The sequence below is a fragment of the Physcomitrium patens genome, chromosome 25, assembly GCF_059467195.1.
Source record: "Physcomitrium patens ecotype Gransden chromosome 25, ASM5946719v1, whole genome shotgun sequence".
NCBI lineage: Eukaryota > Viridiplantae > Streptophyta > Bryopsida > Funariales > Funariaceae > Physcomitrium > Physcomitrium patens.
The window spans coordinates 1,025,537-1,097,625 of record NC_143434.1 but is presented as its reverse complement, the minus strand read 5'-3'; the positions used below and the strand labels follow the sequence as shown (position 1 = coordinate 1,097,625).

At 34.4% G+C, this 72,089-nt stretch overlaps 4 protein-coding genes across 9 annotated transcripts; 2 read left to right on the top strand and 2 right to left on the bottom strand.

Annotated features, from left to right (window-relative positions):
- Positions 1–9,626: 9,626 nt before the first annotated feature.
- On the top strand, positions 9,627–12,328 carry LOC112278275 (thioredoxin-like protein AAED1, chloroplastic). 2 transcript variants are annotated; one of them, XM_024511520.3, is made up of 8 exons: positions 9,627–9,700; positions 10,122–10,537; positions 10,690–10,736; positions 10,863–10,977; positions 11,144–11,188; positions 11,356–11,415; positions 11,548–11,643; positions 11,778–12,328. In XM_024511520.3, the coding sequence occupies exons 2-8, from the start codon at positions 10,217–10,219 to the stop codon at positions 11,895–11,897; spliced, it is 804 nt and encodes a 267-aa protein (XP_024367288.1). In that variant the 5' UTR covers positions 9,627–9,700; positions 10,122–10,216; the 3' UTR covers positions 11,898–12,328. The 2 variants fall into 2 exon arrangements, with proteins under 2 accessions (XP_024367288.1, XP_024367289.1); XM_024511521.3 differs by having other exon boundaries at positions 9,627–9,845.
- Positions 12,329–52,720: 40,392 nt separating this feature from the next.
- On the bottom strand, positions 52,721–53,762 carry LOC112278298 (octanoyltransferase LIP2, mitochondrial). Its single transcript, XM_024511559.3, has one exon. The coding sequence runs from the start codon at positions 53,678–53,680 to the stop codon at positions 52,997–52,999; it is 684 nt and encodes a 227-aa protein (XP_024367327.1). The 5' UTR covers positions 53,681–53,762; the 3' UTR covers positions 52,721–52,996.
- A 2,201-nt stretch (positions 53,763–55,963) lies between these two features.
- LOC112278403 (uncharacterized) lies at positions 55,964–59,843 on the bottom strand. Its single transcript, XM_073532007.2, has 10 exons — positions 59,690–59,843; positions 59,061–59,187; positions 58,873–58,903; positions 58,536–58,573; positions 58,330–58,425; positions 57,810–57,942; positions 57,502–57,564; positions 57,144–57,227; positions 56,854–56,917; positions 55,964–56,679 (listed from the first exon to the last, which is right to left on the bottom strand). The coding sequence occupies exons 5-10, from the start codon at positions 58,422–58,424 to the stop codon at positions 56,468–56,470; spliced, it is 651 nt and encodes a 216-aa protein (XP_073388108.1). The 5' UTR covers position 58,425; positions 58,536–58,573; positions 58,873–58,903; positions 59,061–59,187; positions 59,690–59,843; the 3' UTR covers positions 55,964–56,467.
- A 574-nt stretch (positions 59,844–60,417) lies between these two features.
- LOC112278402 (protein translocase subunit SECA2, chloroplastic) lies at positions 60,418–65,928 on the top strand. 5 transcript variants are annotated; one of them, XM_024511836.2, is made up of 6 exons: positions 60,424–60,691; positions 61,177–61,885; positions 62,031–62,122; positions 62,280–65,101; positions 65,272–65,394; positions 65,746–65,928. In XM_024511836.2, exons 2-4 carry the CDS (start codon positions 61,405–61,407, stop codon positions 65,034–65,036), a joined length of 3,330 nt encoding a protein of 1,109 aa, XP_024367604.1. In that variant the 5' UTR covers positions 60,424–60,691; positions 61,177–61,404; the 3' UTR covers positions 65,037–65,101; positions 65,272–65,394; positions 65,746–65,928. The 5 variants fall into 5 exon arrangements, with proteins under 5 accessions (XP_024367605.1, XP_024367604.1, XP_024367602.1 ...); XM_024511834.2 differs by having other exon boundaries at positions 65,667–65,928; XM_024511837.3 differs by lacking the exon at positions 65,746–65,928 and having other exon boundaries at positions 60,418–60,691; positions 61,418–61,885; positions 65,272–65,567.
- The last annotated feature ends 6,161 nt before the right edge of the window (positions 65,929–72,089 follow it).

The following is a 72,089-nucleotide window of genomic DNA, read 5'->3' as shown; positions in this document are numbered from 1 at the left end:
TTAATAGTCTATACAATAGGAAATTCAGGAGGATAGATGAGTGATTTAGTTCTTAAAAGTGGTTAATTATAGAATTACGGTTAAAATTTGGAGAATCAAGGAAAAGTATATAGGAGTTGTAGAAGTTAATTAAGGTGCCAAACTGTGATAGTTATGAGCTGGGAGTAAGCTTGGTGCTACCTCTTTTCTTTTGTTTGTTATTTTCTTTGAATAAGAGGATTGAGAGTTTCTGAATATTATGAAGTGAATTATGGAATGGAAATGTGATTGGTATTATTTGAGAAGAAGAAAGATTGAATGCTGAAATCTGATTGTAGTTCAGCAAAGAGAATGAGTCTGTGTTTGTGTGAAACATCGTAATATGAATGGCAGTTCTGTGTGAAGAATTCCAGTGATTGGAATGAGGGTAATTGTGTGCTGAAAGCTGTGAGGGCGTAATATTATTGTTGGAGATTATGAGGGTGAATATATTGGTAGAAATAGCAGTTATTGGTATGACTGAATTGCTGTAAGAAAGAGAACGATAAGGTGAAGGAGGAGATTATAGTTTCCTTGTGTGTTCAGATATTGGAAATAGAGACAATACATTCAAGAGGTAATTGATTGTGTGATCCTAACGTGAACGCTTAAGTAACTAGTCATTCTCCATGTTTGAATCCCCCTATATGGGTTTATTTCCATTAGATTAATTTGAAATAAGTAAAACGAGCAATCACAAGTTCAATCAAATCTTTTTGTGATAAATTATAAATTGGTCCAAATAGTAGTTAAGCTTCTTGAAGGTGAATTGAGCAATCATAAGAATAATATTTTAATAAAGTATCCACATTTTTTTTTTCAAATACATCTTTAAAATCTTAATATTGGCTTAAAATGGTACTTGAAGTCTTTCCACCATTAGAAATGGATGCAACATAAATGACATAAGATAATCCTTCTTTTACAATATGCAAAAAAATTCTTGCACCTACAAATACATGATTAATTGTATTAGATTTATGAATTTTTATTTAATCAATTATACTCTTAATTATGCTTTCAAAAAAGTTAAGACATCAAGAAATCTAATCTATTTTTGGATTATAGTTTTTTAGCCATAATAAATCTAAAATAATTAGATTGAAAGAAGATCTTATGATATTAAAGATTAAAAAGCTACTATGACCATTAATTGTTACTTTTATAGGAAGGATTTCATGAAAAGATAATAGATGATTATCTATGACTTCTCTTAAACATATTTAGTTTTTTTTACTAAAAATATATTATATTTGTTAACAAATTTTTTATCTAAGAAACATGTTGAGGCCCTTTAAACTAACAAGGTAGAGGCTTTATGATGTTTTGGTCCTAAAATAATATTTATTGTAAAACAAAGAGAAGATTCTCAGGAGAAAATAGAACCTTTACTAGGAGTTATGTAAGATTTCACCCACTCGGTTCCTATTATAGCTAGACAAACTTATTTTCTAACATATTATTTTCTTTCATAGCCATACTCCTCATTTTATAGTTGCATCGCTTCTTTAGACAATGTTGAGCAGTATGCTTAGGTTCTCCATAATATAAGCATAATTCTTAATGATGATAATGAGTCTTTTGTTGCTTAATAAGAATTTTGAAATATATTTTATCAATTTGTATATCTTCTACTTCCAAATATGTGTGTTGAGAAGATATTGACATTGTCATTGAATTATAGTAACATTGAGGTGTACTTATGCAATTCTTAGATCGAAATTCATAAAGTCGATTGTCAAACTTCACATCAAAGTCAATTGTTTGACTTAATATTTGAGGATTACTTAGATTGAATATCAATTTTTTTACCTCATATTGTAATCCGTAGAAAAATTGGCTTATAAGTGTAGCATCATTCCACTTCATATCAATTACAAGTTATCAAAATCATAAAGTATATAATGTTATCAATCAATTATCTTATTACAAAATATAAATCTTATTGGTTGCAATACGAATTACATCATGTTTTCCATATATAGATCAAAACTCTACCAAAAAAACCTCTAGATTATCTAATATTGAATCTCATTGTTCAAGAAAAGATGAAAACTATTATATTGTTGAATCTGAAAGGAAAGTGCTAATGAATCTAACTTGCGATCTTAGAATTGTAAAGCTTTGGAATTGAAGTTCAATCACAAATTATACTTAATTGATAAATCTTTGAAACTTGAATCTTGTGCCATCAAACTTTTTAAGCAGTGCAATTCTTAATTCTCTAATACTTAAAGGATGTTCTATTATAGAAAAAAGGATGTGATTTGGTGCAAATATTGAAGCAACTTCAATCATCTCTATATCTTAGTTTTCTACCATTTTTATTGCCCCTTGTAGCAATAAGTTGAATTGATGCATTGCAAGCATTAATTTCTTTAATTGCTCATGCATTTCTGCCATTACATTCTTTATTTTAAAAAGCTCTTCTATGATAACACTTAAATAAGAGAAGATATCTAAAATTGCTTAAGACAAATAAAAGAGAAGACTTGAAAATAAAAAAATATTAACAATAATATTAGTTTAGAAGAAGATAATCTGCAACTTTTAATATGCTTAAGTCTTATGTGGAAAAAAAAATAATCCACTTTTAATTGAGAAAAGTCAAAGTTTTGATATTATAAGTATATTCTTGTCAATCTATCAAGGATAAAAACTTGATGAAAGTAAATAAATAAGTGACACTCTGTCAAAGAAATAGGACAAACTAAAAATCATGAAGTATGTATATTAAAAAAAAAAATGGAATGGCTATTGCCAAAAGAAAAAGAAACAAGAGACTCCTAAAACTATACTAGAAACAAGAAAGAAATTGACAAGAATAAAGAAAGCTTTATTCTTGCCTCTATATATATTATCTACCTAGAATCTACGTGGTGGTGTCATATTGTAATTTATTCATAGTGTAAAAATAATGGTTATTATATTGATGTTATTTAATAATGACCTTAAAAAATAATGAGTTATTTTTTATAGAATTTCATAGTTTATAGAAATCTTAAATAACTTGTGTAAGTTTTATAAGTAAAAATAGAAGTATTAGGATATTTAATGTGGAAGATGTAGAAAGATATGGATATTGATATTATAGTATTGTGGCCTTAGGCCATCTACATGGATAGATAAGGCAAAGATAAGAGGATCTTCACTCTCATTGGCTATAGGACATGACCAATGAGCTTCAAGGGGTTGTCTGAGAGAAAACCAAAAGAGAGGATACTTCTTCAGGGGATTTTCGAGGGTTTAGAGGAGAGATTCAGAATGCTTGTGTTTTGGGTTATAATTTTGGTGTATAAAGTTTGTTATTTGAGTTTTTTATGAAGAAGTTAAGGTTGTTTGAAGTTAGGGTGTGAATTGTTTACCAATTGTCACTCTTTTAAGCATACAAAAAGGTATAGAAGGTTTTTAGAAAACAAAAGGTGTCGTTGGAAAGCTGATTTTAAGGACTACAATTTTTGTAAAAGGATTGTTAACTTTGAGTATGTAATGAGAGAGTTATGACTATTTTAAGTCTGGATGTGAAATTTGTACCTACTGTCACTCTTTCAAGCATACAAAGAGTTGTAGAAAGGCATTTAATAATTGAAAGGTGGAGTTGGAAAGTTGACTTGAAGGGCTTCAAATATTGTATAAGATTTGATGAAATCAGATCTGAAGTGATGAAGAAATGGCTGGTCGAAGTCAGAGCTTACAAATTAAGGAGGTAAGTGAACCAAATTATTGATGGTTATGTTTTGAGCCATTTTTTTGAGCATTTTGAATGAATTTTGTTTCAAAATTGCCAAAGGTGTAGTTATAATATTGAGAAGCTACAAAAAAAAAAATCATGTCATTTGAGTGTTGGGTTTGTAAGAAATCGCAAAATCAGTATATAGGTGTTTGCAAGTCAATATGTAAAGCCCGTCCTATTGAAATTGTGTTATCTAGAGTTTTATAAAGAATCGACGGTTGAAATTTAGACATAAAAGAATTGAAGGTACTGCCTTATTTTTCAAATAATTTGAGCTCAATCTAATGGTTGGATTGAGAATTATCAAATTTTGAAGTTTAGTGCATCAAAGGGATTCGATATTGAAGGAATTTTGGTATTACAAGGATTTTACTACCACAAAAAGGGTTTTGGAAATTACGAAAGATTTAGAAATTATTGATTGATTTTACTATTACTAAAGGTCTTGTAATTATTATTTATTGCTATAAATTTTACTATTATTGGAGGCCAGGTAATTATTATTTATTGCTACAACTTTTACTATTACTAGAAGTCTTATAATTTTTATTTACTGCTATAAATTTTACTATTACTGAAGGTTTGGTAATTATTATTTACTACTATAATTTTTATTATTACTAAAGGTCCAATAATTATTATTTACTGCTATAACTTTTACTATTACTAGAGGCTTGGCATTTGATGTTTATTTCTACTATATTTAATATCATGGAAAGGAATAAAAATAAAATTATAAATAATCTTGAAGTATTTTTGATCTTATGATTAATTAAAAATTTAATATCAATCAAAAGCCCAGTGCTTTCTCAAGGCAAACTCTCTTTTCTCTGATATTATTGGTGCTTCCACTGAGAGAGCCTTGAAACATTGAATTCTCTACAAGTCAAGATGGGGGATTCTAGATTTGGAGAAATAAGTGGTGGTGGAAGTCAAAATTTTGCTAAAGATTTTTTAAAGGCCATGCAAATATTTATGAATCAACAAGCCGTAAATAGAATAGGACAAGGAGCTATCAAAGCTTTAAGAAGAGTAATTAGTAAGATTGGAAGATTTGATGGTAAGCACATCATGGACTTTCTCAGAATTTATGCTTGCGAGATGGAAATCTATCAAGTGCATGAGAATAAAATAATTGAAACCTTTGATTTGGCAATTGTACCAGAGATAAGGGAGAGAGTTAGGCAACTTCATGAAAAAACCCATGAGAATATATGGACCAAGTTTGAGGAAAGACTTCGTGACGAATATTTTCATGAAGATACTGAAAGAATATGAAAGAGAGTATTTCTTGATTGGATAGAACAACAAGTAGGTAAGCATATGGAGCCTAATGAGTTGCTGAAAGAATTTGAAAAGAAATTTGGGCAACTTCCATTATCTGAGAAGTGTCTTTTGGAGGTTAGAAAATCAGAGTTGTTTTTACAAGCTGCAGATGAGACTTTAGAAGATAGATTGCTTCTACTTCTACAAGATGTAACAATAGAAGGTGGGTTTATAACTAACTGGAGAAGATTAGAAGACGCAATAAGTCTTCACATGCTATTCCTTTGTAATAAGACCTTTAGTCCTCTAAATCAGAAGGTGCCAAAGGATTTATAATATGGTGGATTTGGTGTGATGATCCAAACCATAAGCGTGGAGATTGTAGATCATATGCAGAGGCCATGAAGAATAGAATTATTATCTTTAAGAAAGGAAGAATTAGAGATGCAGCAATTGATGAGGTCTTGAGACCAATTTTAGAAGAGATGGTATGAAAAGGTTGATAGAGGAGAAATTGGACAAATGTAGCTTGTCACGTGGCAAAGAAGCAGAAACTTATAGCATTGAAATAGAGCACAGTAAGATAAAAGCTCCATCACTTGAATCTAAAGAGATAATGGTCCGAGGTGCACAAGTCATCCAGAAGCTAATTGGATGGAATGATGCAACTACCATTAAAGCATATTTGATAAGTAAGCATAGAGAAAAAAAGTCTTATGATGCATTCATAGAAATAAAGAGAGGTAGAAATGATGAAGGAGAAGAGGTAGAAAGGCCAATAATAAAAAAAAAAAAAAAAAAAAAAAAAAATCACCTATTATCAAAGATTCTTCACCAAAACAAGGACTAGCAAGCCGTACAAGGCAAAGATAAGAAACAGAGCTTTTACCTTCACATCCAAGTAATACACCACTTTCTAATGAAAGGTGGGAAGAAAGGATGAATACAGAGAATAGTAGAAAAAAAGAAGATGGGACAAAGTCAAAGCCCAAAGTACAAGCCTACAAATTACAATCAGATATTGAATCTTCCATTGATATGAAGGATATTTTGGAGGAAAGGTTTTTGGATGCTAAGATCAAATTTACTTTAAGAGAAGCTCTTAATATTGCAAAAAAAGACTTTCATGAGCTCATTATTGATGTGATCAAAAGAAAAAGGTAGATGATAGTAGAAGCAATAATGGTGAAGGCATTAGACACTTTAATAAGTGAAGAAGAGGAAGAAGAGATTGGTCAAGTATTTGCATTAATGTATGAACCAAAGAAGAAGTATGAAGACTTTTCTAGTGAGTTGGATGAAATTTTGAGTAAAGAAATGGAAGATGAAGTCTTGCAAATGTTTATTTGTGCTCATATAAACAAAAGCAAAATAAAAGGTATATTTGGCAAGAACCAAGAAGATGAAGAGATTGTTGAAAGAAGAACGACTCATGTCATAAGTATTAGAAGACTTGAAAAGGAGGCAAGGATGGCACATTATAGAAAAAGTGAAGGTGAAGCATCTTATTTTTATCCATTTTGGTCAAGAGCCACCACGGAAATACATGTCAAGCTTGGAGGTTTAGATGAGCCAATTTTAGTTCTTAAAGGACCATGGTTCTGAGATCAACATCCTATCTAGGAAGACTTATGAGAAAGAAAAATGACCCATTGATACTAACTATGGATGGATATTGAGAGCTGTTAACAATGAAAAAGGAATTCTTTTTGGTACTTGTCCACCAATAAAGATGAAGGTTGGAGATGTGGAAGTAGAACAAAATTTCTTCGAGCAAAATCAAGGAAGTTATTTAATTATTTTGAGGCATCCATACATCACTGCAACAAAGATGGAGACCAAGGTATTAAATGATGGCTCTCACTATGCCAAAATTCAAAGTCATGATGGAAAAAGATTAGTTCAGTTTCTTATAGTGAGACCAAATCATGAGAGGCATAGAGATCAGCTTAGAGAAACTCCTATGCATTGTGAGCATGATGATTTACTGGATTTTTTAGACTGCACATGTGGAATATGGGGTGCCTTGAATGCAAAGAAATTATCTACTATTGCATGTCCTAATGTACAAAGGAATGGTTGTAGGATTTGGAATTTAATCGAAAAAGGACTCGTAAGTTTTAAGAAGGTTGAGGATTTGAATTTTAAATATAAAAGATCAGTTAAGAAAATTGAAAAAAAATTAAAAAAAATGGATGTAATTTTGAGTGATGAATTCATTTCTAGAATTGTTGAGGAAGAAGGATTTTCAAATGATATTTTACAAGTTTTAGAGACTTTACAAGGGAAGAAGACTACATCTACTAATGAGATGATAGAAATTCACTTAAGAAGCCTATATGAAGAAATATTAAAGACAATTGCTAATGCAAGGTTGATTGAAAGTTATGGCTTAGAAACTGATGCTATAGTGAATATCAAGTACAAGACTATAGCAAAGAAGGTGAAACTAGTGGCAAGACAACTACCGCTAGACTCTGAAGATCATATTAAAGAGGCTGAAAAAGACCCTAAATTAAGGGAAATTAAAAGGATTGGACACATATTCAAAGAAGAAACATTGGCCAAACTAAAAATTGGAAGAAGTGAATTTTTGAAAGAACCTAAAAAGAAAAGGTTCCAAGAAATGATCTCCAAGCATGGTAAGGCTTTTGTTTCTTCAGCAAATGAAATTGGATGTGTCAATCCAAAGGTTAATGCACCAATAGTCATTTTTATTGTTCTACATGTGCCTTGGGATTTGAAGCCAATTCCTGTACCAAAAGCCTTGCTATCTAAATTGGTAAGTTTATTGAAAGAAAAGTTGCAAATAGGAATACTTGAGCCATCAATGGCTCTATATTCTAATCGATAATTCATGATATCTAAGAAGCCTGGAGCTTTGAGATTCATTCAAGACATGCAGCCAGCCAACAAAGTGACAATTAGAAACAAGAGATCAGGGCCAATTGTACATGAGGTTGCTGAGGCTTTTGTAAGGCATGCCATTTATTTTATTGGAGATCTTTACTCCGGTTATGATCAATTTCAACTTGTATAAAAAAATAGAGATTTAACAACTATAAAAACTCCTTTAGGACTTGTGAGGATGTGCACTTTGCCTCAAGGTGTGACAAATTCAATGGCTCATATGCAAAATGCTATGAATAAAATCTTAAGGAAATTTGTATCTGAGGCTTGGCATTTGATGTTTATTTCTACTGTGTTTAATATCATGGAAAGGAATAAAAACAGAATTATAAATAATCTTGAAGTATTTTTTATCTTATGATTAATTGAAAATTTAGTGTCAACCAAAAGCCCATCGCTTTCTCAAGGCAAACTCTCTTTTCCCTGATAGCAATATTCTATAGGACCTCCAAAAATGTGTTGACTTTGTAGGACAATTTTCTTAACGTATAAGACAAGTTTTTTATATGAATTCCACATAGTTAGCTTGTTCCACAAGCTACTAACACATATGGTACATGGTTAGTTTGTTGATGAAGTTTCTAACCTACCAATCAATTACAAATATATATAAAATCAAAAAAACATCTAAGAAGCTTTCAAGAAGCTTTTTTAAAAGGTATTATAAAGTTAATCTACTTTTACTTACTTTTATCTACTTTTATTTACTTTTATTTACTTTTAATTATTCATATCATTAGGTAACAATTATAGTAGATATATATTTGTAATAGAGTGAGACATTTTTAATCATGATTCTTTTTGTTCTTACTTGTCTTGCTATAATAACTATGTGCCATGCTTATAAACTTCAAGCCATGGGAAGCAAACTCTACAATATGTAGTTTTGTTTCTTTGGATACTCTTAATACAGATCTTCAAAAGATTTGGCGTCTCCAAAGTCTAATTGTGTATGATCTTATTAAGAAATTATTTTAATTTTTAATATTTATAAATTTATCTCTTATTCCTAGTTTAGTTCTATTTTTGTGACAATATTTTTGTAGTATATTTTGTGGATTTTAACCAAAATATATTATTGTGGAGTTACTTTTTCAATTGTGTGATTTATCATTTTAGAATTGTTTAACCAATTCTAAATAGATGGACAAAAAAAATAAACAATGTTGGTCAATTCTTTTTTGCATTGGGTAGGAGTTTCGATGTGGTGGATTACTTCTATTTATTACAATTTTCTAAAACCATCTCACATATAATTTTTCATAAATCAAGAGTTTTAAATATGATACTATAGCAATTCTAAAACAACACAAGTACGTGTTGTTATAAATTAACAACCACATACATTAAATATATGTATGTAAGTATGTATACTTATACACATCTAAAAGCTCACTTTTGCAACATTATTTTATTATTAGTTTTTATTGGAGATGTACCCAATCTGTATTATAAAACATTTTTGCATATTTTGGTGACAACGGCATGGGTTTAGCTAGGGTGGGAGCGTGAGGTGAGAGCGTGAGGTGAGAGCGTGAGGTGGGAGTGGAGGCCGCGTGGGGGCAGCGTTTAACACCAAATCGCGCGGCTCCGGGCCGCGAGATGCCGCGACGGGGGCAGAGCTGCGCCTCACTGTGTCCGACGAACTGGCCTCGCATTTCAGCCCCACGACTTGAGAGGATTGATGAGTGCCAGCAGAATCGTCGTTGACAATTTGTTTGTGAGATTGGTTGCCAATCCTCTGCGCTTCACTCGGCGCAAACCCAACAATCGGTTCGTGCTCTAGCCCAATTTCATTCTTGCTGCTGCCTTGTGGGATCTTATGTCTTCTGTTGCTTTTGGTCGCGAGGCTTCGCGTGGGGTTGTTGGATAGTTTTTACGACCCTTGCGTATGGAACTGAGCTAATAATCGCATTTTGTGAGTGTCTTGCTGGCTGTCTGGAGAATTTTGATGGATTGTGAGCGCGTCGTCGTCGTCGTCTTCGTCTACGTTTGTCTTCATAATGCATTGATCAAATGACACAAATGTGGGTTGAATTGGTGTTTGGTTTCTGCCGCAGTGATGTAGTCCCTTGGCTTAGTATCTGTGGGACGTCGGTGTGAATATTAGTGACTATCGCAGGGTTTATGTGCATGGTTCATCTTTACTTGAACCTGCCACTAAACGAGTTCTCCTTTCTGCTATGTGATACAGACTATCTGTCATTTGAGGCCGCAAGTGTACATATATATAAATATAAATAAAGAGAAAGCAAGAAGACTCCGGTTTTCTTAATACAAAATATCGAGATGGAAGGAATGCTACTGAAAACCTCGGTGAATTCCTTCATTTGTCACCCTCAGGCTGGCCAGCAGCGGAAGAACCGTTGCGATGTTAATAAGCAAGTGGCCCCTCACTCCTCTTTTACTTCCACGACTATTACGCACTCTTTGACATCTCGTCCCGCAAGTTCACAATTCAACAGGTGTTCCATGAGAAGAGCAGCAGGAGTGGTGCATGCTGCTGTACAGACCGGCGAGACCGTTGATATGTCTGCTTTTGATGGTATCACCATATACGCCACGGACGGCCAACCTGTGAAATTCTCTGAGCTTTGGGATCATCGCAATGTAAGACTCCCTTGAATTACTCAACTTCACTAACTTACTTCAGTTACAATCCTAATAGAAAAGCAGGATGTTTGAGCTTGACAGGGTAGTGGTTTTCCCCCTTCTGGCTGCAGCTTTGTGTATGATTCTGACTTAAATGCTACGGAGTGCAGGGAAAGGCAATTGTGGCATTTCTGAGGCATTTTGGATGTCCTTTTTGGTAAAGCTCCACCCAAGGTTCTGAATGCCTTGTGTTAATATAATTTTAATATTTATTTATTTGAATTACTTTTTGTCACGTGCAATAGAAAGCAAGGGACAATCTCTTACCATCAGTTCTGTGCAGCTGGGAGTTTGCAGCAGCTCTTCGGGAAGCAAAGCCTAAATTCGATGCTGCTGGCTTCAAACTCATTACGATTGGCGTAGGACCTTCAAGCAAGGCTCAGGTTCTTTCAGAGAAGGTATGTGATGTGAGATGTTTTTATCCGACTGGTGGGGTTTATCCACAAGATTCAGCGGCTTCTGTTCCATCTTGCTTATTGGGGCAATAGCGATTTATGGTTGCCTGCATATTGAAATTGATGCGGCGGCAATTAATGCGAATAGTTTGTATTGTTCTGATGGCAGCTGCCCTTTCCAGCGGATTGTCTTTACGCTGATCCTGATAGAAAGGTACGTTCTACACTCGCTAATACGTCACGAAATACTGAATAGATTCCAGGGATTAGAAATGACTGCTACTCGCTAATATAACAATATTAGCTATATGGAGTGAGATTTTTCAGCAATTGCCGCTTGAGTTGATTCCTCACACGCTATGCTGTGGTCTTTGTTGTCAGGCTTATGACGCGTTGGGTCTCTACCACGGTGTTGCACGGACATGGCTCAATCCAGCATCAGTGAGTTCAATTGAATCATAGGAATTACCTTTGTCGATCAAGTGTTGAATTAATTGTTGTGAGATTGAGTGGAGTGAAGGTTTCTGTTATAATTGTAGAAAAAAATGATTGACCTTGTTTACTGTCTTACAGATGCAGATATTTACTCGTCTAGATAAGGTGGCGGATGCGGTGAAAGGATGGAACCGCGACGTCATGCCTGACAACACAGCGGCTACTCTCCAGCAGGTTATTTCATTATCCACCTCTAGTTTTATTTTACTTTGTTTTTATTTAAAAGAGTAGTAGGATTGAAGGAGCCTTCGGCGGTAGTCACTGGAGGTTCTCGAAATTGACATGCGACATTGTATTTGCCGAGGCAGGGTGGAGTGTATGTATTTGAAGGTTCCAAGGTGCTTTATGCTCGCAAAGACGAGTCTACTGGTGACCACTCTAAAATTGATGATATTTTAGGCAGTTGCTGCTCAACTGTGATGGCCTGAGGGCAACCTTCACAATGAAAAACAGCGAAGTTTGAGGTTCAAAATATGAAGTAATTTGCCGAAGAGGAGTACTGTACATTGATTTGTACTTAAACAATTAAAAAACTTAAATTGTATCTTTTATATTGGAGTCGCAATCGTTGTTATAAGCTGAAACGTGAAGACTAAGAAGTAACAACAATCCTAATGGTTCTTCCTCTCCTTCGATCCACTAGCAACCTGCTGTCTTGTATTATGATCCTTACAGTGTAGAGTACACACTTTCCCAAGTCGTAGATCATTTGTTTTTAAGTAACAGAGCGCAAACTGCTGAGCTAAATTCAATGAGGCAAGATGAATTTCACTACTGCGATTTGATCTGACCAACTTTTTGGTCTTCAACTTGTACTTCAAAAGTTTTCCTGGACCAGCTTTCCCCGCATTATGACGTAGTATTGTGACTACTTTATTCTTAGTATCTCCTGAAGCTTTGGTTGGTTCTCAATATTTCCAGATAACATTCGTTACAATGCTTAACATGGTGAAAGTTAACAAGTTGGGATTACTTGATCTGCAGAATGTTTATAAAGAATTGTGCCTAGTGAAACACTTATTATGTTAACATGCATTTTAATTTAGGTCAGTTCCATAAATAAACAGATTACTGACAATAAAAATCATTTCAGCAGCATTTTCAGCAGCAATGTCTCTTGGCTAACAAATTATGTTTTCCATTGACCATATGTCAACTATTTATTTGATAAACACATCCTAAGATTTGAGTTCAGTGACACGATAGTTGTCATTGTTTGAGTACAACTTTTCAATGGTGATTGTACAGAGTTAAAAGATTGTTTGGTATACTTGATATAGTAAGTTGGATATTACACAAGAAACTTATCGTAGAATAAAAAAAATTGTATTGATGTTTCATTCGACCTTATAGTTATAAAATGAATCATCAATACAATTTTTTTTTTATAATAAATACATAATAATATCATATAAAGTCATTATGTTATAATTTGCAAATAAAATATTCTATGGATACATTATATATATATATGAAACATAAGGAGGTGTAAACCTTTTATGGATTTAAGAATTTAATTACAATATTTGTCTTCTATTGAACAATTTACACAAGGTAGGTTTATTTTAAAAGGTATATAGTTCCATCTCAAGAAGGAAAAATCTCCTTCCCTTTGAATATTTTAGAAAGAATTTAGGGCGATTATTTAGATAGAGCCCACCATAGAATCTTTTAGAAAAAAAATTTGAGGCAGTTATTTAGGTAGGGCCTACTATGGAACCTTCTAGAAAAAATTTAAGGTGGTTATCTAAGTAGAATCGACTACCTAAGAATATTTTAGAAAGTCTAGGGTGGTAGAACTAAGTATAAATAGGACCGGTTAGGACCTTTTGATGCATCTAGTCATATATGGCTTTGAATCTTTTTTTTTAATACAATTGAATTTTTTATCTTTCTATTTTGTTTTGTTCTGTCATAATTTCAGTTGCCTAGTTTTGTTTTCTTTATCTCATTTTGTTTAATTTTGTTCTAGTCTAATTTGTCCTACTTTATGATGAGGTTTTATGCAGTTGTATATTAAAAGGGTCTTAATCACTTGAGATAAACTAGTCTTATTTCATTGATATGACAGCGAATGTTAGATTATTTATTTTTGGTAGTATATATTGAAACATAGAAAGCAAACTCTACACAAGCAAGTTAGGACCAGCAAGGTTGCACTTCACAAATAGAATGTGGTATGAGATGATTCTTCCCATGCCAACCCTTTTCTTATATACTAGTAGCAAGGTACCATGTGTTACAACCCATATGGGATATCTCTTAGGACCAGCCCTCTCCTTGTATTCTAAGGCACTATAGACCAGCAACTAACCTTGTAGGATATCCCTCATTACTCATATACTCTATTGACCATTAGCAACAACTAAATGAGTTCTTTCCTTCAACACTCCCACTTTGCTATTGGTCAATTAGCTATCAATCCTAATGCCTTACTCAATATGTTGTGTCTCTCTTTCACCAAGGCTTTTGTTAGCAAATCAGCCAACATGTCTTTGGTTTCACAATACATCATATCAATAACTCCCATCTCTATCTTCTCTCTTATAAAGTGGTGTTGAATATCAATGTGCTTGGTTCTTGCATGATGCTTTGGATTCTTTGCAAAAGCCAAACATCCTTGATTGTCACATCTCAATGGAGTGGCTTCCAATTGCACAAGTCCAATGTCTTCCAACAACAACCTCAACCAAATTGCCTCCATTGCTCCATGACTTGCTGCCATATACTCCGCCTCCATTGTGGACCTTGCAATGGTTGGTTGTCTCTTACAATTCCAAGATATGGCTCCCATTCCAACAAAGAATACATAGCCCGTTGTTGATCTTCTATCATTTGTATCTCCAGCCCAATCCGCATCACAATATCCATGTAATGCAATATTATTTCCTCCAAGACATAGTTTATGGTTCAAAGAGCCTTTCAAGTACCTCATGATTCTTTTGATGGTTGCCCAATGCATAGGACCTGGTTTTGCCATGTGTTGACTTACAACACTTACTGCAAATGCAAGATCCATCCTTGTACCCACCATTGCATACATGAGTGAGCCTACTGCTGCCTTGTATGGTATGCCTTGCATTTGATGCTCAACTTCAGCATATTCCTCATCCGTGAGCTTCATCAACTTCAAGTTGGCTTCCAAAGGAGTTCCAATGGGCTTGCAATCTTGCATGTTGAATCGTTTCAATACTTCTTCAATGTACTTGCTTTGACTCAATGTGATGGTCTTTGATACTCTATTCCTTGTAAATTCCACACCCAAACAATAATAAAGCTCTCCCAAATCACTCATTTCAAACTCTTTCTCCAATTTCTTCTTCAACCAATCTAATTTTACCATGGTGTTGCTTAAGATGATTAAATCATCTACATAGAGGATCACAACCAGCAAGAAGTCCTTGGCTTGCAACACATACAAAGAATGGTCAGCTTCACTTCTTATAAAACCTTCCTTCACAAAGAATGAGTCAATGCGTTGATACCATGCTCTTGGTGATTGCTTGAGTCCATACAATGACTTCTTCAACTTGCATACAAGGTTGGATTTGTCTTGATCAATAAATCCTTGAGGTTGCTCCATGTAGATGTCTTCTTCCAATTCTCCATTCAAGAAGGCTGTCTTGACGTCCATTTGATGCATCTCCAAGTCTATTGATGCTCCAATTGCTACTATGGTTCTAATGGTAGTGAATTTGGCCACTGGAGCAAATGTCTCATTAAAATCCACTCCAGCAACTTGTGAGTAGCCTTTGGCAACCAATCTTGCTTTGTACCTCACAACATTGCATATAGCATCTCTCTTGGTTCTAAACACCCACTTACATCCAATTGCTGAACGATTTGGTGGAAGTGGAGTCAACTCCCATGTCTTATTGTCCATAAGAGATTTGTACTCTTTTTGCATAGCAATCTCCCACTTCATTGCATCACCACACCTCATTGCATCACACAAAGTCAATGGATCATCAAGAAGAGCAACATTGGCCTGATCTTCACTTACTTGTGGAAAGATGTGGTTCTTCCACCATTCACCTTGTGGTCTTCTTTCACGTGTTGGATATCTTCTTTCATGCAAAGAAGATGAGCCTTCATGCACCTCTTGCTGCCTTCTATGGCTCATACACTTCCTTCTCTCATTCATTAGTTGATATTCTTCATCTTCATTCTCTTCATTGTGCTTGTTGTATCTTGCTGGAATTGAAGTCTTTATAGAGTTGGGCTCTTCTTCAATGATATCTTCATTTCCATCTTCACTTTGAGAATGCTCTTCTTCATCTTCTTCTTTGTTTGCTGAAATTGAAGATGTGTCCACAAACACACCACTACTCCCACTTGGACACATCTCCCACTTTTCACTTGCACTCTTATACTCCAAGAACTCTACATCACGACTTTTGATGATCTTTTTGGTGTCTAAACACATGAGCCTATATGCCTTGGTGCCTTCACAATATCCAAGGAATGCACATCTTGTGCCCTTTGCATCAAGTTTGCCTCTCATACTATCTGGAACTTTAGCATATGCAATGCATCCAAAAATCCTCATATGAGATAAACAAGGTTTCTTACCAGTCCAAGCTTCTTCGGGAGTCATTCCTTCAAGTGCACTTGTGAGATACCTATTTCTTGTATATACGGCATTTACCACAGCTTCCGTCCAATACTCATATCCAAGCTTTTGAGCATGAATCATACTCCTTGCCATCTCCACAATGGTGCGATTTGCTCTTTCAGCAACTCCATTTTGTTGTGGGGTATAGGGAGTGGAGGTTTGTCTTGCAATGCCTTCATGCTTCAATAACTCATCAAAGTCTTTGGACAAATACTCACCTCCATTGTCCGATCTGAGCACCTTAATCTTGTGCTCACATTGCTTCTCCACAAGTGCTTTCCACTCCTTAAACTTAGCAAAACACTCACTTTTGGCCTTGATGATATAAATCCATACCTTCCTTGAAAAGTCATCAATAAATGTGACAAAATATCTTGCTCCATTCATAGATGGTGTTTTCATGGGTCCACAAACATCCGAATGCACAAGCTCCAGCAATTGATTTGCTCTTGTTGCAATTCCACTAGGAAATGGTGTCCTATGTTGTTTGCCTTGAATGCAACCTTCACAAGATAGATTCATAGTAGAATGGCCAAGGTCTAAGCCACTTACCATGGATTGAAGCTCCTTCATGCTTTTGGCATTCAAATGTCCAAGTCTTTGATGTCAAATGCCCACCTTATCTTCATTTGATGGAAATTCAGCAAAAGCAGCAACCTCTACTCCATTGATGAGCTTGCAATTGATAATATAGAGATTGCCATCTCTAATCCCTTTTGCTACTTCTTTGCCTTCCATGGTTCTCACAAAACATTCATTCATATTGAATTGCACTTTGCACCCATGACTTACAAGTTTACTCACCGAAAGGAGGTTCTTCTTCATCTTTGGCACATGCAACACATCCTTGAGTGTGATCCTCTTGCTTATGCCCTTGACCACTACTTCCACTACAATGGTGCCCATTCCAATGGCTTGTACCATACCATTATCACCTAACCAAACCTTAGTTGCTGGAATTGGTTGATAAGTGTTAAATGAACACTTGTATGGAGTCATGTGTTTGGTACATCCAGAATCCACGATCCATTTGCTCATATCAAGCATGGAAGAAGTTTGTTTTGCCATGAATGCAAAGTCATCACCTCCATGGTCATGAAAAGCATTATTGGCATTCTCTCTTTCTCCTCTCTTTGCCTTGAAACAATTCCTAGCAAAATGCCCTGGTTTTCCACAAATATAACAAGTTTTGGGAAGATTACGTTGAATGGAAGTACTTGCCTTACTTGGTCTCGTGAATAGTGCTGATTGCTCTCCAATAGACTCCTTTTGCTTTCTTTTGGTCACTTCATGGGCTAGTCTTGCCGTGACATAGTCCAAAGTAAGATCTTTTCTTGAAATTGACTCCAATGCCACAATGAGGGAGGAATAGGAGTCCGGAAGGCTTGAGAGCAATGTCATCACAACATCTTCTTCAGGTAAAGGCTTGTCAATAACAGCAAGTTGGTTTGCAAGTGCTTTTACCTTATTCACATGAGCCATGAGATCTTCACCTTCTTCCATCTTCACGGTGAAGAATTTTTGCCTTGACCATAGTACATTGGAGAGATTTCTACTCTCATAGACGTTGCAAAGAGTCTTCCATGCCTCTGCTGCCCCTTTGCAAGAAATGACATGAACAAAGTTGCTCTCATCTAAATTGGTGGCAATTATGCCAAAAGCTTTCTTTTCTCGTCTTTTGAACTCCTTATGCTCCTTGATGCTTGCCTCTACCCCAGGTGCCTCTTCCTCCTGACATACAATCTCCCAAAGATCCAATGACGCCAAAAGTAGCTCCATTTTGGCCTTCCAGTGGTGAAAGTTGTCACCTTTGAACTTTTCAACCATTCTCAAGCTATCACACTCAAAAGATGCCATCTCAAGCTACACGTAGGTCCAAAAAACTCTTGATTTGGAGTTGTAATGGAGAAGATATCACTACTCAAAGATTGCTGAACTACAAACCCAGAATTCGCTGTTTTGCAACTTTTTGTAAATTATGAGTCCAAATCACGTCTAAATGGTGGAGAATGAATTGTAAAGTAATTCTATGGCTCTCATAAGTCTCCCTCACGTCACTCCACTCAAAATGACTCACTATCTCATAAAACTTTCAAACACTAGTGTTACTTCAGCAAAGACACTATCAAGGTCTTGCACAAAACTCATATACTCACAAATCCAGGAGCAATGACTTCAACAACACACTAGTAACACTCTACCATAAGATTCCAACCACCAAAGTAAGCAACAAAGAAATAATGCAAGAACAACTTACTTGGTAAGAGAGTGTGGGCCCATAACCTATTGAAACATAGAAAGCAAACTCTACACAAGCAAGTTAGGACCAGCAAGGTTGCACTTCACAAATAGAATGTGGTATGAGATGATTCTTCCCATGCCAACCCTTTTCTTACATACTAGTAGCAAGGTACCATGTGTTACAACCCATATGGGATATCTCTTAGGACCAGCCCTCTCCTTGTATTCTAAGGCACTATAGACCAGCAACTAACCTTGTAGGATATCCCTCATTACTCATATACTCTATTGACCATTAGCAACAACTAAATGAGTTCTTTCCTTCAACAGTATATGAATAGTCATCATCTACTCTAAGGTCAATTGTTGTGGTTACATTGAGTACTATGTTGAGGCTACCACGAGCTATTCTTGAAAAGTCAACTAAGAAATGAGAAGGCATCATAATAGAGGAATCTAATGGAGAAATTACAGTATGGGAGATATGGCAAAGCAATCCTAGATGGAAGCTCAAATACAGCACTACTTAAGCCAGAAAGCTACTTTGCAAGGGCAAATAGAAGCATTGAGGACAAAAAAGTCAACATTTGTTAAATTGAAATTGATTAAGCCTAGTACATACTCTAGGACTTCAAGACAAGAAGATGTATGTCAGTAGCTCTTCAACATGCGACAATACTTCCAACTATCTAAAGCAAATACTACTAAAAGAATTACATATACAGCCAACTATTTGAGAGATGTGATAGCCATTTGGTGGCAACATCGAGTTAAAAGCTATGGAGTTCAAGGTGGATTTTGTGATTGGGAGGAGTTTGAAACCGAGTTTAGGAATCAATTTCAGCCTATCAATGCAAAAAAGATAGCATGTAATTAATTCACAAATCTTATATAATCTAAATTGGTGCAAGTTTATGTCTTTCGATTCAAGTCCTTATATATCGAAATTGACAAATTTTCAGAGGCAAAGATGATGGATCAATTACTATGTGTCAAAGACATGAACTAAAAGATGATGCATAAACCAATGAAATTTGTGTCAAAAAAAAAGTAATAAAATAGAAATTAAGAAGTATATTGTGAGGGTAAATTTTTCCTTTATTCCAAATTACAAGATGGACTCAATTAAGAGTTACTTGTAATTGGTAGTGAGAAGTAGAAGTAGCAATAAACAAGAACAAAAGAAAGACAATACCAAAGAAGTGAAATAAGTGCAATCAAGCAATTGTATACTACAAAAATAGTCACAATTTGTTCATTGGATTTTCATCTAATAAAAGATAAAAATAAAAAATAAAACTTACATTTTTAGGTATGTAATTTTTTTTCTTTTCAATAACATAAAAATCATGTAATTCCAAGTTACTATGAGTAAGTTATGATAGATTAAAGATAGAATATAAATAATAGAAAAGTTAAGTGAATAATTTTTACCTCAGGGATAACTTGCTTAAGAAATCAGGAGTTCGAACCTCACTAAGGCTCACAAGTAGTGTATATTGGTCTCTAAAGAGGCCTTGAGGCCTTAGTCTTACCTTCTAACCTATACCTAAGGTGCTACAATCCATATGGGAATTGTGCACCTCTCTTCTTACAAGGACTATACTAGCTGTTAGTCCTCCTATTTTCTATTAATAAAACTACTTTTTTTGTATTTTTGACTTCACCATGGTGTTCAAAAATATCCAATTAGCTTAAACACCTTGTATAGTCTTCAAAACTTGTTTCATTTCTTCATAGTGGCTCTCAAGGTGGTACAACTCAATTTTACCAAGGTCTTGAAATTTTCTCTAAAATACATAAAAAAATCCTAAATAAATTCTAAATAAATTATTAAAATCCTATAATATTTTTATTATATTTTTAACCATTAAATTTTATATTTTTCTATTTTGGTGAATTTTTATAGTAATAAAATCAATTTAAATCTACTAAAAATTTTATTTTTTACATACATAACTTAAAAGATACGAAGTTCTTTTTCATACTTCTTTTAACTATTAATTAATCATTGATAGGATTTTTTAAAGTGATACATGTAGATATGAAGTTAATATAGAAATTGGTCTCAATTAATAATCATTAATACTCAAAAATGAGTAAAAATACTAAACCAACTAAAATAATTGCCTCCAAGTCTTACTAAGATTCCATTTTTGTAACTTTTCTTCTAATAAGACTTTTATACTTATAAATACTTCTAAATTCTAATAACTATATAAATAGTCAAAAAGACTCTTTAAACTTAATATTTATTTAATTAAATGACTCAATATTATATTTTTAACTAATCCATTAATTAAGATCTATTGGTGGGACTCACATATATATATTAAAAAGAAACTTAAATGGCTTATTACCAAAAGACAAAGAAACTTGAGACTCTTAAAACTAGAATAGAAAAAAGAAAGGAGTTGATAAGAGTGAAGAGGGCTTCACTCTTATTTCTATATATACTATCTAACTAGGGACTACGTGGCGATGTTCTATATGACCTCCAATATGTGTTGACTTTGTAGGACACATGCCTTCACTTACAAGGCAAGTTTTTCTATGTGTGGGCCACATAATTAGCTTGATCTTCAAGCTAACAACAAGTATGGCACATAGCCAACTTGTTGACTACTTTTTAATTCAAAAAGTCAATTATAGACACCTATAAAGTCAAAGCAACATCTATGAAATTTCTAAGAAGCTTCTATAGAAGATATTATAGAATTAACTTACTTTTATCTATTTTTATTTACTTCTATATATTTATACAAGTAATTACTAGCTTATATGTGTATATCTGTGACATTATTCTCCCTTCTAGGGACGAGTTCCATGAGGAGCAATCATCATATGTTGAAAAAATCTATAATACAAATAATTGTATTAGCCACATACTCAGATCTTTGTTCTCTTTGAAGATGGTTGATAGGGCCTCTCAACCACCGTTAGTATTCTATACTAGGGCAGAGAGACCACCCTATTATTTGATCGTTGTTTATGCCTTCATAACTTCCTTCAACTAAAATATTTGAAACACCATCAAGAGTTATTTCTACCTCTAATAAAATTACCAAACATCGAGAGTCTCTTCTAAGGTCGTGATTCCAAACGCATTGTATATTGCCATCTATTCGAGAAAAAATATGTCATTCTTGAGGATCTTCAGGTCGATTGCATCATCTTAAAGATTGTAACAATCGTAATGTCTCATCCAATAAGTCAGCAAACCAAGGTTCTTTAGTTGAATCTGGTGGTTTTTGGTTCTCCATGTCTTTAGCATCACAACTATAAAGAAGCTACAAACAAGGATTGAAAATAGAATGTTATCTTATCTAGATTTTGTTTCTTTTATACGAAAGGTTTTCATCTTGATTTTGATGGATGTTATCGATGAAAAGCCTCTACCACCTTTGTTGCATTTACAAGATTTTATATTGGCTTCTATGTGTGTTCACTAATATCATATTCGTGCCAATGAACAAGATATTCGAATTTATTTTGACGTCACCTTGAATCTAGAACTTCTTCTACTTTGAACTCTTTATTATTGTCCATTTCTATAGGAAGAGATAGAGCTCATCTTCTTCTTGGTATGTCCACTGTCTTGTATGGTTTAAGAAGAAATACATGGAATATTAGATGGATTTTCATTGACTCTAGTAGGTATAAATAATATGCAGTTGAATTAATTTGTGCAGAAATAGGAAATGGACTAAGTCTATGATAGTCCAACTTATCACAAGGATGAGTGATCTTTATATTACGATGAAGTAAGCATACCTTGTCACCTATGTGAAATGGTGGTTGTTCCTATTGATACACATCTACATTGATGTTTTATTATTCTTGAGCTTCTTTTAATAGCACCTTCATTGTTGCATGTAGCTCTGACAAATGATTAGTCAAATCTTTTACCGCATGATTATCAGCTTTTGAAAAGTTAAAAGTATCAAGTCGTGGATGATAACTATAATTGACAAAGAAAGATGTTTGTTTTGTAGAAGAATGTACCATGTTATTATAAACAAAATCTGCCAATGGCAAAAAAATTATCCAATCATCTTATTGATAGTTGATGGTATATCTTAAATACTCTTCCAAAACTTGATTGACATGCTCTATTTGTCTTTTAGTTTGAAGATAGAATCCCAAAGATAGTTTTATATCCACATTTAGAATCTTAAAAAGAATTTGCCAAAATCTTGATATAAACTTAATTTTCCTATCAATATACAATATCCTTCGACAATCCATGATAGCAATAGACGTTGTCAAGAAAATATTTAGTTATTTCTTCACTTGTGATAGATTTTGTACATGATACAAAATGTGTCATCTTTGTAAAATAATCTACTATTACGAATATATAATTATAAGAACCTAAGATTAAAAGTTTTGTGATAAAATCCATAAAAAAAAAAGACCATGGTTGTTCTAGAATATGTAATGGTTGAAGAAGTCCGTAAAATCGATGATGAGGAGTTTTTGATCTTGAATAAATGTTGCATGAGTGAACAAAGTTTTTCACACCCTTCCACATTTGTGGCTACCAAAAATCTCTAGATGTAAGCTCCAAAGTCTTGTTGTATCCAAAATGTCCTTTTGCTAGAAAGTCGTGACATGCTTGAAGAATACGTAATCGTGCTTCTCCTTTTAGAACATATAAACAACCCTCAAAATAGGGTAGGTTGTTTTTAAACTCAAATTTAGAAGTATCTTGGAACTTAAAAGAAAGATTTTTGATATTGTGAACAAGAGGATTAGAAGATATACTTGATTGGATTTGTTTCACAAGGATTGAATCAACAATCAATGTTGATTTCATTACTTGAAGATGAAAATGTTGTGGCTTCAAGAGAATTATTTTTTGCTGACCAAAAGATACATCTCCTTCTTTTGGTGTAAGATAAGAACGTCTAGAAAAGACGACTGACAAACCTTATTGTTTGCCTAATCGATATGTCATCTTGAAATCAAATCTTAATAAAGACATACTCCAATGGACTTGGCAACGATTTCAAATACGTATTGATATAAAATATTTAAAATTCTTATGATCTATATATATGGTAATTAGATTAAAAGTACCTTCTAAATGATGATGCCATTCTTGAAATGAATCCACGATTGCAAAAAAATCTTTGTCATGGATTTCACAATTAATCTCGGTTGCTAAAATTTTTTTGGAATGAAAAGCTATTGGGTGAAGTTTATCATTTGTTCACATTTGTGATAATATGATATCATATGACATGATTTGCTATCTGGAAATACACCAGGTATTAGCTGTAGAGATTTTAGCTTAAATTTTTATATGAATCTTGATTTAGCTTCCAAACCTCTTTTCTTTTGCTTAAAACTCAAAATATAACAAAATCCCTTCAAAACATATTTTTCCTATGAAGAGATTTCTTATCCCAAACTTTAGAAATTCATAACTCTTGATTTAGCTATTTAATTTGTTTCAAATTTATAAAGTAGGTAGAATTCACTTTTAAATTTTATTACAAAAAAAACTAAGTACAAATTCACTCCCGATCTTTTGGCATCTAAGAAATCCTAGCAGATATTCTAAACCCTAATTTACAAGCACCTGAGCACTATTTTCTTAATGTCTTAAGAATCCAATACTCAAATGTCATCAAACTTATGTATTAAGTTTATTAACATGAATTTAAATATTTTCTAAAATTTTGAGCCAAAACCTTATCAAATTGCTCAAGATATAGCTCAAGACACAACTACTAGTAAATTGGGTCACTTATTATCCTTAGATTGCATGTACTGACTTCAAAATCCAATAACTCCTTTACTTTAACTTAGAATCTAGTAAGAAATATGCAAAAAGCATAGCTGCAAAAGTGCTCTCTTCAATCGCAGTTGCCAATCCTCAATTGCCTTCCGTACACATGCGTTATATCAAAAAGAGTGATAGTAGCTTCTAAATCAATACCTTAACTTTGAGTGTCTATATCTCCTTCATATAAACTCCAAATCATATAAGATTTGCATTAAAACCATAGCCAAAAACCTAAACTTGCTGACTTTAGCCTTCAAAGCTCAAATGGCTACGAAAAACTAATTCTAATTCCTAATATGGCCTCAGACAACTTCTTCAAAGCTTATTGGTTATGATTTTTGACCAATAGGAATGGAGATTTTCATCATCCATCTCCATTCATCTATATTAGCGCCCTAATTATTCTCTTTGCTACCAAAATCCTTCTTCAATCCTTTTTTTATGAAATTTACATAATTTATACTCTAAACACCAAATAAAAAAACCAAAATAAGTTTTCAAATATCACTAATATCTAACAAAGGTGACTCCAAATATTTAGAAGTTACTATCAACCACAACCAATCTTAAAAGTGACTATCAAAAAGAAAATTAAAGTTATACAAATTCTATAGTAATCTTTTTTAAACAACCTCTTCTTAAGATAATAATCAAATTATATTCTACAACCAACTAAAATCTACTAACATGGCTCTCACCATGTTCCTTAATAAATTATATATTAAGTACATAATTACATTATTTTCATATAGTAGCCAAACCACAACATGAGAACGACACCCAAAACAAAGTTTGATGTATCTGTTTCCATAAAAAATGCCTTAAAAAAGTTGACGCAATACGACATTAGTGCAGAAATAAATGCTAATTTCAAAGTTTTAAAAGATGCTTCAACTTCTTTGTTCCACTCAAATTTGTCTTTGCAAGCCAAACGTGTAAGTGGAGCTGCAACTTGACAGAAATCTTTGATGAAGATCCGATAATAGTTGGCAAAGCCCAAAAAGTATTTAACATCTTTTACCGTTTTTGAAATTTTTCAATCCATAATCGTTTGAATTTTTTTAGGATCCATCATAAGTCCATCATTTGAAATGATGTATCTTAAGAAGTCAACTTGAGTAGTGTAGAATACACACTTTTTTATCTTTGCATAGAGTCCCAAATCTCTTAATTTTTATAATACATGATGAACATGAAGTTTATGTTCATTTGTGTTCTTAAAATAAATCAAGATGTTGTTTAGATAACAAACAACAAAATGGTCTAAAAACTCTCAAAAAATATCATTCATTAGATGTTAAAAAACTCTTAATACATTTTTAAGTCCAAAAGGCATGATGTTGTATTCAAAATACTTATACCTAATTTAAAACGCACTCTTCCATTCATCATCTTCTTTAATACATACTAGATTGTATATTTTTTATAGATCTATTTTTGTATAGATCTTAGCTTAATTTGGTTGATTGAGAAGTCTGGATATCAAAGGTAGAGTGCACCTATTTTCATTGGTGATCTTGTTGAGTCCTCGATAATGAATACACATCCACTGTCGTGTTGTAACACGAGTATACACTGAAAATAAAAAGAAAGGGGAATTTTATTAATATTCAGTTACCTCGAATATTGGGAGCATCGACCAACTCCAGTGCAAATACTGAGTGGTCAGGTTCAGTCACTCCGTTACAGTCAGCCGAGGCATACTGAAATGCTCCATTCGATTCAAATAACGGGAGTCAGCAGGAAGAGAAGGACCAATTCACACGACGGGTTTGAAGAGCCAATTGGATCCAATTTCGAGAATCCAATCCGGGTCCTCTTATCCAATATGAGACCTGAATTGGTCGATCAACCCAATTACGGGAAATCCACGTCTTACTACAGGTCTTAGCCAATCCGACGCGAGGACCAATTTGACCCAATTACGGGAACATCCAGGTTACTACTGGACTTTTATCCAATATGAGACCTGAATTGGTCGAGCGACTCAATGTGGTCCCGATTACGGAGTTCGATTCAGTTTCGGGCTGTCCTGTTCTCTGTGCCGTTTCAGGGAACGTTGTTTTCAGTAAATGGATTTCTTAAAGGTAAAAACGGAGGAGAAAGCTCTGACGGCGAGAGCCAATTTTGGATCCAAGCTTGACGGTGGGAGCCAATTCCGGATCTAAGACGGAAGATTGAAGAAATTCAGAGGATAAGGTTAGGGGGGATATAGTTTTGAAGAAGGGGTTTGTTTTTTCTCTGGGAATCGGGGGGAGCTAGTTTCAAGATTTTGCAAGGTTACTAGTTCGGTTTTCATTGGAGGTTTCTAAAGATCAAAGAGGGATTAGAGAGAAGAGCTTCATGCTTCGGGTCGGGGAAGGAAAGACATAGAATTTGGATTTTTCTTCTTCGTAGAGTTTTGAGAAGGCTGAGGCAATCGCTGCTGAAGTCAGTATTGTAATGGTGAATCGGGATTTTTAATGAAGTGGGTTTGAATACTCTTGACTGTTTTGTGAAATCGAGTTACGTCAGTGATTGAAGGATTAAAAGGGCGTCTATAGGATTGAGTATGCGGAGTGAATGAAATTTATTGGGTTAATCTAACAAGACAATCAGTGGATACAAGATCGTAAGTACAAAGTGGTATTGAAGATTAACAGTTTGAGTTGTTCGGGGTTCTCTGTAACGTCTAAAGACCTACCGGCTGGGGCAAAAAGGACTTTGACAAGCAGTCGAAGAGCATCCGTATAGATTTACGGTACATTGTTGCAGTCGTTTATATTCCAGTAGTCAAAACTGATAGACTGCTTGACTATCAGCGAATCTCCATACTACCTTCTACAGCCAGACGCCTGATGCGTTCTCGAGCAAGAAAGCACGTAATACGACAAAAAGTGGTGAACCCGACATGAAAGCTTGAGGTGGAAGGTATTGGACTTCGGTTGATTTTATCTTTATTTTTATGGAAAACGAAAATAAAAATTTTGAAGGATTTTTGAGAGAAGTTTCTGGTGGGGAGTCTTCTAAAGGACAAGGTATGCACATGGATCCATCTATTGCTAGTTTGTTTCAAGCCTTCTCATTGTCAATGCAGCAACAGCAAAGCAATGATCGAAAGGAAGCTTTGGCAACCAAAGCATTGCAAGCAGTGGTCAATAAAATTGATCAATTTGATGGGAGGAATATTTTAAGGTATTTAAGATGTTATGTTCGTGAAATGGAATTAAATCGGGTTTCTGAGAAGAAAATGGTTGAACTATTTGGACTTGCCACGATACCAGAGATAAGGGACCACATTACATCGATTACGGATCGTTATGGGAATTCATGGGAGGATTTTTCACATGCATTGAAAGACGAATATTTCTTCGAAGATGCTGATTGCGTTACTAAGAAGCTGTTTCTGGGATGGATTGAATGGCCCAATAAGAATTTACAAGCAACAGAGCTACTAAGGAAATTTGAGAGGCAGTACTCTCAATTATCGAAGGTAGAAAAATTGACATTGGAGCCGAACAAAGTTGATCTATTTCTTCAAGCTGCTGATGGAGAATTGCAAGAGAAATTAGAACCCCTTCTTGAAGACAAAGAAGAAGATGAAGGATTGACAACGAAGTGGAAGAACGTTGAAGATGCGGTGGGGTTGCTTACAAAAAAAGAAAGGAGGAAGGATAGGAGCAATATTCGGAAAATAGTACAAGCACCCAAAGCTCCAGTACGTACAATACCACCAACAATGCCTACAGTTCAACCTTCGACATCCTTGTCAAAGAAAGCAGATATGGGTATGGAAGAAATTATATGAGGAATGCGAGATCTTCAAATCAAATTGGCAAGACTTGAAGAGAATACTTCTATAAATAATTCAAAGAATGTTTCAAAACAAGAATATGTACAAAGATGCATTTGGTGTGATGATGCTTCACACACTAGAAAAGATTGCAATGAATTTAATAATATGATACGGCAGGGAATTATTTGCTGGAAAGATGGGAAGATAGCATTGAAAAATAGAGAGGATCTTCTTCAAACCAATTTTGGCAAGAGAGGAATGAGAGCATTGGTTCAAGATTACTTAAAAGAGCATGAAACAGTAGCACGAGAAAGTGCAAGTTATGGTGCTAGAGTAGATGATGAAATTGGTGGAAGTACGGAAACTAGTGAGTTTTGGGCTTCTACCGTTTCTACAATGCAAGAAGGGAAATTACATTGAGAAGCGTTATTGAGAACTGCAGTTATAATACGAGGAAGAACAGGTTGGGAGGATCCTGTTGAGTCTCTTTCAGTTCATGCATATATTGCTAAGAGCCAACATGAAGCTTTGATGGGAGAAAAAAGACGAGGAAATTTTGATGATACTAGAGAAGGAAATTCTTTTAAGAGGCAAACTCGAGGAGATAAGGCTCGGGAGGCAGCTTCACAAGAATTGCCTGTTAAGGATACCTCATCATCATTGGGAGAAAAAACAAGGGAGACAAAAGATAAGGGCAAATCAATTGCTTATAAGCTACTTTCTGACATTGAAGCGGCAACAAATTTAAAAGGGGTGTTGGAAGAACGTATATTAAACGCTAAGGTGGAATTCACATTGAAAGAAGTCTTGGAAATTGCAAAGAAGGAGTTTCATGATGTTATCATTGACAGCATTAAGCGAAAGAGGCAATTAATGAGCGAAACTGGAATGAGTCATGCTATTGATACAAGAATATGTAGAGATGAAAAAAAGGTTAATATTGGTTACAAGCAACCAACAAATGAAAAGAATGGGTTTAATCAGCGAGTACGTTTCGAAGATTCTAGTGACAAGGGAATAGAAACTTTGTGCCATTATACTCGAAAGCATTGGGCAAGGGCAACTACTGAGATATTGGTGAAGGTAGGAGATATAGAAGAACCAATAGTTGCTTTGGTCGACCATGGTTCTGAAATAAATCTCATGTCTAAAGATCTTTATAAGAAGCAAAAATGGCCAATTGATATGGAACATGGATGGGCAATACGAGCAGCTAATAACACACAAGGCGAATTATATGGAGCTTGTCCAGATGTCAAAATTCGGATTGGGGATGTTGCGACGGAGCAATATTTCTTCATTCAAGATACAACGTCTTATCCGTTGGTTTTAGGACAACCTTATATTACAACTACACGGATAGAAACAAAAGTACTTGACGATGGCTCTGCTTATGCAAGGGTACGGAGTGAAGATGAGAGGAAAGCTGTATAATTTCTAACAGTACCTCCTAACCATGAACGGAATCGAGATAAGTTGAGGGAGAAACCATTGCCAAAGATTGTTGAAGGATTTAAGGATTTTGGGGAGGTACCACTGTAAAGCGAGATTATGGAAGTACAAAAGAGGAGGTACTCTCGCGATATGAAGGTACCTTTGATGCGAGTTTTATTGGTATATTGGAGAATGGAAATATTATGTATAAGAAAGTTGATGATTTTAAAAGAAAAGAAAGAAAAAGATTATATAATATTGAAGGATAATTACGCAAGTTAGGTACATTGCAAGATGATGAGAGGATTTTGGGTGTTTATGAAGAAAATGGACTGGAAGATTCATTGGAATTGATTACATCTATTGGTTTAGGGGATAATGATAAGATTGTTGAGATTCATTCGAGAGAGGTTTATACCATGCTTGAATCTTTTCAAGCACCAGAAGTCACAGTAGAGACGAGATATAAAACGGCAGATAAGAAGGTAAAGCTTGTTGCCGGACCATTACCAGAAGATTCTAAAGAACAAATGGGAGAAGCATCAAAAGAAGCAAGTTTAAGAGATCCAATGAGTATTGGACATCAGTTTACCGAAGAGACTTTTGAAGAATTGAAGATTGGTTCTGATGGTTCTTTATTGCCGGAGGAAATTACTTGCTTCAAAAAGATGTTGGCTAAACAAGGTAGATCGTTTGCCTTCGAATCTCATGAAATTAGGTGTGTGGATCCAAATATTATAACACCTATGGTTATCTTCACTGTACCGCATGTACCTTGGAATCTAAGACCGATTCCAGTACCGAGGGCACATTTACCTAAATTGGTGGAACTATTAAAAGAAAAGATAAAGATGAAAATATTAGAACCTTCATTTGCGCCATATTCTAGTCGATGGTTTATGGTACCTAAGAAGAATGGGTCACTACAGTTTATTCAAGATATGCAGCCGGTGAATGCTGTAACTGTCAGGAATGCAGGAATTGGACCTATTGTGGATGAATTTGCTGAGGCGTTTGCTGGAAGGGCGATCTATTCAATGGGTGATTTGTATTTAGGTTATGATCAATTTCAACTTGCCGAAGGAAGTAGAGATATGACAACTATGAGGACTCCACTTGGATTGGTTAGAATGTGTACTATTCCTCAAGGCGCGACCAACTCAGTTGCGCATATGATGAATGGGATGAATAAGGTATTGAGAGATTTTCTTCCGGAAAAGACTATGCCTTTTCTGGATGATGTTCCTATAAAAGGGTGCAGAGAAGGAGACAAGGATGAAACTTTTGATATGAGGGGGTGTCGCAGATATGTTGTTGATCATATACAAGATTGTGAAAAGATTTTAACTTGGCTTGGAGAAGTTCATCTTACATTATCGGGTATGAAGTCCGTATTTGGAGTACGAGAGGTTGTAATTGTTGGACATTTATGTGGATCTTATAGAAGAAAACCAAATCCGACTAAAGTTGATGCAATTGGAAGGATAAAAGAGGATTGTGATTCTTTAACAGAGGTTCGCAGGTTTTTGGGTGCATGTGTATTTTATCGAATTTGGATCCCTCATTTTGCTCACATAGCGGATCCATTATATGAACTGTTACGCAAGGGTTACCGATTTAAATGGAAAGAAAGGCACATTCAGGCAATGCAAAGATTGAAGAATTTATTGATGTCACCTCCAATATTGAGGAAGGTTGATTATAAGTGCAATAGACCAGTGATTCTTACTGTGGACGCTAGTCCAATTGCCATTGGATGGGCTGTGGGTCAAGATGATTGAAATGGGAGTAGATTTGCAGTTTGATTTGGGGCTTAAGTTTTAAGTATTCGTCAGCGTGCATATTTGCAAGTCAAAAGAGAACTTTGGGGAGTCATTTTGGCTATGAAAGTTGAAAAGGACTATTTGATTGGGGCAGTAGTAGTAATTGAAACAGATTGCTTGCCATTGCTTGGAATGATTATTAACTGTTCAACGCCAGATATTGCCATGTTGAGATGGATTGCTTATATTAAGTCACTAAATCCAGAATTTAAGCATATCACTGGAAAGGACAATTTAGTAGCAGACATGCTATCTCGAGCAAGATACGAGAGGGAGGACGAAATGGTTGAAGACATTGATGATGTCGGATTGAAATTCTATTCAATATCAAATTTCAACAGAGAAGACAAGATATCTCTTGAAAAATCTTATGAAGGAGAATTATTGGATATTGGTCATTATTTGAATACCTTGTCTAAGCAGGGGAATTGGTCTACAGAAAAATTCAAACAAATAAGAAAAAAAGCATATGGATTTTTACTTCGAGATGGATTCTTATGGAAGAGACCGAAGAAAGGAATTGGGATGCCACAGCGAGTGATAAGGAAAAAGGAAGAAAGACTAAAATTATTAAAGGAGTTTCATGATAGTTTATGGGCAGGGCATAGAGGAATCTGGGCTACTTTTGCTAAACTCAAGGAACGATATTGGTGGAAAAATATGTATCAAGATGTGCTCTCATTTGTAGACTCATGTGAAATCTGTCAATCGTATTCTAATATCCAACATCGAGATGGTCTTCATCCTACGTATCCTCTGGCTATTCATTTTAAATGGGTTGTTGATTTGGTTATTATGCTGGTTGGGTTATGGTAGATGAGATATTTGGTTTTAGCTCGTGAAGATTTATCAAATCAAGTAGAAGGAAGAGCATTGAGGACAAAATCTACAGAGGGGATTTGTAGGTTTTTGCTTGAAGATGTCATTTGCCGTTACGGGTGCGTAGGAAAAATCACTACAGATCATGGAGAATTAAATGCACAAGAAGCTCGTAAGTTCTTTGAAAAATGTGGAGTTAAACTATCACTCATTACTGCTTATAATCCGGAAGGGAATGCAAAAAGCGAACGAGGTCACCCGCCGATTGTGAAAGCATTGGTTAAAGCTTGTAATGGAAAAGTTAAAGAGTGGCCACGGCTATTGTCATTTGCATTATGGGCTGATCGAACTACACATAGTTTGGTGACAGGATATATGCCAGTAGAACTTATGACAGGTCAAAAACCAGTTATGTCGATCGAAGAAAAGGTACTTATTTGGAATATACTACCATGGGAAGATGGATTGACAAGAGAAGAACTTCTGGCTATTAAGATTCGACAATTGGAGCAAAGAACGGAAGATGTCTAGATAGCATTGGAAAGGTTAAAAAGAACAAGGTTACAAAACAAGGCGCGATTTGATAAGCAACATCGAATGAGACCAAAAGCAATCGAGGAAGGTGACTGGGTACTTGTTTATGATAATAGTTTGGATAATCAGTATAGTACTTTGCGAAAATTCTCAAAACGTTGGTTTGGACTATATGTGGTAACGACTGTTCATGATAATGCGACTTACTCATTACGGGAGTTAGATGGTACAAAATTGAAAATACCAATTGCAGGGAAGCGAGTAAAAATATTTAAATGAAGACATGCATAGATGAATATAAAAGACCTTAATGAAGGTATAGAGATTCCGTAGCAAGAAGATGAAAGTGATTTGGATAATGAAGGTAACGAAGACGAACTGGACAAAGACGTAGAAGATATATTCTGAATCAAACAGCAATTGGGTAAATTGGTGCATATCGGAGGATGCACAGGTTCAGAGGGGGTGGATGTCGTATTGTAACACGAGTATACAGTGAAAATAAAAAGAAAAGGGAATTTTATTAATATTCAGTTACCTCGAATATTGGGAGCATCGACCAACTCCAGTGCAAATACTGAGTGGTCAGGTTCAGTCACTCCGTTACAGTCAGCCGGGGCATACTGAAATGCTCTATTCGATTCAAATAACGGGAGTCAGCAGGAAGAGAAGGACCAATTCACACGACGGGTTTGAAGAGCCAATTGGATCTAATTTCGAGAATCCAATCCGAGTTCTCTTATCTAATATGAGACCTGAATTGGCCGATCAACCCAATTACGGGAAATCCAGGTCTTACTACAGGTCTTAGCCAATCCGACGCGAGGACCAATTTGACCCAATTACGGGAACATCCAGGTTACTACTGGACTTTTATCCAATATGAGACCTGAATTGGTCGAGCGACTCAATGTGGTCCCGATTACGGAGTTCGATTCAGTTTCGGGCTGTCCTGTTCTCTGTGCCGTTTCAGGGAACGTTGTTTTCAGTAAATGGATTTCTTAAAGGTAAAAACGGAGGAGAAAGCTCTGACGGCGAGAGCCAATTTTGGATCCAAGCTTGACGGTGGGAGCCAATTCCAGATCTAAGACGGAAGATTGAAGAAATTTAGAGGATAAGGTTAGGGGGAATATAGTTTTGAAGGGGGGGTTTTTTTTTTCTCTGGGAATCGGAGGGAGCTAGTTTCAAGATTTTGCAAGGTTACTAGTTTGGTTTTCATTGGAGGTTTCTAAAGATCAAAGAGGGATTAGAGAGAGGAGCTTCATGCTTCGGGTCGGGGAAGGAAAGACAGAGAATTTGGATTTTTTTTTCTTCGTAGAGTTTTGGGAAGGCTGAGGCAATCGCTGCTGAAGTCAGTATTGTAATGGTGAATCGGGATTTTTATTGAAGTGGGTTTGAATACTCTTGACTGTTTTGTGAAATCGAGTTACGTCAGTGATTGAAGGATTAAAAGGGCGTCTATAGGATTGAGTATGCGGAGTGAATGAAATTTATTGGGTTAATCTAACAAGACAGTCAGTGGATACAAGATCATAAGTACAAAGCGGTATTGAAGATTAACAATTTGGGTTGTTCGGGGTTCTCTGTAACGTCTAGAGACCTATCGGCTGGGGCAAAAAGGACTTCGACAAGCAGTCGAAGAGCATCCGTATAGATTTACGATACATTGTTGCAGTGTCAAGGACAAGAACTCGATGAAAGCTAAAGAATAAGTGAGACTTTTCTCAAAAAGAAATAGGACAAAATAGAAATATGTATATTAAGAAAGAAACTGGAATGGCTATTGCCAAAATACAAGAAAACTAGAGACCCTTGAAACTAGACTAGAAGCAAGAAAGGAGTTGTCAAGAGTGAAGAGGGCTTCACTCTTGCCTCTATATATACTATCTAACTAGAAGCCACGTGGCGATGTTCTATAAGACCTCCAATATATGTTGACTTTCTAGGCCACATGCCTTTGTTTGCAAGGCAAGTTTTCTATGGATGGACCACGTAGTTAGCTTGTTCTTTAAGCTTCCAACATGTGTGGCACATGGCTAACTTGTTGACCAAGTTTCTAACCTAAAAGTCAACTATAGACTCCTATAAAGTCAAAGCAGCGTCTATGAAGCTTCTAAGAAGCTTCTCTAGAAGATATTACACAATTAACCTACTTTTATCTACTTTTACATACTTTTATCTATTCATATAGGTAATTATATGTATGTCCGTGACATGCAGTCGTTTATATTCCAGCAGTCAAAACTGATAGACTGCTTGACTATCGACGAATCTCCATACTACCTTCTACAGCCAGACGCCCGACACGTTCTCGAGCAGGAAAGCACATAATATGACACCGCAATGATCCATTTTTTTGCTTCACAAATAAGATTAGAGCTCTTGCTGGTAATTTGGAATGGCGTATGAAATTCTTGGCCAAATTCTCTTCAATATATTCCTTGACTTCATGTAATTCATTTTGTGATAAACTATAGATTGGTCCGAATCACAGTTGTGCTCTTTCTTGAAGGTCAATTGAGAAGTTATAGGAATGATGTTCTGAAAGAGTATCCGCATTCTTCTTCTCTAATACACCTTAAAATTCTTGATATTAGTTGAAAATGTCACTTGAAGTCTTTGCATCATTAGAAACATGTGTGGCAAAAATGACATAAGGTGATCCTTCTTTTGCAGTATTCAAGAAAGCTCTTGCACCTAGAAACATAGGTTTAATTGTACTAGATTTATTATTTTCTACTAGATTAATTTCACTCTTAATTATGCTTTTAAAAAAGTCAAGGATACAAGAAATCTAATCTATACAAGGATTATACTTTTCTAACCATGATAAATCTAAAATGACTGGATTAAAGGAAGATCTAATTATGTTAAAGATTATGCAACTACTATGACTATTTATTGTTACATCTATAGGAAGTGTTTCATGAGTAACATCTCCAAAAGACAACGGATGACCATCTATAATTTCTACATGAACAGGTTTGATTATTTGTACTAACGATATTTTATGACTTTTAACAAATTCTACATTTAAGAAATAAGTTGAGGATCTTGAATCTATCAAGGCAAAGGCTTTATAATTATTAGGTCCTAAATATATATCTATTATAAAACAAAGAGAGGATTCTCAAGAGAAGATATGACCTTCATTAAAAATTGTATAAGATTCTAGCCGCACAATTCCTATTGTAGCTGGACAAATTTATTTTTCGACACATTATCTTCTTTGATAGATGTGCTCCTCATTTTGTGATTTCGCCACTTTTTTGGACAATATTGAACAATGTGTTTAGGTTCTCCATAATATAAGTACAATCCTTCTTGACAATGACGAGTCTTTTCTTACTCGATAAGAGGTTTAAAATGTACCATATGAATTTACATATCCTCTACTTCTAAATGTATATGTTGAGAAGATGTTGGTGTTGCCATCAAATTGTAGTAACATTGAGGTCCATTTGTGTGACTCTCAAATCAAAATCCAAAAAATTGATTGTCTCATTTCACAACAAAGTCAATTGCTTGACTCAATGTTTGAGGATCAAGTAAGTTGAGCATCAACTTCTTTACTTTATATTATAATCCATAGAAAAATTGGCTGATAAATGCAGCATCATCTCACTTGATATCAGTTGCAAGTTGTCAAAATTGTGAAGCATGTAACATTACAAATCGATTATCTTGTTACAAAATATAAATCTTATTGGTTGCAATACGAGTTGCATCATGTTCTCCATACATGGATTGAAATTTTGCCAAAAATTCCTCCAAATTATCTAATATTAGATCTTGTTATTCAAAAAAAGATAAAAATCATGATAGTGTTGAATCTGAAAGAAGTATATCAATGAATCTAACTTGTAATCCTAGAATTGGATAGCTTTGAGGTTGAAGTTCAATCACAAGTTGTACTTGATTGATAAATCCTTGAAATTTGGATCTTCTACCATGAAACTTCTCAGACAAAGCAGTTCTTGGTTCTCTAATACTTAAAGGATGTTCCATCATGGATAGAGGGACATGATTTGGTGCAGATGTTGAAGTAGCTCTAATCATCTCTATATCCTTACTTCCTTCCATTTTTATTGATCCTTATGGTAGTAAGCTAAATTGATGAATCGCAAGCATCAACTCCCTCAATTCTTCTTACATTTGTACCATTGTACTCTTCATTTCAATAAGATCTATCATAATAATACTCAAAAAAATATCTAATAATACTCATGATAAATAGAAGAAATGAGTTGAGGACAAAAAATATACTAAGAACAATATCAATTTAGAAGAGGGTAATCTGCATCTTCTAATATGCTTATGTTTTATCATGAGAAAGGAATAATCCACTCTTAATTAAGACAAGAGAAATCTTTGATATTATAAGTGTACTCTTGTCAATCTGTCTAGGAAATGAACTAAAAGATGATGTATAAACCAATGAAATCCATGTCAAAGAAAGAATAACAAAATAGAAATAAGAAAGTTTGTATATTAAAAAGAAACTGAAATGGCTTTTTGCTAAAAGATAAGAAAACTTGAAACTCTTAAAATTAGACTAAAAGTAAGAAAGAAGTTGAAAAGAGTGAAGAAGGCTTCATTCTTGTCTCTTTATATATTATCTAAGTACTAGCTATGTGGCAATATTCTATAGGACCTCTAATATGTGTTGACTTTGTAGAACACATGCCTTAATTTACAAGGCAATTTTTTCTACATGTGGGCCATATAGTTAGCTTGGACTTCAAGCTCACAACATATGTGGTACATGGCCAACTTGTTGACTACTTTTTTAATCCAAAAAATCAATTATAGATACCTATAAAGTCAAAGCAGCATCCATGAAGCTTTTAAGAAGCTTCTATAGAAGATATTATAGAATTAATTTATTTTTACTTACTTCTACTTGCTTCTATCTATTTATACAAGTAATTACTAGCTTATATGTTTATTTCTATGATATTATGAGGTTTGAAATCTAGGATCTAGCAAGAGGTAGAACTAAGCAATCCACAAATATTTAAAGATGCAATTTGGATTGCAGAAAAGGTCAATGCTCAAGATTTCAAAAATCATGGAACAAGATCTATAATACAAAATCCTATGCCACTATCTAATACTATGGTACAACAATCAATGCTAATGGAGATCGATGCCCTACAAGGATCATTGACATTATAAAGACAACAAATATTAGTACAAAAAAGATTGTGTTTTTATTATCAAGAGTTAGGCCATTAAATTGGAGATTGTCTAAAACATCAAAATTCAAGCACCAGCAAGAGAAGGTGGATTTATAGTCTCAAAATTCACCAAATTGATAATGAGACAGAGTTGGAAAATGAGGCTCCTTAGTAAAGGTGCCAAAAGTCAATACTAGAGATAGCTACTATCTCTTAGAGATAAATTACATTGCGTTGGATAATTATAAAAAGAATCAATTGGTACATCTAATGAGACTACTGAGAGGACAACCATGTCAAGTGCTTGTAGATTATGGCTCTACAAAAAATAATATCTTAATTGAAATTTCAAACCAACTTGGAATTAAAACTAAGGCAATCAAAGGAAGAAGTTTATACCTTGTAGATGACCAAGAGAACATATTAACTAAGACATGTGAAGAAAAAACCTTGAAGTTGACTAACATCTATGTCTTAGAAGAAAAATTCAAGATGACTAAGCTAAAATATGATATTATCCTTAATATGCCATGGCTAGAGATGAAAAATAAACAAGTTGATTGGGTAATAAGGACAATCTTCTTTAAAGATAGTAGACCTAAAGTGACTCTTTGCACCTTCATATCAAGTAAAGAAAAAAAATAATGTGCAATTAAAGACTTACTCATAAAGATGACCTTTATAAAGAAGCAAATACATCATAAAGAATCAATATATATGGTGGTTCTAAATCTTACATCAGTGGTGGGCAAGACTGCTGAAGGAGTTGAATAGACATAGTAATTCATAAGAGAATATTAGAATATCTTCTTAACCGACCTATCTAGTGGAATGACTCTTCATTGAGGTGCCTTCTTTCAAATAGAACTATTGCCTAGAGCCAAACCAATAAGTCAATCAATTTATCACCTAGTATCAAAAGAACTTAAAGAACTGTGAAAGATATTAGATAAACTCTTGGAGAAAGGCTTCATTCAAGAAAGTACATTACTATAGAGAGCTTTTCTACTCTTTGCAACTAAGAAGGATGGTAGACTTTATCTTTGGATTGATTCTCAAGGCCTCAATAAGCAGAGTATTAAGAATGCATATCCACTTCTATGCATAGATGATCTTATTGACCAATTTTAAGGTGTAATCATTTTTAGTAAATTGGATCTTTGGAGTAGCTATTTGCAAATACCTATTGAAAGAGAAGATGTAGAAAAGATGATATTTTATATGCACTATAGATATTTTGAATGACTAATTTTATTTTTTGGCCTCACCAATGCTCCAACTTTTTTATTGATCACAGAAACAGATTGTTTTGGAACCTTTTGGACAAGTATGTAGTTGTCTTCATTGATGATAACCTTGTATACAATAAAATTTCTAAAGAGCATTAGCAACACCTATAAAAAGTGTTATGTTGGTTACAAAATAGTTGCTTCTATTGTAAGCAATCAAAATATGAACTTTGGAAGTCAAAAGTCACCTTTTTGAGGCATGTGGTGTTATCTAAAGGCATGCATATGGAGCAAGATAAGATGAAAGCAGTGGAAGATTGGCCAACCTCCACAGATGCTTCTAAAATCTACTCATTTTCAGGCCTTGCTCAATATTATTGTAATTTTATTTGACAATTTGCTCACATTGTTGCCTCATTGACAAATCTATTAGAGAAAGGTGCCCTATTTCAATAGAAAGTGGAGCAACAAAACGTATTTGATAAATTGAATGGAACATTCATTTCTAATCTAATATTGTAAATGTATGATCCTAACCTTCTTTATACACTTGACATTCATGCTTCCAACTTTGCTATTGAAGCAGTCCTTCAATAAGATTTTAGTAGAGGCCTTAAATCTATAGCATATGAATTATGCTAGCTGAGAAGGACAGAGCGCAATTACTCTATATATGATTAAAAGTAATTAGTGATTATACATGTTGCAAAGGTATGATAATACTATCTGTTGGAAAAGCCACTAGTTGTGTTAATTGACCATTGGCCTTTACTACATGATTTACATTTAAAAAATATGAAATCATGACATCATCATTGGAAAGAACACTTGTAGCTTTTTGATATCTAGCTTGAGTACAAGCAAAAGCAACAATATACTCTATAAGATAACTTATTGCAAGGACCAGACTTAAAGGATGAATCAAGAGACAAGGCAAAAGTTGCTACTATTAGTAGTATCGTTTCGAATCTAACCAAAGAAATAGAATGGAAAGAAATTATACATTGAGGTGCTTATTTCAAGATAGTTAGTGATTAGCTAAAAGTGGATAATATATAGTATGAAGATTATATTTTTAATAATGGCTTGCTCTATTTCAAGAAGCAAATTTATGTACTTGACAATACTAAACTCCAAACATGCATACTTTACAAATGACATGACATACCAATATTCAAACATCTCGGATGAGAGAAGACTTTAGAACAAATCTCAAGGATATGATTTTGAGCAAGTTTGGATCATGATATTTGAGCCTTTATATGCTCTCATGAGTCATGTCAATATAATAAAACATACAACATAGTATTTTTTAGACTATTGTAGCCAATTTTGCTACCTATGGTACATTGGAAGCATGTCACTATCGATCTCATTATGTATTTGTCACAAAAACCTCACAATCATATCATGGTTGTCATCTTTGTAGATTGACTCTCAAAATAACTTCACTTGGCCACAATACACTCAAATATTGATGTCTTAGTGCTTCTACGAATCTTCTTTGATACCATCTTTCATTACTATAAATCACCTCATGTCAACATTTCAAATTAAGATCCATGCTTTACAAAAAGTTTTTAATAGGCCTTGTTTAAGCTACTAGGTACATAATTTGTCATGTCTATAGCCTTCTATCTCCAAATAGATGGACAAACAGAGCATGTAAATCGAACATTGGAAGATATGTTGTAGGCATTTATAGCGGTTCATCATAATAATTAGGATGAATACTTAACACCTTTAAAATTTGCTTATAATGATAGTATTCAAGCAAGTACTGGTCATTCACTATTTTTTCTTAATATCAGTCAGCATCCGATTACACTAACAACTTTCCATTGTCCCATCAACACCAACAATTCAATAATGAAGGAACTTATATAATGGCTTATAACAATCTTACAAGAGGCACGACAATGCCTTCTTACTACTTAAAATCAATAAAAGTAATTTAAAAATAACCATTGCTAATATAAGACCTTTTAGTAGGATAATCAAGTATTACACTCTAATGCCAACTTGTTACTTGCTACATCAACTCAAATTCAAAAACTAGCACCTTGGTAGCTTGAATCTTTTTCCATTTCTACAATGATTTTTGATGTTGTATACCACCTCGAGTTTCTACCACATATTTGAATCCATGTAGTCTTTCATATTTTATAATTGAAGGAATTTCATATCAGGCCAAAACACTTTTTGGATTGACACCAACCACCACCACTACTAGTTGTAGTTGATGACCAACAAAAATATGAAGTAGATAGTATTTTAGAACATTGCTACCTTTGCTATGGTAGTGAATGTCAATAACTTTAGTACAAAGTTCTTTGAAAGGTTATTACATTCACGATGCAACCTTGGAACGTGCACAAAACCTCATCCATTGCCAATAGACAATTTAGAAATACCATCAAGAAGAAAACAAGGACATTCTGCATTAGTGGAGGAGGATTAATTGTAACAGGGTATAGATAAGATATTTGTAGAGGAATAAATAGTTAGAATCATAGAAGTTTCTAGAATTGAGATTAAGTTAGTAGACCAAATAAGATCCACTGAAGAATATTCTAGAAAAAATTTTAGGTGGTTATTTAAGTGGGGCTCAATATAGAATATTCTAAAAAGATACTAAGATGGTTATTTAGGTAGGATCTACTATAGAAATTTTTAGAAAGAATTTAGGATGATTATTTAAATAAGATCCATTATGTAGGAATATTCTAAAAAGTCTAAAGTGGTAGAACAAAGTATAAATAGGACTAGTCAAGGACTTTTGGGGCATCTGTTCAAGTATGGCTTTGGATCCTTTTTCTTAATCCAATTAGAATTTGTATCTTTTTATTTTGATTTGTTTTGTCTTAATTTTGGTTGCTTATTTTTATCTTTTGTATCCCATTCTGTTTAATTTTGATCAATTTTCTTCTGATCTACTTTGTCCTACCTTGTGATGAGGTTTTATGTTGTTGTAGATTAAAAGAGTCTTGGACACTTGAAATAGTCCACTGTCATGTTGTAACATGACCATATGGTAAAAGATGATAATATAGATCTTATTATAGAGGAGCCAAGTTAAAGGATAAAGTAAAAAAATATAGATAAAAGAAAAGAAGGTAATAAAACTTTTAGTAGTAATATTATCTTTTTTAAAAAGTAACTTCTACTTACTTTATAGGGCCATAAATAAAGCAAATAAAGTAGGTTGAAAAAATAAATAATATAGGTATTTTTAGAAATAAATTAAGAATAAATTCTAATAAAAATAACTTAGAAAAACTAGATATTGGTACTTGGAGAGGGCCGGTTATGAATCAAGGTCAAAATCAGATCCTAAGGCACAAAATCAAGCCTTGATGATGATTTTGAAGTTATTTTGGTAGATTAAAGAAAAGAATTAGAGAGAAAACTTGATAAAGTATTAATAGGCATTAATTTGGAGTGATTTGGATTTATATTAACTTTGTAAGAGCTTTGCAAAGTAAGGATTTGTTTTGGGTGACTCTAGATTTGTGAAATAAAAAGAGAGATACCTTTTGGTAAATTTCAAAAAATTGGCAATAGATCCATAGATAAAATTTTGAAAGTTTGTCGATTTATATGTATTCAATATATACTGAGAGTTTGAGCTTGATCAAAGGATTGAATCGAAGATTATTGAGGTTTAAGTAGGTCAGGGTCTTGGAAAGTAGAGTTTTAGGTTGAGTGAAGGTTTCTAAAATTTTTTGGAATCTATTTGTTGGATTGGAAAGAAAATTATATATGTGAGTAGTAGACTTATTTTCTAATATACATGAGAAATTTGAGATCAATTGAATAGTTTGATAAAGTGATATTGGCACTCAAAATTCAACATTCAAAATGGAGAAAGAGGCTGTTGTTCTCGTTGTATTCAAGCTAATATACCAAAGCAATTGAACTAATAGAGGTGGATTCGAACACGGAGAAAGATTGGTTATATGAATTGGATCTGTTAGTGTTATGATTGATTGTACTTTAGCTATCTAAAATCAATTATCAAACTAAAAAATACCAAGGCTTACTAATTCCGTCTTAATTCAATACATAATCCATTCTACGACTATCAATTCAACAATACTTCTATATTCTTATCCATTCATCTCCCACTTACTCTCTTTGTAGTTTATATATATTCAATTATTAATCTCTAGCTTACCTATTGTATTCAGTTTCTCAATTCATGACACAGAATTCAATATCTTGGCTTATGACTCTCACAGTCTGGCACTCCAAACTAACTTCTCAGTATTCAAAAACTATCTATTACTCGTCAACAACAAAGAAATAAAAAGAGGTAGTACCAAGCTTGCTCCAGCTTATGGCTATTTTTAGTCTAGCCTTGATCTCCCTTTCTTCAACCTCTTTATCCTACCAAAAGATGGACCGTTGGCCTGCAGATTCCAAAAGTTATAACCCTTTGAATTCTTAACCATTTATTCCACTAACAATCTACTGTTATCAACTAAATTGCCTAACCATTAGTCTAATTTTCAAGATTATCAATAATCAATGAATAACTTACGACAAAGTTTATTTACCTATTCTACATAACTCCACTTCTAATTGTGCAGTGCCCTCACAAACATTATTTAGCCTCAACTTATAAAGACGTAGCAACATTAGCTTCTTCAGTCAATGGCCTTGGCTTACCACCCTTTGAATTGATGACCTTCTCTTCTTTACATCTTTGTCATCTGTCTCAGTGTTTGAGGGTTTTTCATCCAAACGTGCCATCAGATCTTCATTCAATAAATCCAATTCCTGTACCTGAGACTCGTGTCGCGCAATTTAGTTGTTGCGCTCCTCTAACAACTTCTGTCATTCTTCTGTCGATTTTAAAGGTATCTTTGAAGGTATTGTCGCTGAAACTGGCATATTGGTCTGCACTAAATTATTCGCCTCCTTTGCTAATGCAGCTAGTTTAGTCTGCAACATCACAACCTCTACCTGCAGACGTTCTTGCCATTCCTTCCAATTAGTCTCCATCCTTTCTTTCTCAGACATAATATTCGCCATCTTCTTCTTAACCACAAAAAAAAACATGATGCTTGTCAAGAGCCCCCTCTTACTTCTTATTATAGTCCAATCAATTGGGTCGACTCCTCCTTATATCCCACAATTCATCATGATAAAATATCCTATCATCATCATTATTTATCCCCTCCTCCCTTTTCGAACAAAAAATCCATCCCGGATTTATATATAGTAAACTTTAAGCCGATTGCCATTGATCTGTGTTATAAATTTAGTACCCATAAAATCTTTCAATTGCACTGAACTATTTGGAAATCCGTCAATAACTCGATATGGTCCATGCCATCGAACTCAAAATATTCCTGGAAAATTTTTAAATCAACTATCATAAAGAAGTACCAAATCATTTGGTATAAAAGCCTTTGGTCTAAGCTTACTATCATAATAAGTCTTCTTTGTTTTTGTATAGTTTTAATTATCATTAATGCATTGGCTCTAGTTTCATCCAATTTTTTGAATTCTTCTAAACAGTGCCGTAATGAATCCTGATCTCCCAATCTATTATCTATAGCAATTCGTAAACTTTGGACTTCCAATTCAATAGGTAATATTGCTTCTTGGCCATAAACCAATTGAAAAGGGATAATATTGGTAGTAACTTTATATGCAGTACGGTATGCCCATAAAGCTACGAACAACTTAGTGTCCCAATCTGTTTCCGCTCTTCAAACTATTTTTGCTAAGATTTTAAATAAAATTCCATTAATCTTTTCTATTTGTCCATTGGCTCTAAGGTGATACGGTGTAGTCTTCTGATGTTTTATCTCATATTTAGTTGTGAGTGCTTCGATTGTACTATTTATAAAATGAGTTCCTCGATCACTAACCAATTCTCATAGACAACCGAACCGTGTAATAATATTTTCATACAAAAAATTTGCTACTATACTTGTACTATCGGTTTTTGTAGCTATGACTTCAGCACATTTTGTTATTTAATCCGTTGCTACCAATATATACCATTTTTGTCCATATCTCGAGGCTAATGCCATTGGTCCCACAAAATCAATTCCCCATTTTTTAAAAGGCGCTTGATCTAAAATTGGTATTAATAGCATTGTTGAAGTTCCAGTAGGTCGACTCGTTCTCTGACATGGATCACAATGACGGACGAATTGGTGGGCATCTGTAAACATTATTGGCCACTAATAACCAACTTGTAAAGCTTTACAAGCCATATTGTCTTCCGCAAAATATCCACCACAACTGTCCAAGTGGCAACCTTCTAATATAATACTCACTTCAGTCTGATAAATACTGCATCGCAAAACTCCATCCTTGCCTTCTTTATATAAAGCTTTACCAATCATCATATAAGGTACACATTTTAATATTAAGCGTCGTTTAAGCTTTTCATTAAAATTAGATGAGAAGGTTTGAAATGTCAAGTATTGAATTATTTTACTATACTCTGGAGTAATTACATCTACCGCAAACAATTTTGCATCGGATAGTACATCGTTATTGGGTTTATTACCCAATATATTGGATAACTAAGATAAATGGTTCCTATTGGAATGTGATTTTTTTGGTCTTATCTGAATAGTAAAGTCAAATTTCTGCAATAATAAAATCCATTGTGTAATACGACCACTCAATTGAGGCTTATTAATCATATATTTTAAAGCATCATGGTCGACATGGAAAACAAATTTATAACCAAGAAGATAATGTCGAAACTTTTATATAGAATAAATCATCGCCAATGCTTCTCTTTTGGTTATTGTATAATTTCTTTCAATAGCTACCAATTGACGACTTGCATAATAAATAGGGTGATCAAAACCCAGGTCATCTTTTTGGCTTAGCACAAAACCAATTGCGATATTAGATGCATCCACATAAAATTGGAATGGTTTTATCCAACAAGATGCTACCAATATTGGTGCTGAAATGAATTTTTGTTTCAATATTTTGAATGCAATTGTACATTCTTTTGTTCAAAATAGACTGGTCCCATCGGTTGGTGGTTTCTTCAAGAAATTTGTCAAGGAAAGGCATATAATTGCGAATAGATAGATAAATTGTTGATAGTAATTGATATGGCCGACAAATATTTGAATACTCGTAATACTGTCTGATTACTTTAATTCTACTATAATCTTTATTTTATCCAGATCTGTAGCAATGCTTGCTATCAAAACTATATGACCCAATAGTTTACCAAAAGGCACACCAAATTGATACTTTTCTGAATTTAAAGAAATTCCATATTTGGTACATTGATTCAAACATTGACCTAGACATTCTAAATGTCTGGCTTTCGTACTAAATGTACAAAAATCATCTAGAAATATTTTCATTGAAATTCGTAGATAATCTTGGAATGCTTGTATCATTACTCTTTGAAATGTAGTTGGTACATTACAAAACCCAAACGGCATAATCTTATAGGCAAAGGTCCTCCAATCCATAGTAAAAGTAGTTTTTAACTAATCTTCTTTTGTAATTTTAACTTGATTATAACCAAAGAATCCATCAAGAAATGAATAACATTCATATTCAGTGACAACATTTAATATACTATCCATGAATAGTAAAGAAAAATAATCCTTCTTGATAGCCACATTTAATTTGCGGAAATCTTGATAGATGCAAACTTTTCCATTCTTTTTTGGTACGATAGCAATTGCTGAAACCCATTCATTGAAAGGAATTGGATAGATAAACCCAACCTCCAAGAGTTTATCCAACTCTTCTTTTATCATAAGTGAGTATTTTGAATTAAGTCGATGTTATCTTTGATATACTGGTATAGCGTTCTCTTCTAATATAATTTGATGCTCACAAACTTCAATTGGAATTCCTTTCAAATCTGCATACGACCATGCGAAAGCAGCTTTATGTATTAAAAAGTAATCCACCCAAATTTCTTTCTCTTTGCCTTTTATATCATCATAAATCTGAATGATTTGGGGAGCCTTCCATGTACCTAAACTAATTGGTTGACATCGTGAAATTTTAGGAGTCTTTGGAATAATGTTCTACTCAATTCCAAAATCTTTTACAAAATTTGACAAATTAGAACTTTTCAACTCCAATTCCATAATACTAATGTGATTAACATCCTGTCTATATATCCAATATGCAATCATATGATCAGAATCGTCAATAACATCTAGACGAACTAAATACTCTCTCGGTCCCCTACATTAATAATTCATTCTGGTGTGCTCGACCACTTACCTTATATCAGCATAAATTAGGTCAGATGCACCAATTTCTTCTTCTATACTCATCTTCACAATCCGACGTGAATTCTAAATTGGCCAATTGAGTTTCTCCATGATATTGGATAGGGTACATTTGAAGCACAATTTTATCATTATCTTTTCCAATTATCAATGTACCATGGCTCCAGTCATTTTGAGCTTTAGCTTGATACAATCACGGTCACCTCAATAAAATTTGGTATGACAATATAAAGCTTCACAATTGAAAAATAATATAATCAATTTTGTAGATAATCTTTACAATTATTGTATCAATACTTCGTAAAATATCCATAGGTTTAACTCAACTAGAATCAGCCATTCTCAAAACTACTATAGTAGGCAATAAGTGATCCAAATCCAATTCCTCCATTGTAGCGCCATTCATAAGATTTACACTAGATCCTCCATCTACTTGCACTCCCGATACTAATACTCCATCAATTGAAATATCAATCATTGGTGCACCCAGATCAAGATTCAAACTTACTTCTCGGATTTCTTTATTTCGAGATCTGCGACAAATTAATGAGAAATTTAAGATAGTTTGGTACTCAGGTGCTACCGCCAATAGTTGCTTCATAGAGATCGTGGGCTATATGGTGCCCAAAACTTTTAGAATATCATATGGTTATATATTAGTGATAATTCTCAATATCTATTTCTTCTTCCCAATCCTAGACACTGACGCAGGTAAATTGGTTTACTCTATATTAAAAATTGATAAAGCTATTGGAACTAAATTTGACGGAGCTTATAAAATCGGTTCTTTGAATGGATAAGATTGTTCTTCCAATTGGGTTGATATTGGTTCCTTGGAATTCACGCCGCAGAGAAGATCTTTCGACGAAAAGGACGTTTCTCAAAACTGTGTAGAGAATAGAACAGCTTGACATAGAACAGAAGCCTAAGTAATTGGTACCTCATTAGGATGCACAACCAATTCAGGTCTTATATTGAGTAAGGGGCCCATGTTAGGACCTAGATTGGATGGCCCCATAATTGGGTCCAATTGGTCCTTCGCTTCAGGATCACCCAAATGTTGAATTGATCCTTTCTCCTTTTGCTGACTGCTTGTATGGACAGCTTAGACTACTTCTACCCAATGAACTAGTGATTCCTATGTCTCGTTATTTTTTTTCTCTACAATTTACACAGTTGATTGTATCTTCTGATCATGATTATTAGGATTAAATGGAACATTGCATTGATAATGAAAATGTCTCAATTACTTGTAATTTTCACATACTGGAGCATATTCGTCTATAAACCTTGGATTAGGGCATTTACTAGCATAATGACCAATTTGTCGATACCAGTAGCAATGTAGTGGTTTTTGACCCATATCGTCAGGTACACTTGGAGTCTCCACTAGAATATATCTACTAGGCCAATTCCAGGTAGTCATCGTAAATGATCTTGGCTGACCAGTTGCTATTAGTTGAGAATTGGACTGCTGAATTGGTATAGTTTGGAGATTATCTCCTTGATTATTTCTATCGTTCTGCATATTTGTTCCATAAATCAAATTATAATTAGTATTTTGAAAATTTCCAAAGCCATGATTAGGTTGATTTGAGCGATTACTATTTCAACCATCCATATTTCCAATCTGTACTTAATTAACATCCCATTGAGTTGGCTGTATCATCTGGTTATTGAACTGTTGTTGCCTTTGTAAATGCCAGCAGTTTTCGATAGGGTGCTTTCCTCCAAAAAATGTACATTGAATATCGGTTTGTTTGGGTGATATATACTCCATATCAAAATGATCTTGTTCCTTACAATTATTATACCATACATTAGGTCTTGTATTAGAAGGCTTATATTGTTTCTTCTTATCTTTAGTCAAATTCACGGCCAATTCTTCCATCTTCTTTTTAGATTTAATAACAAGTCTTCATTTGGATCTTTAACAATCACATTTGTGAACAACTCCGGATGTTGATAGGTTGGCGATGTAAAATAAGGTGTCATTGTTATTGGCACTATTGCTTGGATTGGTGTAGCATTAATTGATTTTTGCAACATAACATTCTTCATGTTGGACTCAGCCATTTGTGGATAATTACCCATCGACACATTTCCCAATTGTATTTGTTGGCTTCCTGAACTTGGAATCATCGTGGCCCCCACTGTTAACAATTGGTCATAATGACATTCTTTCTACACCTTTGCTTGTGCCAACGATGCCTCTACCGTAGTTGATTGAGCCTCTTTTACAAACATTTTCAATTCTGGTGGATGCAAACTATTGATTAATATCGACAATATAAATGCATCTGGCATTTGATTATTTACCCATTTATGAAGTATATCCGCGACCCGGCCATAATAGGACTCCACTGATTCCCCCGCAAACATCTTGCTATTCATAAAACTTTCTCTAAGCCGATCTTCAAATCCAATTGGTCTAAAATGGGATAGAAAGGCATTCCTCAAGGCCTCCCAATTGGAAAATCTACCCACTCGTTGCCGATTATACCATTCAAAAGCTGTATCTTTTAAATTTGTTGGCAACCATCTCAACCAAATGTCTTCAGTTCTACCATTATTAGCCATGCAGGCTGTCAAGAATTGAGATATATGATAATCGGGATCAGAGCCTCGCCAACCACTAAAAGTAGGTAATGGTACCACACTTGTAGTTCGGTCTCCTACTACTCCCATTTATACTGCAATTGGTACTTCTAGCACTCCCGCGACCATTGGTATTATCACTGGTCTCCTTGTTATTTGAATTTGAATTTTTCTTCCTTTGGTTTTACTTGGACTTACAATTCCTTTTAGTCGTTTCCGTAGGAGATTTCTTATGCGTAATTGCTCCTGTCTTTCTTTTGCTTGTCGATTAATTCTTTGATAATCTTTCCCTTCATGATTATCACTCATAATCTTCCATTCTTCTTTACAAAATCAATATTGCCTTGAATTACAACTCACATATTTTTAACCCTAAAACTAGTTCTTCTCACGTTCTCATTCAACATATAATTCCATCTCCCATACAATCAATTTCTAACATTTCATATTGTTATCATTTTCCCGGCAACAATGCCAAAATATTGTTCTCATTCTATTCAAGCTTCAATATACCAAAGCAATTGAACTAATAGAAGTATGTTCGAATATAGGAAAAGATTGGTTATATAAATTGGGTCTATTAGTATCACAATTGACTGTACTCTGGCTATCTAAAATCAATTATCAAACTACAAAACACCAAGGCTTACTACTTCCGTCTTAATTCAACATATAATCCATTCTACGACTATCAATTCAACAATACTTCTATATTCTTATCCATTCACCTCCCACTTACTCTCTTTGTGGTTTATATATATTCAATTACTAATCTCTAGCTTACCTATTGTATTCAATTTCTCAATTCATCACACAGAATTCAATATCTCGGCTTACGACTCTCACAGTCTGGCACTCCAAACTAACTTCTCAGTATTCAAAAACTATCTATTACTCGTCAACAACAAAGAAACAAAAAGAGGTAGTACCAAGCTTGCCCCGGCTTACGACTATCACAGTCTCACCCTGATCTCCCTTTCTTCAAGCTCTTTATCCTACCAAAAGATGGACTATTGGCCAGCAAATTCCAAAAGTTATGACCCTTTGAATTCTTAATCATTTATTCCACTAACAACCTATTGTTACCAACTAAACTACCTAACCATCAGTCTAATCCTGAAGGTTATCTATAACCAACCAGTAACTTACCACAAAGTTTATTTACCTATTCTACAAAGGTTGACCAACATCTGGCAAATATTAGGATTGATCTTTTTGGTGAATTCAATCTTTTTCAAAAAAATTGCACTTGTTGTCAACTTAATTATTAAAAGGTATACAAATTTTGAATTAAAATCAATGGTTCATTCATTAATTATTGAGGTTTAAATCTGCTATAGGAATTACTTGAGATTATTTAGGGTTTGATTAGGGTATGTTTAGGGATCGATTAGGATTTGGTTAAGGTTTGTATAGGTTATGTTTAGGATTTGGTTAGAATTTGGTTAGGATTTGATTAGGGTTTGTTTAGGATTTGGTTAGGATTTGTTTAGGGTTTGGTTAAGATTTGCTTAAAATTTGATTAGGATTTATTTTCGGATTTGGTTAGGATTTGATTAGGATTTGTTTAGGATTTGGTTAGGATTTGACTAGGATTTATTTAAGATTTAGTTAGGATTTGTTTAAGATTTGGCTAGAGTTCATTTAGGATTTGTTTAGGATTTATTTAGGATTTGATTAGAGTTTATTTAGGATTTGATTAGAGTTTATTTAGGATTTGACTAGGATTTATTTTGGATTTGTTAAGGATTTATTTAGAATTTGGTTAGGATTTAATTAAGGTTTCTATTTTAATATTTTGTTAATATTTCTATTTTAATATATTTTTGAATTTCTATGTTATTTCTTTATGATTCTTTAAAGGGTCTATAGGAATACTTTGAGTTTCTTATATCATTCATTTGAAATTTTGATTGAATTTGATGGATGTTTGATCATATTTGCTAATCTTTAATTGTAATTTGTTTAAGAATCTATCAAAGTTGTTAGACTTATTGTTGCGATTTTTCTTTTATCTTCCATAGTGAGGTGCCCTATGCATTCTTAAACCAAACACCTCATAATATGACACTGGTCCTATTTCACTCAAATTATATACAAATACAAAATTTTATGCATCAAATCATAATTATACACATGAAAAGATATGTATTATTAAAATATCCACTTCAAAAGTTAAAATTCAAATAGCTTTTAAAGTTAAAGTCAAAGATTTTTTTATTTAATAAAGAAAACATATCATTAAAAATAATGAATTTTAGACATGATGCAAAGTAAATAGAAACCATGAAATTCATCAAATTAATTTTTAATGTAATCCTAACAAATGCAGCTCATGTCTTAATTTTAACACATCTTAATCTCATTTTAACACCATTTTAACTTTGTTGTTGTTGTTTTTCTTTTTTCTTTTCTTTTTTTCTTTTTTTCCTATCATCATTTTTTGATAGATTTGTCAAAATACAAAACCAACCAAGTGAAGTTTCTTAATTAAAACCAATTACTAACTTTAAAACACACAACCTCTTCTAGCCATATATACCTTCTTGACTCCTGCTTTTTATGTTTCCGGTTAAAGTTGGGCTTGAAGTCGAAGTGGCCTGAGGCGATTTGCAAACCCTAAAATCGGTCGTTGTGCAGCTCGATTCACGTGATTTCGAGAATGTTGGCTGTTAAGAGCACTCGGCCAGAGTCGCCCGCGTCTTCTTCTAATGCCGACTATGGTGCCTTCACATGGGATTTGAAACGAAACAATTAGTTCAATTGGCCAAATGAGCGCCGGAGAAATGTCTACCAAATCCTATGAGACATGGCATTGTTGTCCTACGAAGAATGAATGCCACAGCAAAATCTTTTCGACATCCCGCTTTCACACCAAGTCGCTAGCAAGCGAAATACTGGACCAGCTGTAGTAGCTCCTTACTCACTCCATTACTGCAGCAATTTAGTCATTCCAAACATTTGCAACAACAGAAGACGGGATTAATATGATTGTTCGTCTCATGTCCATCATACGCATAACTACAAAATCCTTTTAAAAAAGCTACACAGCTAGAATTTTAGAACTTGAGCTGACAGCGAATTTCCGTTTAGTTGCTTTGTAGTTCTGTTCTCGTTCTAGTCTACAACATTCAAATCTTCGGAAAAAACGTTACAGTGCAACATCAATTCGCATTCGAAGCAATCCGAACTGCCATTAGGATAATCGAGAAGCACTTGATGAACATGGCCATGAACTATAAGGGCTCCATATCAACGACCGCTTCAAATCCAAATTGCTTGGCCAAGCTCTGAATCAGCTGCTCCGTCACCTCCTCGGCATCCGGTACCACGGGAGAAATCTCTTTCCTCAGCGAAGTCACCTCCTTATCCCGAATACCGCACGGCACTATGTGATCGAAGTAAACCAAATCGGGATTGATATTGAACGCTAGTCCATGGGAGGTAATGCTACCAGAGGAAACCTTAACACCAATAGCGCCAATCTTCCGCAAACCTTCCACCCAAACCCCCGTCTCCTTGTCCATCCTCCCGCGAGCATTCACCCCATGAAATTTGCACACATCCACCATCACATCCTCCAATCGTTCAACAAAAGCCCGCACCCCGACTCGCAACTCTCGTAATCCTAGTATCGGGTAGAGTACCGCCTGCCCAGGGCCGTGGTAAGTGATGTCACCCCCTCTCTCGGTGATGTGCACCTCCGCTCCAATGGCCTTCAGCTCCGCAGGCGACGCTAGCAAATTGTGGAGCGTGCGACGTTTGCCTACTGTGAATGTAGGTGGGTGCTGCAACGAGAGAAGCACATCAGCGCTTCCCTGCCGTCTCCGCTCCACAAGCTGCCGCTGCAGGAGCTCCGATTCGGCATACTTCACAAGCCCACGCATCCGCCACACTTCTAATCTCTTCCCTGCCACCATCGCTGCCACCAACCAAAATTTGCAAATTACAAGGCTCCGCTCTCGCCGAGGTGTCGACGCCGCGATTTCTACACCTCGGATGTTTTGGTCTCCTCAGAAGGCGATCACGATACTTGCAAGTCCTGCGAAAACAATAACCCCCGGCGGGTATATACTTTCCTGAGTAAGGGTATTGGGCAGACATAGGTAAGTGCAATCAATATCCCTCTAGCGGGTATACATTTGCCTTAGTAAGGGTACTGGGTGGATATGGGGCACGCAGCGCAATGTCGGGTACCTTTAGTGGATGAAAGAAAGAACTTGTTGCTGTTTCTTGTTAAAATATAACTAAATTGTACATTGCTATTAAATGGGTTGTATGAAAACTTGAAGACCAATGCTTATATTTTTACACAGTGTTTTAAAAACAAAAAAATGCTCAATAGATTTTGAGAATGATACACATTTTAGGAAGTAAAATTATTTTATAGAGTATACAAGTCAATTTATAATCGTAAGGTACTTGATTTTTAAATATGCATGACTAACTATATGCTAAATTTAATGAGTTCTAATTTTTAGAAAACATTTAAGTTTTTTCAATCAAATATAAAATGTAAGAAGAAGAAGAAGAAGAAGAAGAAACGTTATTTTGGAAAACATTTTTAATATTTTAAAACATTGTTTAGTTAACTCTTTTGGAACTGAAAGTTAAATAGCTAGGCACTAAAGATCCTTTTATTTATATAAATAAATTAGTCATTTCTACCTTATAAATTAAACATACTCATTAATTAGAATATTTACGTGATTTCTAAAATGTTGTGTATTTCTGACTTTATTTATTTATTTATTTATTTTGACATAACAACCTCACTAATCCTTACACATGCAAAATTCAAGATTAATTAAGTTACACCATTAGACATATCAATTTATAATTTTTTTTGCATCATTTTAAATTTTGTAGCAGGTATATAAAACTTTAATATCCTTAAGATATAAATTTTAAATTATTTTTATATCTTCTTTTGCTATCAATGCTATATTTATTTTTTCTTCCATACTTATTTCCTTAAAAGATTTTTTTCTATTATTTGAGTGTTGTATATACTCTTTGAGACAATGTGAAGCTGTAAATTTATTTATATCAAATTTCCATTATTATTATTATTATTATTATTATTATTATTATAAGTTTTATTATTATTTTGGTTTTCATTCTTCAACAAATAAAGAAAATGAACAAGTAGATCAAAGGATCTAAGTGTTTAATTTTTTTACAATAGTACTCTTTTTTGTACATTCTTTTTGAAAAAGTTTACAAAATTAACTTTGTTGTATATTGAAGCAGAGACAAGAATAAAAGTGGCAAAAAAAATCTTATTTATGAAGTTTGTGCAATGCCAACAATTAAAGCTGTGTTATCACCAACCATGTTTTTAAGCAATATAAAATTCTCCAAGATTTGTTTAACAAGAACAATACAAATATCTTACATGAATGTTATTTTTGAAATTATAAAGTTGATTTTCAGGAAGATGAAACATCATAATTTGATTCATATTTTTTATTTTTAATTAAATAGATTTTTCAGTATTTAAATAATAAAATAAAATCCATTTAAGATTTAATGGTTTTGAAAAATTTCTTACCTTGGCTTTGTAAAAAATAAAGCTTTACAGATGTACATTGCTTATTGAGCTCCAAACATACCAAATATATATTCATATATAATATTTATACCAATCTTTTATGAATTTGATAAATTTTAAAATCTATGTTAATTTCTTAAAAAATCACTCATAAAGATAAATATGAAGAATAATGGAAGTATTATGTGATACGAACTATATAGGTGATAAATATCTAAAAATTGGTTGTTGCCTCTAAATGTTTATTTTATAGTTTGACATTGAAACATTTATTCATTTTCTTACCATATATATAAAAATTTAGTATTAGATAATTAAAAAAAATACAAAAATATTGATTTTTTTTTGATATTTTTTTCCTTTGATATATTTAAAACAAAGACATTTCTATGATATTTTCAATTTAAAAACTTGAACTTTGTACAATTTATTTGATGCAAGTACACACCATTCAATTACAGTTTTAAGATCATCTTTGACCGAAATCCCACAAGCATTGATTTCTTTAACTTTTATTTTTTTTTCTGGATAAAACCCAACTTACTAAATTAGAATATTTTTGGGTCAAAGTATAATTCTTCCTTTGACTCCACCAAAATCAACTTAGTTTTTTTGTATATTTTTTTCGTTTTACCCACCAACTCAAGTATGTAGCAACCTTAAGAAATAATCCTTTGTTTCTTTTAAGTGTGTTGGTAGAATAGACCATCAGTCTTACCTGTTGAATCTTACGGTTTCTTCATTCTACCAAACCGAAAAAACATAATTGAAAATTACCTAATCCAAGTGAAGAAGCTCTCGATGTCTTGGTGCAAACCAGCTCTTTAGAGTGCACCGTATTTTTCCAGCTTCCTCTGGTCATCTACTATTCCTGAGCAAACTTTAATACTAAGTTGATGAAGGTAATGCTCTATCCGCTCATTTTCTTTAAAAAATCTGCTGATTACGTGGTGCTAGGTTGCTGAAGCCGCTTCTAGAGAGGAACAAACAAATCAAAATAGTTGCAGCTGAAATTAAGAGCACTAAATAGATAGATGGATTGAGTTGCTTTGACAGCCCAAAACCTGGTTCATAATCGAAATCAAGTCCTTTTGTAAGGATTTTGGCCGGTTTGAAGGAATTTTCTTTGGGTGGTGGTTTATTTCCCTGCTCCTCAAACAGTGCCTTTACCGAAACATTTTTCTTGTGGAGCTGGTGAGATGGTAGTTCGGGGTTTTCCCTTGTCAAACAGGCCATGACCTCTTATAAGTGCAGCATCAACTGTAGTAGCTAATGGATCAAGGATAAAGTCCAGCGTAACGGGAACATGATTGGGAAGAAATATAGAAGTTGTTCGGTTGTAGTACACGGGGGCGCTCGCTGTCACTGCAAATCTCATGTAAACATTCAAAACTAGTTGTTGTCAACCCGCATCAAGAATAGGTCAGTGAAGTAAGCCATTGCTATCTGTCTATCTATTTATCTATCTGACTATCTTTTCTTTTAATTTAAAAAAAAAAAAAAAATTGTATGAAAGAAAAAGGATTTTAAGATACCAACCTCCGTAAACTTGCCCACGAACTAGAAGGCGGTAATAGTCTCCAAATCTAGTGCTCGCTTTCATCTGAAATAGTCAAAATTTCATCAAATTTTATTTGTGTCTGTGGGTATTCATCATACAAATTGACGATGAGTCTGGGGTAAAATACATCGTGGACGTGATATATACATGTCCTGACTTATAGAAAAACTTACAAAGAGAAGACCAATGTCACAAGGTACTACATGAATTTCTTAAAACAAGTTAGACTACAAGAATGCATGAAAGTGAAATTGGTATTAAAACGCACAGAATGGCTTACGCCCGTGATATCATTTGTAGCAGCCACTGGCCGTCCTTCCTTTAATGACATGACACACCCATGTACTCCTGACTGAAATGGCCACAATCATTAGATTTCGTTAGTTGTAAACACCCACTGATCAGGTCATGCTGCGCGGCTTTCATCATCTTTCCCTTGTCCAGATCGCAGTGTTCCACTCTTACCTTCATTCCTGAGATGCTATTTCTTAAGTTCTGGGCCTTCCATTCACTCCATTCACCATATTCAAAAAGATAAGTGTTCAAAAGCAAAAGCTACCACTTTACTTAGGATTTGACCAAATCTTCAATCATCCGCCATGAAATTTAGAAACCTATACACCCACCGTGACTGTGGCCGCCACAAGCTCTGGCATGCTCTTTCGATGATCATTCCAGACGCGGAAAATCTAAAAAACAGCCAGTTTTTGCTCTTCTTAGTTCGGCTTCACTCGGATGTCAGAACGCGCAAGAACGCGTCAGAACTAGCGTTACAAGCACTGCGAAATTATGTAACGAAACGTCAGAAGTAATAAATATCAACATTCTCCATTAACCGGTACTACACCACATTGTAGGAGGGACGTTGAAAATTGTCCAGGAAGCTCATAGCAGAAATAAAGGACCACATTTGAAGTGGATCAGGGTGAAGCACCTGGTCAGGGAAATCACGGTTAAGATAGACATTGTGCGCATTATTTCTAGTGGGACCCGGCTTTGCAACAGCAAAACCATCTGAGTTCCTGGATGGGAATAGATGCAGATGTATCTTGTCCACTATAAGAGGCCTGCACAAGTTTTCACTACAGCCAAAATTGAGAGAATTGATGATCTTCAGCTTAGTGAAGCTGGCCAAACATCGTCTTTTATCAGGTAGCAAACTAGCACAATGTTGAAACAAGATGGGCCACATTGATCCCCCAAAAATTTATAGAAAGCAGTTCAGGTGGCTAGGGTTACGGTTTTAGTCAAATCCTTCAAGCTACACTAAGCGTTGCCAATGGATCGGGCTTCCATCAATGCGATTCACCAGTCAACATGTAGTATGAGGGAAGAGAAAAATCCTTGGGTGCATGTTGTAAGATGGAACCCAGAAGAGCAAAAGAAGCTGTAGATTTTTACTTGGAACGTAGAGCACACAAATCAATAACATCCAATAAGGAAAAAAATCTGACCGTGGGATCCTTTTTATAGTTATAGCAGAGCCAATCCGAAAGCAGAAGCACCAACGCTCGCCCAAGAGGCTCGTCTCCATGGATGTTTCCCACATTCTGAACCATCAAAACATAACTCAGTTTTTGCAACTACTGAAATCCTTATTAAATTTCTGATGAGGAATGAGAAAATTAATGAGAAAAAGAAAAAGAAAAAGAAAAAACACCTTATATGCAGGTTCAGGCTCAGAGACTCCAGGTTTGTCTGAAATTTCCAATGCCCACGACATCCACAAACAATAGGCACTATGAGTTCGGACCGAAACCTTGTAAGACACCTTGCTCCGACGCTTCTGTGAGGCTCGATAATCACTTTCTGTACCTTAGTTCCACATGAGCTCCATGGCAACCTTTGAGAACATGCAACTGTATTGTAGTTGTTAACTTCTACTCTCAAAAATCATTGTGATGTTAGGAAGTGAGGAATTCATGCAGTGTAAGAGAAGATATATAAGGAAACAAAGATATTGAAGTCCAGAACGAGCGGAAAATGCAGATCCTTACCAAGAGCAAACCAAGAGTGCTATTCCCTATTCTGCATCCACAAAACATTCACCCTGCACAAATAAGTTTCCAAAAACAGTCCTCTTGTACAAGAAACGCCAATCTCTATCACACAACTGGAAACTCCTCTCTCACCGATCAAAAGAGTCCAGATCCATGTTAGGTATCCGAGTGAGGAAGAGGCGTACGTGTAAAGTCTCGATATATGTCTGCAACGCCGAGTGAAATTTTTAAGAACTACCTCCAATTCCAAGTTACTTTTGCAGTGAGCTTCAACAGAGGCATTGGATGGAGTAGTAGCTTCCACTTTCGTAGCTGCAAAAATATGAAAGCTTCAATCATCAGACATGATTGACTCGATACTAAGAGGTACAAGGTGAAGAAGTGGATCGAATGCTTTAAGTTCCTCTAAAAAAATCCTCAACAAAAACGTAACTTGAACTTAAACAATTTTGCTCGATTTAGCTATTATAAGATCGAGAACAATCATTCAGTTTCGAATTCCGTTCTGATTGCGCAGAATCGTATAATACCACGCCCTCCCTTGCTCATTTTATACATATATATGGAGTGAGAGAGGGAGCATTGCCAAGCCACCTCAGGGTGAGAATAGAAAGGTTTGCTGAACGTATTTCAGTTAATAAAGAGCATTTAGAAGAACTAAGTGTGACAACACAAATGAACAGCACACAGGTAAAAAATTCTTGCGGAGGAAACCCAAGCGAATTCCGTCTATCTGCCAAGACATGGCATTGATTGCAATCTTGGACTTCCTCAGAACTCAAAAAGGAATCTACGTAAAATTAAGTGGAGATACTTTTGATCCCATAACTAGCAGAGATTGCCAAGTCCAAACACACGAGCACCACGAACAAACACTTTGCAGCAGCAGCCACTGTTTCGCGACCACACGAGCCCCACTTCCGGACCTCCCAGACCTCTTCTCGGTTTGCTACAACTCCCCTATTCTCTCATACATGGCCTACACAGATTGCTGCCCTCGAAATCCTTTCCAAAGCTCTAACAGGTCCTATCAGTTCTCTCCTTGAACACAAAAATCTCTCGGGATTCATCACAATCGTCACACAAGAACGCGAGGGCATTTCCCTCCCGAAACTACCCAGATCTCTTGTAACACTATCTTTTGCTGCATCTGAAGTCAGAACCCAACTTCCAATTGCGAAACCGCAACATTCGAGTACTCTCCTAATCGGACATACATGCACTAAAGCTTCTCCCATGCTGCATGAGGTATCAGACGCTCTAAAACCTTTGCAACATTCGATGCGAGTACCGTCCGGATTGCATGACGCAGTAGTAATTTTGATCCGCACTTGACACTACATAGTTGTTCACTTCACAAGCCAAAACTGACAACGCGAAGTCACAGAGCAAATTAAGACTCACTGGGTTGGTCTACAATTCCTCATGCACTTCGTGCTGACCAGCACAGTGTGGAATAAGAGACAAAAGACGGTCATTCATCCATCACCAGACATAACTGTGGTTGAACCTTCAGAAGTGGGTTGAACAAGGACATGTAGAAATAGTGGAACTCGAGGGTTTAAATGCAAAATGACACATATCACACCTGTCGCTGGAGGTGTAAATCGTGACTCGTCTTCTTTTGGAACCTCACGCTTGCCCTCTGGGTTTTATGAAGGCAACTTTATCCACAAAGTACCTACGATAACGGCTCCTCTCGATTTTTATTATTCATCTCCTTAATGTGACAACAGGCAATTCGCCTCCTTCTGCTGGGTAGTGGACTGTGGCTGTTCATCGTCGGAAAGTGAGGAAATTAGCTGCTGGTCTTCAGGTGAGTCTATCGCTTTTCCACTTAACTGATGGCAGCTTGAGAGGTTGATACAATAAGTTTCGAAGGAAGAATTTGAGTATGAAACGTCCACAGAATCTGCGCCAGGTTGAAGCTGCTGCTTGTGGCATAATGGATTTGGTGGAAGGAATTGCTTCTTCTGGACTTTATTAAGGTGGCATCGCGGTGAATTGTGGGGTGGCCTTTTTCATTCAAGCACCAGAACATCCAGTCGTTTCAGCTGTGGATTTAAAGTTAAATTAAATGGTTAAACTATTACAATCGTCACACAAGAACACGAGGGTTTCATGGATTTGTAGTAGGTCTTTTGGATTACACGGGGACCTGAGAGAGAGTTAGTGCCGCGCTCGCAAGTTATGATGAATGGGCTCTCTCAAGTCATGTCAGAAACTCAAGAATGTTTTGATGGTGGTTTGCAAGCAAGAGAGCGATAATTTTTGATTGTGGTCTGTTATGCCTTCGTGCAGATCTCGGCGCAGACATTTTGCTAAGAATTAGGTTAAATGATCTGTGTAACATTGATAGGATCTTTGGTATGAAACTTTAGGTTATACTTGCGCATGAACAACTTTCTCCATACCGAGCATTTAGTTGAGATTATGCATTCTGGCTACTGAGGAGGTTTCTTGGGTTCAAGGTCGCAGACCAATAGAGGGATTCAAGGGTTTTTTTAAGGTTTTGCCTACGGGCTTTGGATGCCCATGGCAGGTATGCAGCCTACGCGCCTGCTGGGCATCGACAGGGCCCCCAATTATCAGGGTGCGCCACCCGCGGCTGTATGGAAGAGTGCATTTCGTGATGTAGGGTGCCAAAATTCGTCGCTTTGTTCTGCTTTTTTAGGTTTTAGAGGATTGAGATTAGTGGTGGTGAAGAAGGCGGAGGAGTCGCTGGGTGGACGGAATTATAAAAAGCAGCCTTACGGAGTGACCCAGAATGCACTGGCTGTGGACACCAATCCAGCGACCACAGAACATTCTTCAGCGTGGAAGAAATTTCGCTCAGCAATAGGAAATGCAAATCAAACTATGCAGAAGGTCGGGAAGTTGAATCACTGGGTGGTGCGCGACTACGACAAGCTCGTCAATGCAGTCAACAGTCTGGAGACGTATATGAGGAGTCTCTCAGATGCTCAACTTCGTGGCAAGACAGATGAGTTCAGAGAGCGCCTTAAGAAGGGTGAGAGTTCATTATATCAAATACTCTCAAAAAACTATGCAAATTGTTTTCTTAGAATGGATAGCCTGTGAGTGGGTATGTCACCGATGTCATTATGCAATATGACCACAAATAGTGTAACTTCTGTGCAACTTTGCGCTTTCAGGCGAGACACTCGACGAAATCCAGGTCGAAGCATTCGCAGTGGTCCGAGAAGCAGCTAGACGCACTCTTGGTATGCGACACTTTGACGTCCAGGTGATCGAATCGTGCTTTACATCTTCTTGCAACTATTTAAATCTGTTTGATCTCATTTGGCTTTATTAACAGCACGTCTAGAATGTCAGTTTTACTCGTTACGATTGTCGAAAACAAAACTTTAATGGGTTGTCCGCTCTTGTCTTCTTTTTTCCAGATTATAGGAGGAGCAGTGCTGCATAATGGCGCCATAGCCGAGATGCGCACCGGAGAAGGAAAAACTTTGGTGTCGCCCCTAGCAGCTTACTTGAATTCTTTGTCAGGGGAGGGCGTACACGTAGTGACTGTGAACGATTATTTGGCTCAGCGGGACGGAGAATGGATGGGTCGAATACATCGTTTCTTGGGGCTTTCTGTGGGCTTGATACAGTCAGGTATGGAGCCTGCTGAAAGAAGAGCTGCTTACGCTTGCGACATCACATACTCCAACAACTCAGAGCTTGGGTTCGACTACCTTCGCGACAACATTAGTGACAAAGAGGAGGATCTCGTCATGCGGTGGCCCAAGCCATTCAACTTCGCAATTGTGGACGAGGTTGATTCTGTTTTGATTGATGAGGGTCGCAATCCGTTGCTGATCAGTACCCAGTCTAGTAAGGATGCGGGGCGTTACCCAGCCGCTGCTGAAGTAGCTGCGCTGCTCATCCCAGATTTCCATTACAAAGTCAACATCAAGGAGAAGAGTTTGGATTTGACAGAGGAGGGTGTGGCAGCTGCAGAGCTTGCGCTCGACACTCAAGACCTCTGGGACGATAAGGACCCCTGGGCCCGGTTCGTGATTACAGCGCTGAAAGCCAAGGAGTTTCACATCCGAGACGTGCACTATATCGTCAAAGATGGCCAGATTCAGATTGTAGATGAGTTCACAGGACGCGTGGTGGAGAATCGGCGCTGGTCAGAGGGCATTCATCAGGCAGTGGAAGCCAAGGAGGGTGTGCACATTCAAGCGGATTCAATGACCGTGGCGCAAATCACATATCAGTCCTTCTTCAAGCTTTATCCTAAGCTCTCTGGCATGACAGGTACTGCGAAAACCGAGGAAGCGGAGTTCCTAAAGATGTTCAAAATGCCTGTTGTAGAAGTACCTACGAATCTTCCGAACATCCGACAAGACCTCCCCCTCCAGCTCTTTCCCACCACACGAGGCAAATGGGACCGAGTGCGGGAAGAGGTTTCTCTGATGTATTCTCAGGGCCGTCCCGTTCTGGTAGGAACCACTAGCGTTGAACAGTCTGAGCATCTCTCAGATCTTCTTCAGGAATGGGGCATACCACACAACATTCTCAATGCGCGTCCGAAGTACGCTGCCCGTGAGGCTGAGATAGTCGCACAGGCCGGACGCAGAAATGCCATCACCATAGCCACTAACATGGCTGGTCGCGGGACTGACATCATATTGGGCGGCAACCCTGAAATGCTGGCTAAGGAGATTGTAGAAAGCAGGCTTTTGGGCTTTCTCACTTCAGATGGACCGAATGTTGATACTGACGGGGCGCCCCTTTCCCAAATGGCACTGTCGAAGATCGAGGTTGGGCCTATCACACAAGCGAAACTAGCGAGAGCGAGCCTTGCTGCGAAATATGCTCTAGGGATGAACGGGAAAGTGTCCAACTACCGACAGGCAAAGGAAACCGTAGCTGCTGCCTTCGAGCTGGCGAAGACCGAGAAAGAGGAAGATCTTATAGAGATGGCAACAGGCAAGGGCGCTGAGATCATCACCCTCGGGCCAACGATTGCTCTAGCTTATCTCTCCACCTTGCGGGAATGTCAAGTCCACTGCCGCAATGAAGGCACAGAGGTGAAGCGTTTGGGGGGTCTCCACGTCATTGGTACAGCACTCCACGAGTCTCGTCGTATTGACAATCAGCTTCGAGGCCGTGCAGCTCGTCAAGGCGATCCTGGATCAACCCGATTCATGATCAGCTTGGAAGACGAAATGTTCCGGAAATTCAACACGGACTGGGCGAATAGCATTGTCCTCAGACTGGGGTTGGAGGAAAATGTCCCACTCGAGTATGGTTCCCTCACCAAGCAGCTCCTGTCCCTCCAGACGGCAGCTGAACGATACTATTTTGGTATCAGAAAATCTCTCGTTGAATTTGATGAGGTCTTAGAGGTCCAGAGGAACCACGTCTACACTCTCCGTCAGTCCTTGCTGCTGGATGATGCAGATAGTACCCATCAGCGCTTGCTACAGTACATGCAAGCAGTGGCCGACGAGATGGTCCTCGCATATGTGCATCCCTCCAAGCCACCGACTGCTTGGGAGCTTGATTCCGTCCTGGAGGAGTTCCACGACCTTTGCTATAAAACTTCAGGGCGGCAACAAAACTCAGATGAGCACCAAACTCCCTACGTTTCCCACTCTGACGTATTGAGTGGTGTTACGTCAGCTATGCTCATCGAGGGGCTACGCCACTGTGAAAAGGTAGATGTAGATTTTCTCAAGTTGCCAGGTTTGCCAATGCCTTTCGAAGGGCACAGGAATCTCCGCTTCAAGGCTGGCTCCATCTCGCGGTGGATGGATATTATTTCAGATCCTGCAGCTGAGAGGGGAAAGTATGACCGTGAGGTACACTTGCTGAGGAAATACGTTGGTGATTTAATTATTGGCATGTTTGAGGAGAAGTTGAAGGGAACCTTGGTGCCTCACTACCAGATTGAACAAGTAGAGCGAGCTGTGGCACTGAATGCTCTTGATCGCTACTGGAGGGATCACCTTGTGAACATGAACCGACTGCGAGCTGCTGTCAACGTCCGCTGCTTCGGTCACATGAATCCTCTTGAAGAGTACAAGATTGATGGCTGCCGATTTTTTATTTCCATGCTGAGTGCTGCAAGACGAACTACTGTGGAGTCGTTGCTGCGACCTTGGATTCTTGATGATAGGCCTGAAGGCGTCGATTTCGCTTGATCTTAGCTCTTCAGATTCATGTTATGATCAAATGCTGGCAACCTATGATCGATGACGAATTTCATGTATGAGATTTTTAGACCCAAATCTGGCTTCTTCAAGCATGCTTTACGTCATGACATCTCCTTAATTTTTTATTTTTTGTTACCTGGGTTGAACTCAATGTATGTTTTTGCTAAATCGATGATCGGTTTTGGATGGCAGTTGAGTTGACAAATTTTGGTTTTCTTTTCAGGGTGATCTGGAGCCATGTCTGATACGTCTGATGCAAAGTTGGTGTAAGCGAAGGAAAATCTCCTGATGATGCTGCGGAATAGAAGCCTTAGACTTTACCTTCGGAATTTCCTTGGAGTGAGGGGTACGTTCAGTATTGGCATATTTGGAAAGTTTTCTGGAAGTTTTGGCTTCTTGTGCCGTCTCTGTGTAGCATGAGATCTGCAAAATCATGCGTCACCTGTGTACAATGGCAAATGTTCGTGTACGAGTATGATAAATGATAAAACATAAACACTATCTTCAAATTTAAGCTTATATCAATATTCCGCACATGTAATATGCACTGGTGGTGTTCTTGCATCCAAGCAGAAAGTCAGTATGCTTCGATTAAGTATTCATGATACTATAATGCAGACCATTGAAGACCTCAACCCCTTCGTACAGGGCATCTCGTATATATGCTCTGCATTGAGCTACTGTTCTATGTTTACAGGCTGTGAAGTGAATCGACGAGGAAACTCTTCATTGAGAATTTTGACACTAACCCATCTGAAGCAGGTAGGCCAAAGTTGCGAAATGGACACTCTTTAGGCACTCGCTCCGTTCCTTAAGCTTCACATGTTCTGGACCATGGTATTAACAAGAGTTCCCAGTAGTTTCTTATTTTACCGTATAATGTGGCTCAAAGTGTCTTTCTCAAAACCATTGTGAACTATTGTGATGTTTCGTTGTTACATATTAGCAGATGTGTTACACATTAATTCTCTTTAAACAACAGGATATCAACCATCTATATAAATAACTGCGTGTGGTTTTTAGAGAGCTGTACATGTATATTAATGGATAGTCTAATCATATTTAAAAAATTAAAAAATAAATCATTTATTTCTTTTATATAATTGTTTGATTATTTCTATAAAACAAGTGTAGTGCGTAGTTACAATATTATGTTTAAAAAGTAAAAGATCAGATGTTAATTTCAAATTTAAACTTGAAATTAAATATTGATAAAATTACAGTTTTATAAATTGTTAAAAAAAAAAAAAAAAAAAAAAAAAAAAAAATTGTGCTCAAAAACCTCAGCAATAGACTATTTAAAAATATTTGTTGAAAAGCATAGTTGTGTATTTATTGGTCGAATATCTATATCTAAAATTATAAATTAAATCCAAAGAAGAACTTAATTAAGAATATAATCTATTTACAGAACTTGCAGAAACAAAAAGACTTCTTCCAACTTCCAATGTTTTTTTTTTTTAAATCTTGCTGATGTGGCATAATAATTACCACATGTGTATAAATTTATATACATAAAATTTTAATTATTAAATGTGTATAAATTTTTATATATTTATATGGAAAATAGCTTAAATTGATTATATTTTGAAATAAATAATTTAAAAAATAAAATACAATATTTAAATAAAAAACTTAAAGAATTTATATATATTCTTAGAATATGAGGAAATACGTATTGCTGCTAATTATATATATATATGTTACTAGTAGATATATGTATACACATATAACTTGGTATTAAATTTTTTTTAAAATATATAAATATATATTGAATTATAATCTAAAAATATCTATTTTTAATATAAATCTAATTAGGTCTAATTTTATATTGTATTATTATAAAAATACATATGGTCAATCAAATATTACCAAAAACTCCTTGTATTTGATTTTATTGTCATTCAATAAAAAGAAGTAGATATAAGTTAGTAGAAGTAAGCAAAAGTAGATAGAAATACATTAGAAAGATAATATCTATCTTAAGAAGCTATAAGAAAGTTTTTTTAGATGTAAAGTAGATGATTAGACTTTTATAGATATGTCATGTGGCTATTACAACTTCTTCCGCAAGTTTCTTCTATTTAGTTCTATTGGAAGCAATTTATACAATTCATGCTTTAGCTAATAGCCTTGCCATCTCTAAGAGGCTTCTACAAGGCCTTTTTTGTAGGTAATATATATTAAAGCAAGAGTGAGGTTATTTTTTTTAAATCCTATTAGCATGTTTTTTTGAATTCTAGTCATGGTTTAAGACTATATAGTCTCTTTATATTTCATAATTGTCATTATATTTCTTTCTTATTACCATCTCTTCTTTCTTTATTTTCTCTTTTCTTAGGTAGAACATAAGTATATTGTCTTTTAGATTTTATTTAGATTTATTTCTTTAATAATTTAACAAAATTTCTATTTTTTTATGGTTAATTATTTTTAGCAATGAATAAATTATCCTACATCTTTAAAAATATTATTGTAATTTGTAGTTTATGAATTAGCTACCATTATTTTTATTTTTATTTTATTTTATTTTATTTTATTTTATTGTTAGCATTTATTTCTTCTTTAAACAAAGAAATTTAACTCTTTATAATAAATTTTAAAAAATTATTAAAGATTGCAAGTTATAATCTTCTATTTAGAATTTTAGACTTCTTAGTATTATCTATTATAGAGATGGAAGAAAAACAAACTGTAGATGCTATATTTAATAGAGGTGAAAATAGATTTATAACTATTGCAAATCTTTTCATATATTTTAATATTTTTTATGTAAAAATCTCTTATATTAGCAATCAGAATTATTATATTACTATTGATATATGTAAAAAAAAAAAAGTTGACATTAAAGTCTTATATTTGCACTAAAAAGTCGTGTAGTTAAAAGAAGAAAATATAATTAAACCAACTTCAAAAGTATATCCTAAAAGTTATTTTTTACAAGTATGAAACAACCAAAGATTAGTATATATATATGAAACAACCAAAGATTAGTATATATATATATATATATATATATATATATATATATAAGTATTTTTAAATCAAATAATTTTTTTGAAATTTTTTTCAATAAGTCAAATTCTTTTTAAGGTTACTTCTTTTTTAATACCTTGAAGGAATTGCTCAAGTAGGATTGATAAACATACTTCTATCTATGAATATTATTTCTTGATTAATATTTTTTGTATAGAAATATTCATTACTTTTATATAATATAAAATTATTTTTTAAAGTATTTATAGTTAATTTTGGAGAAAATAATAAAAACAATTAGTAAGAATGAAATTTTAATTTTTACAATAAAAATCAAGTCTAATTGCTATTTATGCTATCAAATTATACCAACTTTGTAATGTGGATTGAAATACTAATTCTCTTATTAATTAGTTTGAATATGGTTTAAAAGACATAATCAAAGAATTGTTGTGGATGTAAGCAATAGTAGATTTGTTAAAACAATTTCTCACTTAAGCAATTACATGTGAATTGGTTCTTTGAAAGGTGCCAAAAACAAAGATTTGGTTGAAAAGGAACAAATCAAGTAATGATAACATTATTTAAATCCTCAAAATTCTATTCATTAAGGTCAAAAATTATGTAAATTGATACATCTAAATATAAATGATTAATACCATAAGAAAAAAAATATCACATTGTAAAAACTTATCTTTATATTGTAGATCAAATATTCATACAATATAAGATTGTTGCATCAAATTAAAAAGATTTAAGATAAAGAACACAAACTAAAACATAAAAAAGTTCTAAATCAAAGAAGTTAAATAGTTGTAAGGACCTTGAAATTGAAGATTCAACGTAAGGACCTTGAAATCTAGTGGTTTGTTGCTTTTTTTTAGTTTGAATTACATAGTAATAAAATCATAAAATTTTATTTTAAGAACTAATTTAAATAATAGCAAATAATTTTTATTTTTATTATTTTAGATTAATACATTTATGTAAGATACAAAAGGAGAAGATATATTTTTTATTTATTTAGATCTAATATTTTAAGTAAGTGAAGTTTAATATCATAAACTAATAATTAGAATATGAAGAAAAAAAAAAAAAAAAAAAAACTCTAAAATCTTCATTTGCTATAACTCTGCCAATTTTGATAAGTATGCCTTTGGCACATGAATTGGCTATAAGGTCTAAGGCACATGTAATATTATGAAGATAATTATAAGAGAAAAAATATTCGAAAAAATGAATCTTATCTCATGAAGTCCAAAGGCAAATGATTTACCTTATTTTACAAGCATTATTTTAAAATATTTAATTTCTATCAATAACAAAGAGCCATCACCTCCAATCTTCAATTCTTCAAAATTCTCCTTTCTAAATTGATGTACAATATTATTTGAATTTCTTAAATTTTCTTCTTTTGATACTTTTTCTATTTGTTCTATAGAATCTTTTAATAAAGGTTCAATAATAGATTTTACCTTTTGGTCTATTATTTTATATTTTTTCTCTACAATAACTTTTGATACTTAAAAAGGTTCATATATAGAATAAACCTCTCTTGAATAAATTTCCACAATCTTATCATTATCTTCTAATCCAATAGATGCTATTAACTCCAAAGAATATTTCAATCCATTTTCTTCATAAACACCTAAAATCTTCTTATCACCTTCTAATTTTTCTCTCACTAATATAATTATTTTTTAAATCCTTAACTTTCTTGTATGTAATACTTCTATTTTAAAAAAGGCTAATAAAACTTGCATCAAAAGCATCTTCATCTTGCAAAAGTACCTCTCCTTTTGTAATTCTATAATCTCGCTTTTTAGTGGTACTCCTCCAAAATCCTTAAATTTGTCAATAATTCTTGGCAACAACTTCTCCTTTAATTTATCTCAATTTTATTTACAATTAGAATGCATAGCTAAAAATTGTACTACTTTTCTTCCATCTTCACTATGTATCTGTATATAAATTGAATAATTATCAAGTACTTTTGTTTCTATCTATGTTGCTATAATATAGTTGTCATAAAATAATTTGATATAAGATTATATCTTGAATAAAAAAAAAAAATTATATTACAACATCTTTAGTCTAAATTTTAACATTTGAGTAAATTTCATATAAATCACCTTGTGTATTATTAGCTACTTGTATTGTCCATCTATGCTCCATATCAATTATCCACCTTTGTTTCTTATAAAGATCCTTAGACATTAGATTTTATTTTGGAACTATTGTCAATTAAAGCAATAATCAATTCTTCTACATCTTTCATCTTTACTAATACTTTTGTAATTATTTTTTTCTAATTTTTTTGAATATAATGGCTTGAAGCTTCTATTAATTTATCACTATAATCTTCAAAATGCACTTCTTATTTATAACCATTCCTTTCACTTGTTGATTACTTATAACAATTACCAACTTCTTTTTCATCTTTGTATATCCTTGCTTTAATAGCATGACTCATTTCAGCTTTATCCATTAATTTCCTCTTCTATTTAATACTATTAGTAATAAAAACATGAAAGTCTTTCTTTCTAATTCTTAAAAAAAAATTTAATATGAAGTTCACCTTAGCATTTAATACACATTCTTTTAATATTCTTTTCAATTTTTTTACTACTTCAATATCAAAGAGTAATTTATAAGCTATTGATTTACTATTATCTTTTGTCTCCTTTGTTTTTTCTTCTAATATTTTTGAAGTATCATTTGTAGATAATTCTTATAAAATTACTATTTTATTATATGAAGTTTTACTTGAAAATGCACCAGGCACCTAACTATGGAAGGCAAAAGGAAATTACAACAATAAATTCTAATAACTCTAATATAATCATATATAAATTATAATTAAATATTAATAAATATAATCAAAAATTGATCAAGTTCAATTAAAATTTTAAATATATTAAAATAAAATAAAAAATAAATCCTAAATAGATTTTAATTGAATTTTAATCAAATTTTAAGCAAATCCTAGAAAAATCCTAAAAAAATCTTAGACAAACTTTAATCAAATCCTAAACAAATTCAAATAAAATTCTTAATAAATCCTAATCAAATATTTAATAAATTCTAATGAAATCCTAATCAAATTCTAAACAAATCCTTGATAAATTCTAATAAAATTTTAGAAAAATCTTAATAAAATCCTAAATCTTAAAATCTTAAATTTTAAAAAAATTCTCATTAAATCTTATGGTAGATTGAAACCTCTACAACTTAACAATCAAACTATTGATTTCAATTCAATTTTTTCATACATCTCAACAACTAAGCTAGCAATAAGTACAAAAAAATTTAAGAAAATTAAACTTATCAAATAGAAGATAAATCCTAAAATCTGTTTGGATATTAATTGGCCTCCTTCTCTTATCATGATGTCAATCATTTTGAGCCAAAATCGGTCAATTCCACTATTAAATACCTTTCAAAATTCACATATATGTTAAAAATCAAGTTTATTACTTATATATATAAATTTCATCTCAATCCAATTGAAAAATTGCTAAAGATCTAAAAAAACCCTTCATTGATCTTTAAATCCCATTTCTAAGACCTCAATCTATTTAAATTTTAAAAGCCCTCAATTCAATTATTTAATCATACTTAAATTTACACCACATAATAAAAACAACTATGATCACAAATCTACAAATTATCATCCATAGATCTACATCCAAACTCATAAAATTCTTCCAAATGTATATCCTTTTTTATTTTATTTTTTTATTTTATAAAACTTGATTCATCGAAAACAACCTTGACATTGCAAAGTTCTTAAAAAGTCATTACAAACTCAATATGCCTAAAACAAATTCTCAAAAAAATTTCATAAAGTCTTTTCTCAAAATCCTATTTTTTTTTTCCAAAAGAATCTCTAGAGTTGTCATAAGTGTTTGATTTTATGCCTTGAGGTTTGATTTTGTTCCTAGTTGGCAATCTGTCCTTTTTAAATGTCAATTATTTTTTTTTAAGGTAATTTTATTAAAATAAACTCCTAACTCCTTTATACATATGCCTACATTCTTATTTTTCTAATCTATCTTGTTTTGC

Bases quoted from the DNA above. Each gene is read 5' to 3' on its own strand.
- LOC112278275 (XM_024511520.3), top strand. From the start codon at position 10,217: ATGGAAGGAATGCTACTGAAAACCTCGGTGAATTCCTTCATTTGTCAC. The intron at 10,538-10,689 runs GTAAGACTCCCT...TACGGAGTGCAG, and splicing joins AGCTTTGGGATCATCGCAAT to GGAAAGGCAATTGTGGCATT. The intron at 11,644-11,777 runs GTTATTTCATTA...TTGCCGAGGCAG, and splicing joins CAGCGGCTACTCTCCAGCAG to GGTGGAGTGTATGTATTTGA.
- LOC112278298 (XM_024511559.3), bottom strand. From the start codon at position 53,680: ATGGTGGCAGGGAAGAGATTAGAAGTGTGGCGGATGCGTGGGCTTGTG.
- LOC112278403 (XM_073532007.2), bottom strand. From the start codon at position 58,424: ATGTGGGAAACATCCATGGAGACGAGCCTCTTGGGCGAGCGTTGGTGC. The intron at 57,565-57,809 runs GTGCTTCACCCT...GCTGTTTTTTAG, and splicing joins ACCGTGATTTCCCTGACCAG to ATTTTCCGCGTCTGGAATGA. The intron at 57,228-57,501 runs GTGGGTGTATAG...TGGCCATTTCAG, and splicing joins TTGTGGCGGCCACAGTCACG to TCAGGAGTACATGGGTGTGT.
- LOC112278402 (XM_024511836.2), top strand. From the start codon at position 61,405: ATGCCCATGGCAGGTATGCAGCCTACGCGCCTGCTGGGCATCGACAGG. The intron at 61,886-62,030 runs GTGAGAGTTCAT...TTGCGCTTTCAG, and splicing joins CAGAGAGCGCCTTAAGAAGG to GCGAGACACTCGACGAAATC. The intron at 62,123-62,279 runs GTGATCGAATCG...TCTTTTTTCCAG, and splicing joins TGCGACACTTTGACGTCCAG to ATTATAGGAGGAGCAGTGCT.